The 72,089-nt window shown below is 41.5% G+C and overlaps 1 protein-coding gene and 2 pseudogenes across 1 annotated transcript; 2 read left to right on the top strand and 1 right to left on the bottom strand.

Annotated features, from left to right (window-relative positions):
- Window positions 1-1,111, top strand: part of LOC133084586 (heterogeneous nuclear ribonucleoprotein K-like) — a 1,461-nt pseudogene extending 350 nt beyond the window's left edge.
- Window positions 1,112-15,156: 14,045 nt separating this feature from the next.
- LOC133086117 (U6 spliceosomal RNA) lies at window positions 15,157-15,257 on the bottom strand (annotated as a pseudogene).
- An 11,684-nt stretch (window positions 15,258-26,941) lies between these two features.
- Window positions 26,942-69,575, top strand: TICRR (TOPBP1 interacting checkpoint and replication regulator). The gene is made up of 22 exons (XM_061181774.1): window positions 26,942-27,604; window positions 32,273-32,552; window positions 33,600-33,838; window positions 35,157-35,391; window positions 36,347-36,476; window positions 39,872-40,011; window positions 40,831-41,049; window positions 43,562-43,713; window positions 44,318-44,415; window positions 45,467-45,560; window positions 45,651-45,730; window positions 45,903-46,139; window positions 46,660-46,753; window positions 48,368-48,425; window positions 51,757-51,903; window positions 60,949-61,039; window positions 62,069-62,130; window positions 63,350-63,481; window positions 64,100-64,257; window positions 66,029-68,201; window positions 68,327-68,452; window positions 69,337-69,575. Exons 1-22 carry the CDS (start codon window positions 26,942-26,944, stop codon window positions 69,447-69,449), a joined length of 5,721 nt encoding a protein of 1,906 aa, XP_061037757.1. The 3' UTR covers window positions 69,450-69,575.
- Window positions 69,576-72,089: the final 2,514 nt, after the last annotated feature.

Genomic DNA, 72,089 nt, shown 5'->3' with positions numbered 1-72,089 from the left:
AGTTGCCATCACCCACTGCAACCAGCCAGCTCCCGCTCGAATCTGATGCTGTGGAATGCTTAAATTAGCAACACTATAAAGGAAAGCGACTTTGACTGCGAGTTGAGACTGTTGATTCATCAGAGTCTGGCTGGAGGAATTATTGGCGTCAAAGGTGCTAAAATCAAAGAACTTTGAGAGCGTACTCAGACAACAATCAAGCTTTTCCAGGAATGTTGTCCTCAATCCACTGACAGATTCGTTCTTATTGGAGGAAAACCTGATAGGGTTGTAGAGTGTATAAAGATCATCCATGATCTTAGAGTCTCCCATCAAGGGACGTGCTCAGCCTTATGATCCCAATTTTTATGATGAAACCAATGATTATGGTGGTTTTACAATGATGGTCGATGACCGCCGTGGATATCCCGTGGGATTTCCCATGCGGGGAAGAGGTGGTTTTGACAGAATGCCTCCTGGTTGGGGTGGGTGTCCCATGCCTCCATCCGGAAGAGATTATGATGATATGAGCCCTCGTCGAGGACCTCCTCCACCTCCTCCTGGACGAGGTGGCTGGGGTGGTAACAGAGCTCGGAATCTTCTTCTTCCTCCACCACCACCTAGAGGAGGAGATCTAATGGCCTATGACAGAAGAGGGAGACCTGGAGACCGTTATGATGGCATGGTTGGTTTCAGTGCTGATGAAACCTGGGACTCTGCAATAGATGCATGGAGCCCATCAGAGTGGCAGATGGCTTATGAACCACAGGGTGGCTCTGGATGTGATTATTCCTATGCTGGGGGTCATGGCTCATATGGTGATCTTGGCGGACCTATTATTACTACACAAGTAACTATTTGCAAAGGTTTGGCTGGATCGATTATTGGCAAAGGTGGTCAGCGGATTAAACAAATCCATCATGAGTCAGGAGCTTCAATCAAAATTGATGAGCCTTTAGAGGGGTCCGAAGATCAGATCATTACCATTACAGGAACACAGGACCAGATACAGAATGCACGGTATTTGCTGCAGAACAGTGTGAAGCAGTATTCTGGAAAATTTTTCTAAGACTAGTGAAGAACTGAAGGAGTCCTGCGTCTTTTTTTTTTTTTAATCTGCTTCTGTTTAAAAAGCCAACATTTCTCTACCTCGTAGGTGTTCTGCATTTGAGGTGTAGTGAAATCTTTGCTGTTCACCAGATGAAATGTTTTAGTTCCTTACAAACAGGGTTGGGTGTTGGGGGAGGGTGTGCAAAAACTAACATTGAAATTTTGAAACAGCAGCAGAGTGAATTTTAATTTTTGTTCATTGTTGGTGGTTTAAAAAAAGTCCCCCCATGTAATTACTGTGAACACTTTGCTTTGTGGTCGCTGTAACATCTGGGGGTGTGGGACAGGGAGGAAAAGTAACAATAGTCCATATGTCCCTGGCATCTATTCAGAGCAGTGTGCAGAATGTAATGCTTTTTTGTAAGAAACATTTTATGATTTTTAAAATAAATTTAGTGAACCCCCCCCCCCAAAAAAAAAGAATCTGCCTTCCACTGCAGGGGACACGGGTTTGATCCCTGGTTGGGAAACTAAGATCCCACATGCTGGGGCAACTAAGCCCATGTGCCACAACTAGAGAGAAGCCGGTGTGCCACGACAAAGATCCCACGTGCCGCAACTAAGACCCGACGCAGCCAAATAAATAAATAAATATTTTAAAAAAACACAAAAAACAAAAAATCTCCATCTCTGATTCTAGTGTACTTCCAAAATTGTACCCTGGAATTCCCTCTCACTTCCTGCTTCAGCCTGAGAGTTCCTCCTCTCTCCCCTAGGTATTAGTTTCACCTTGGTTTTCTCTTCCCTCTCTGGGCTGAACAGTCAGTGAGACCTCTTCCTGAAATAGCAGGAGACAGGTTTGCTTGTATTTCTAATTAAAGAAAAAAAAATTATATGTATATATACCTGTCACATATCCAACATTGCAGGGCAGGGTGTACATTTAGTCATACACTTCTAGAAGAAAAGGGTCTTGGAGAGCATCTGGTCCAGCCACACTCTCTAGTTCAGGAAACTGAGGCCCAGAAAGAGGATGCGACTAGTCCAAGGTCACACAACGAATGAGGCACAGACCCAGAGACAAAACCCTAGTCTTCTGGTTCCAAGCCATGGTCCTTCCCTCCCCCGCCCCACCTTCACTCTGACTCTGTTCCCTGGGGTGGAAAGTAGAAGACTCCAGGGAAGGATCTGGCTCTTTAAAACCATCCCCCATTTCCAGGCAGAAGGGGGCCTGTTCAGTAAGCATGAGCCAAACACCCTGGAGGTGACCTTGGGGGAGGGGAGGGTGCTCTCCAGAGAGAATCTGATGGCTCAAGATAAAGGAGATCTGCAGGGGGAGGGGAGCCAGCCAGCTGAGACTATCACGTGGAAAGCAGAAAGCAGTGAGGCCTGCTTCTAACCACCTACTCACCACCCCGGGTAGGAGGTGGGTGGGGAGAGAAGGGGGGTCGGGAGGGGGAGCTGGTGGGGAGGGGAGGAAGAGGCACGGTGCCAGGACTTGCAGATAAATAGCCCCCTCCCTACTGCAGAGGCTGACAGAGGCCTGGAATCCGGGTGAGGGTGAGTTAGGTCGGTGCCCCTCTCCACCCACCCCTAACACCTGCAGATCCTTCCCTCCCCTAAAGGGGTGAGTTGAGGGAGGAGGTGTGGGCAGGAAGGAACTCGGCCTGGCTGGCTGCCAAGCGGCAAGGTTGGGAGGGGGCAGCGGTGCGGTGTCCCGAAAATCACACACAGCATTTGGAATCACGCAGGCGCAGATTCAAATGCCAAATCTGCCACCTCTTTCAACCGCGTGACCCGGAGCAAGTCTCTGAGCCAGGTTCCCTCATAAAATGGGGATAACAATGCCTGGTCCTTGAGAGGATTCTGAGAAAATACACGTTCATGTACGGTACAGGTGGGGCTCAGAAAATGGAAGGCAGCAGGAGGAAGGGTGGCAGCTTCCTGGGTTCAAATCCCAGCTCCGCCCCTTTCCACCTGGCACAGGACTGCCTAGTGCCTATTTCCTCTAATAGGACGTGGGGTGGCTGTAGCATCTACCCGATAGGAGTAAGTGAATTCATAGGCAGATGTGAAAGGCTTAGGACAGGGGGGCCTGGCTCAGTGGGTGCTCCAAAGTGTCAGCTTAATTTTGCCGCTGCTCTTGGTCTGTGGTGGGTACAGCCATCCTGTTGTACCCCTCAGAGACTCTGGACAAGTGCTAGGCCTAGGAGGTTTTCCTATCAATAGAAACATTTATTTCACCTGGGAAAAAAATGTTTGGCCTCAAAATATGAAAGGAAAAGTGCAAAACCAAAACTAGTGAATGCCTTGTGAAGTGTCTACAAAACACTATTATTTTAACTTCCTTAACTGTCTTCGCAAACATTTAATAACATTTGAAATCCATTTATATGTTAGATTTTCTCATTTTACAAGAATCTAAGTAATGATGACTAAGAATCAGAACCAATCGGAATGTAAGTAACTTGTAACCAGCTAACTTCAAATGCAAAACTGTAAAAATTATTTTCGTAAATCACTGTGATAGAGCTGAAAATGCAAACATTTTCAATCTGTTTCAGAAATATATATAAAGTTTAAGGAAATCAATGGGAACAATACACTCAAAATTCAGGATGGTAGTTTCCTCTGTAGGGAGGGCAGGGTATCAGAGAGAGGTACACAGGATATTTCAACTATCCTGGAAACATTTTATTGCTTAAGCTGGTGGTGAGTACCACAGGTTTTTATTATATTATTCTTTATTTTATTTATGAAAAATGTAATAAAATTTTACAATATATTTTTGTAGCAGAAAGAAGAGAAAGAAATGTCCCCACATCATTTCAAATGATTTTAGGGCAAATTTATATTTAATGTGAAATGTGGAGGCATTTTAATACGCTCTGCATAATGTAAGGCAGGGCTCACAAAAGTGCAAGTCCCCAGGGCCCTGCCTCTACCAATGGTCCTCCAGGCCCCAGACCTCTTACCTGGGAATCAGGTGCTCACTGTGGACCCTGCAGAACCCAGCAGGGGTTTAGTTTCTTTATTAAGCATATATCTGTCTATGAAGTACAGATAAGTATATTTCTCCCTATGTACTAATTAGGGAGGTCAGATACATGGAGTTGTGAGAAAGCCGGAGAGTTGCAGAAAAGTAGGAATCACGTGTAGGATTGGAGGTCTGAGCAGGCCTGGTGGTCCCCCCTACAAGCAGGTCTAAAGTGGATCCATCTGTGTGTGACAAGGTGCTGGCTCAGCCAGATGGCCTGAGAGGACAGCCTCCTTCACTTCTAGGGAGAGGAAGCGTCTGCCTGACCCCTGACAATTATAGAGAGATGCTGATAGGCATGCAGGGTAAAGAACAAACTGTGAGACTTCAAGGCCAGGCCTTGATGGACAGGGAGTCAGAGAGGTGAGGAATGCAGAGTGGGGAAGGGCCTCAGGGTTGAAAGAGGGAGAGAAGGGGGTTGTTTATTATCTGCAGTGTAAGCTGGACTCCACAGAGGGTCACCAGGCCCCACCCGGAACCCCGCTTGTTGGAGCTCCCAGGAAAAGGAAAAGATCTTAAATAAGAATCTGGGAAAGATGCCAACGGTCCTCTGGGATGGATTTGATTTGGGGCCTTGTTTGCCTTGAGATTAGGAGCCAGGGTCCAAGGAAGAGGTTAGCCAGCACCTGATCCCCTTTGGTTATCCTGGATGTGAAAAAGCAAGATACATTGGTCTCTGTTCCAGCTCCTGACACAGGGCAACCTGAGTGTAAAACAAACAAACAAACAAAAAACACCCTTGTAAAAAAGTGATAAGAGCATTAGGAGCATCTTTTGTTCTAATATTTGGTCTTTGACCTGTCCCTGACACAGGGCTCCTAAATCCCTTGGAATTTTCTGGGTGATAGGAGTGTCTTTTGTTCTAGTGAGGTGACTCTGGGTGGGCTCTTGATGGGGGCTGGTCACCAGAAAGATCAAGCCATGATTAGAAGCTTGGAATTTTCAGCCATGCTCCCCATTCTCTAGAGAGGGGAGAGGGGCTGGAAAGGGAGTCAATAATTGATCATGCCCATGTGAGGAAGCCTCCATAGAATCCCAGTAGTGTGGGGTTTAGGGAGCTTGCAGGTTGGTAAACACATCCATGTCCTGGGAGGCTGACATGCTCCAGCTCCACAGGGAGGGAAAATCCTGTGCTCCAGGGAACTCTACTTAATGCTCTGTAGTGACATAAATGGGAAGGAAATCCAAAAAAGAGTGGATATATGTCTACATATAGCTGATTCACTTTGCTATACAGCAGAAATTAACACAACATTGTAAAGCAACTATACTCCAATAAAAATTAAAACAACAACAACAACACAAAAAACCCAAAGAAAATCCTGTGCTCAGGACCCTTCCAGGCCTCGCCCTGTGTATCTCTTCATCTGGCTGTTTATCTGCATCCTTTATCATAGCCTTTAATAAACTGGGAAACGTAAGTGTTTCCGAATTCTGTGAGCTGCTCTAGCAAATAATCAGATCCAAGGGGGAGGAGGTTATGGGAACTTTTGATTTGTAGCCAAGTTGGACAGAAGTTGTGCATAACTTGGGGACCTACTATGTGCCATTGGCATCTGAAGTGGGGGGCAGTCTCATGGGACTGAGCCCTTAACCTATGGGATCTGACACTCTCTCCAGGTAGATAGTGTCAGAATTGAGTTAAATTGTAGGACACCCAGCTGGTGTCACAGAGAATTGCTTGTTGGGGGAAAAAACCCACACAACTGGTGTCAGAAGTATTGTGAGTGTGGTAGTAGTGTGAGAGGAAAGGAGAAACACAGGAGGTGGACTGAGGTTTTCTCTATTTAAAAGGTTTCCCACGAAACGCTTGTAATCAACCAGCAATGGGAAAGAGGGCTAGTGGTGCAGGCTGAAGGCTGGACTCTGGTGCAGCCTCAAATGGGGCAGGAAGCCCAGAGCCTTGGCTAATGACAGGCCACCAGTAAATTAAACCCTGTGGGAATTGTCTTGATTCATGGCACATACAGCCCCTGTCGTCAAGGGTCTAAAGGCCACTGGAGAGAGAAGGTCAGCAAATAGACAACAAAGAACGTAAATACACCGATTACCTTAATTTACTGAAAAGCTATAGGAAACATCATTCTTAGTGGGGAAAATAGGAAGCATCCTTTTTAAAATTCAGATGAGGACAAGGCCCTCTATCATCCTTTCTATTTAGCATTATTCCAGAGGTCACAGTCAGGTCATAAAACGAATGGAAGGATAAGGATTGGAGAGGAGGAAATAAAACTATCCTTGCAAATTATGCGATTGTCTGCATGGAAAGCCAAAAGATGAATCTACAAACAAGTTGTTAGAAATAATAAGAGAATTTAGCAAGATGGCTGACTACAAGATCAATAATAAATACATTGTACATTATAATAATAATGGCTAACTTTTATTGAATTAACTATTTCCGGGTGCCACATGCTTTATATTTATTCTATGCTAAGTGCTTTCTATGGACTGGCTTGAGTCCTTAGAACAACCCTCACTTTAAGAATGAAGCAACTGAGGGTCAGAGAGGTCAAGTGAATTTATCATAGCCACACAGCTGTTGTGGGGTGGAGGCTGGACTGACTCTTGAACTCTCCCTTAACCACGACCACTATCCTACATACTCAAGTGTGCAAATCTCTGACGTCCAGGGTGGGACTCAAGATCTAGGGCCCTTCTCCCATTCTCCATACATCATGAAAGTTTTCACGTGTGAACAGAGAGAAAGAGAGAGAGGAGGAAAGCCCCAGTAAGAACTGAAATTGAATTCCCCTCCAGCCTATTGGAGTCAGACTTAAGCTGATTTAAAGAAAATAAGGAAGTGTGGTGTTTCTTGCACACCTGTGTTGTAGCGCAAAGTCTCACATGCCATTCACCTCTTACCTTATTTAATTCTCAAAAGATCTGTGCCTCCATTTTACCAATGAGGAAAGTGAAGCTCCTAGAAATTCAGAGACTCGTTCAAATTCACAGAGCTGGGAAGTGGCACAGCCAGCGTTCAATCCTGAGCATGCCCTCCTAACCTCACAACTCTCTAGACTTTTCCAAGGAACTAGAGGGAAAGGCAGGCAGGTGCACAGCATCCCTAAAGCATGTGATACATGAGTGTGGGGAAGACAGGCTGGGAAGGGAGCAGTTAGTTAAGGAGGGGCAGAGACAGCTTCCTGGAAAAGGTGGCCTTCAAGCTGAGTTTTCAGGAAGGAGCAGGAATGAGTCAGGGAAAAAGGATGGGGGAGAAAGGTACAAAGTCCCAGAGATGAGAGTAAAACGGCATATTCTGTCAACAGCTAAGAGTTCAGACAAGAGAAGAACTGACTGAGGATGAGCCTTTTATAGTCACCAGTAACCACTGACACAACCGACCAGTAAGACCCCTTGGAGGGACTTCCCTGGTGGTCTAGTGGTTAAGACTCCATGCTCCCAATGCTGGGGGCATGGGTTCGATCCCTGGGCAGCAAGATCCTGCATGCTGCATGGTGAGGCCAAAAAAAAAAGACCCCTTGGAGAGCAGCACAGTGGGGACCTTGCCTGGTATTGCCCCTCTAGGCAGTGCAAGTGGATGGCGGGAGCTTGGCCTGGTGTCAGCTCTCAGCAGTCCCAATTCTTTAGGTTCCCCTCCCTTCCCTTCAATTCTCAGGGCTGCCTGGCCCTGGCTCTCTCCCCCGCTGAATTATGACACTGCATTCCCAATATGCCTCATGGCCAAGCTGGGCCAAGTCATACCATTTACTTCAGTACTTCTCAAACTTCAATGTGCATTCAAATCACTGGGGATGGTGTTAAGATGCAGACCCTGACCTGACAGGTCTGGGATGGGGCCTGACATTCTGCATGTCTGTCATGATCTCAGGTGCTGCTGGTCCAAGGACCACACTTTGAGTGGCATCATCTAGGAAACTTCACATTGAGCCCCATGTCAGGTACCACTGTGCTAGCTACTTTCTATACATTTTCTAATGTAATAATTACAACATTGGAAGTGGAACTTACTCCTCTGAAATGGAACTTACTGTTTTTACTTTCCAGAATAGCGAACTGAGGGTCAGAAAGATGATTTTTTTTTTTTTTTTTTGGCCCCGCCACCTGGCTTGCAGGATCTTTAATTCCCCAACCAGGGACTGAACCCAGGCCACAGCAGTGAGAGCGCTGAGTCCTAACCACTGGACCGCCAGGGAATTCCCAGAAAGATGAAATATTTTACAAAGTTAGTAAGTAGCAGAACTGGGCTTTGAACTTGAGTCTGTCTGACTTTATAGCTCATACTGGGCCTCCTGGTCAGCAAGACTGCTATGGACTGAACTGTGTACCCCCTCCAAATTCATATGTTTAAGCCCTAACTCCCAGGTGGCTATATTTAGAGTAAGGAAGTAATTAAGGTTAAATGAGGTCATAAGGGTGGCACCCTGATCCAATAGGATTAGTGTCCTCATAAGAGGAAACATCAGAGAGCTTGTTCTCTTTCTCTGCCATGTGAGGGCACAGTGAGAAGGTGGCCATCTGCAAATCAGGAAGAGAGCCTGCACCAGGAACTGAATTGGCTGGCACCTTGATCTTGGTCTTCCCAGGCTCCAGAACTGTGAGAAATAAATTTCTGTTGTTTAAGCCACCCAGTCTGTGGTATTTTGTTATGGCCCAAGCAGACTAAGACAGGGGCCCAGCTGCTGCAGATCAGCCAAGGATGCCAATTAAAATGAACAGCTCCTCTTCTATGGAATGTTGCTCTGCCCAAAAAGAGCAGGACTGGGGCAGAACCAAAATGATGATGATAATTATGATGATGATGACGATGATGATAATTCACACCCAAGCCAAAGCCACCTGTAACATTCACAAATGAAAACACATAAAAACAAGCTCAGAACAATAGAACCACCCCAAACATCACAACCTAAATCCAAACATTTTCCTTGAGAAGACAGGAAATGGCACAGCAATCAGGTATTACCCACTAATTTGCTGCACATACTGAGATGGCTGAGTCTGCAGCCTTGTAGAGTGGACAGGTGAAATGAATAAACAAAGCCCTGGCTCTTACAGTTTAGCCAAGCCCCCTGTGCCTGCAAGTCATTGGAAACCGTGAGTGTGGTAGGTTAGATACCTGAATGATTCTCCCAACGAGAAAATGAAAAAACTGAATACTGAATAAAATATTAAACAAAATATCTTTTATTTATTATTTTTTAATTTTTTGGCTGTGCCACGCAGCATGCAGGATCTTAGTTCCCCAACCAGGGATCAAACCCATGCCCCCTGCAGTAGAAGCGTGGAATCTTAACCACTGGACAGCCAGGGAAGTCCCCAAAATATCTTTTAAAATGTATCACTGAACTGACACAAAAATGAGTAATGCACAGATCTCAAAACTGTGGGTAAAGGAGTCCCAAGGCCAGCTGGTACTCTGAGGCTTTCTGCTGGACACTGGAGACTGTGAGCTTGTACTTTGATGGCTCCCCAGGCGAGAGATCAAAGACAAATCTCAGGTTCCACCCAGTGATATGGGAAAAATGCATGCAGATATATGTACATAAATTTTACTGACATAAAGGATGTATGGCACCAATTTACAAATAATAATAAAATATACAATACTCCTTATTGTAAATTCTACATAGAAAATTGATTCACACAAAACACTTGATGATTTTTGCCAAACTCTTGTATCCATAGCCAACCTATGGTTGCAATTCACTGCAGTTCTAACGTGAATGTTGGCTAACACTTTTATTTATGTTAAGGAGGAAGATAAAATGAAATAACAAAGACATACATTGGCACTTCCTTCATTAGTCAGTAATATAAGCTACTTCTTTGCTAAATCAGATAATAATTTTGAATAGTGGAAGAATATTTCCTCAGTTTTTCTGTGCTATTCTCAATGTAATGGCTACAGACACAACACACTTTTAAGTTTAAATTATTAACATTTTCCATCAGTTTCTTAAGGCTAGACAATAAAGCATTAAACCAAGCCTTCATGTGTAGCATTTGCTTATTTTCAGGTGTAAATACTCCCACCACGGCTGATTTCAAGCTACCAGTGTGACATCACTGAACATCACAATACTATTATATAGGATTTCCACCACCGTTGAGACCACTATAAAGACTGATGAAGCAGATTTGAAAAAGAACCAAATCAATTTATAATAATTGAAATAAAATATTCAATGGATGACCATGAAGAAATAGACAAATCCAGAATGTGGAACATACTACAAGATCATTCTTTGGTTTCATCAAAAATCAATGTAAAAAAAAAAAAAAAGTGAGGTGAGGGAGGGGAGGAACAATCCTAGATTAAAGATAAGAGATAAAATAACCAAATGCATTGTGTGTTCCTTGACTGGATCCTGGTTTGAAAATGTAGCTATAAAAAGTATTTTAGAGTCAATTGGAGAAATTTTAATGCACTGGGTATTAGCCAGGATTAAGGGATTATTGTTATTTTTCGTGGGTGTGATAATGATATTGAGTTATTTAGGAGAATGCTTTTTAAAAAAGAGATACATGCTGAAGTATTTAATATTGAAGTATCATGATGTCTGTTATTTATTTTAAGATAGTTCAACAAACACATATAAATGAAACAAGTATGACAAGATGTTAAAATGATGGAATTTAGGTCACAAGAATATAGGTGGTTATTATACAGTTCTTTCCTTTATATTTAATGTTTGAAATTTTCCATAATTCAAAACAAATTTTTTCAACAGTAAATGGTTTAAATCAGGGGTTAACAAACTTTTTCTTCAAAGTGCAAGATAATAAGTATTTTAGGCTTTGTGGGCCACATAGGTCTCTGTCACATATTATTTGGTTTTCTCTACAACACATTAAAACATTTTAAAAAAACATTCTTAACTTGAGGGCCATACAAAGATGAGCCATGTGCCAGATTTGGCATACAGGCTATAGTTTGCCAACCTCTGTTTCAAATAGGAGATTAGATATAGTAGAAGAGAGGATTAGTGAACTAGAAGATAGAGCTGAAGGAAATACCAAAAATCAGGTCAGAAAGACAATTTGAGAAGTCTCAAATATGTAAACTCAGAGTTCCAGAAGGAGATAATTGAGGGAGTAGGGAAGAGAAAAATATGCAGAAATGGTGGCTGAAATTTTTCTAGAATTGTTGAAACATACTAATTCTCAGATCAAGGAAGCTCAATGAATCCTAGGCAAATGAATAAAAAGAAATCCAAATTCAGGTACATCACTGCAAGATTGTTACACGCGCATGTGTGTGTGTGCATGCACACACACACAGAGCGAGAGTGAGAGCAAGAGAGTCTAAAAAGCAGCTGGAGAGAAAGCACAGATCACCCACAAAGAAATAGCAATTAGACTATGGCCAATTTCTCAATGGCAACAAAGGGAACCAAAAGCGGGTGGAGTAATAGATGTAATTTGCTAACAGAAAATAACTGTTGACCTACAATAATTCTATACCTAGTGAAACTCTCTTTCAAGAAGAAAGGTGAAATAAAGCCATTCAAACAAATAAAAACAGAGTGTGCTGCCAAAAAAAATTCACTAAAGAAAACTTAAAGAATGTACTTCAGATATCCTGGATAGAAGAACTGAAATAAAATTAAAAAAAGAAATGGTGAGCAAAGATGTTAACAAATATGTGTATAAAACTAAGCACATATTGTCTGTATAAAAATATTAAATACTGTGAAATTTGTGTGTGTGTGACAAGGGAAACAGGCTACAGTGCTGGATGAGAATACCAAATAAATTAAGAGAGTGTGATTGGAATGAAAGAATTCTAAGATCCTTATGTATTTGGAAAGAATGCACAGACACTGATTGAACTTTAGACTTCACTATGTTAGGTATGCATGTTAAAGAAAACGCTACAGGGACTTCCCTGGTGGCGCAGTGGATAAGACTCTGTGCTCCCAATGCAGAGGGCCTGGGTGCGATCCCTGGTCAGGGAACTACATCCCACATGCATGCCACAACTAAGAGTTTGCATGCCACAACTAAGGAGCCCGTGTGCTGCAACTAAGTAGCCCACGTGCCACAACTAAATAGCCAGCAAGCCGCAACTAAGGAGTCCTGGAGCCACAACAAAGGAGACTACCTGCTGCAACTAAGACATGGTGCAACAAAATAACTAAATAAATATTAAAAAAAGAAAAGAAAATGCTACAAACAGAAAATAGAATAGTGGTTTCCAGGGGCTGGGAGAGAAGAAAATGGAGATAATAATGTATCCATTATTATTTAATGGGTACAGAGTTTCACTTTGGGAAAATGAAGTTCTGAAGATAGATGGTGGTGATGGTTGCACAGCAGCATGAGTGCACTTAACACCACTGAATTGTACACTTAAAAATGGTTAAAATGTTAAATGTAAATTTAACGTTATGTATATTTCACCACAGTGAAAAGAAGAAAGAAGAAGCTAGGGTAATCACCAAAAGAACAGACATAAAGCACGTAAGTTGCAAACAAGTAGGAAGGTGGGAACAATGGAATGAAAAAATCTTTAAAAATCAAAAGAAAACAAAGAAAGGAGGTAAAGTTCAGAGGCAGGCGCAACTAAATACTGTATTGTTTAGGAAACACTATAAGTGGTTCAAATGTACAGAACATCAGGGTAATGGATAAACCAGAATCAGGATAATGAGGAGGAGGAGGTGTGGACTCAAGGCGGGACACACAGTGGCTTCTAAGGCATTGGTCATATGTTATTTTTTAGCTGGGTGATGAGTATATAGATATTCATTCTATTATTTTTCTTTAAAATAGTTCAATTTTAATAATATTTTGTATGTATAAAATATTTTATCATTATAATTACAATCATAACTTTTTTCAAGAAAGAAGGAAAAGGTAGTTGTAAAGGCAGATTAAAAATGGGACTCTGCAAAGGACTGGGGGTGAGCCATGCTGGGCGCCCTGCTTCAGCATCAAGTTCTGCAACTGGAGGACAATTTAAATGCAGCCTAGTTTGCTGTCCTGTCCCCTTTGGTTCTCCATAGATGGGGACAGTGTCTTCTCTACTCTCTGACCCTACAGTTCCTTACCTGTAGTTTAGGTGGGGCCATTGCACATCCCCCTCACTAGTTTGTTTTGTCTCCCTCTCCCATTTTTCATTTGTCTTTTATGATTCCCAACAGCAGGCCAACATCCTGCAAGTGTTTGTTCAAGGTCAGTTCTGCCTGGTGACCTCTGCCTTCCCTTGGTCTTTAGTGGTTTCCCAGTCTCTTGTGGGATTAGGAAAGAGTTAGGCAGCTCAGACGCTTTCCATCTGTCCTGTATTCATTGCGTGCAATGTAACTCTGGTGTGTGGATATGGACAATAGGGAAGACAACATATCTAATAATTACAATGAACATTCATTTAATCTGTATAAGCACTCTGCATGCATTATCTCATTTAACCCTCATAGCAACTCCATGAGCTGAGTAGTAGTATTATTCCTAATTTGCAGATAAGGACACTAAGACTCAAAGAGGTTAAGTGAGTCTGCACATGTGGTCAGAGGAGAGCTAAGCAGTCTTACCAAGACGTCAGGCTCCTCTGGCTCCTCATGTGTGCTTGTCCAGGGAACTGAATACACAGAGAGCCACTGAAAACCCTTGAGGATCATGAGAAGAGACCCCTCATATTCACAGAAAGCCTAGAGAAATGGCCTCATCCTCCAGACATTCTCAGAGTAAAAAGCCCTCCCAGAAATTAGGGTACAATTCTACAAACGCAATTCCCACTCTGCTTCTTACCCTTGTGAGTAAATGGTAGAGAGTATGTGAAGGAGATGATATGACTTTGGGAAAGTCACTTAACCTCTCTGTGCCTCATTTATTTATTTATTTTAATATTTAAAAAATGTATTTATTTTTATTTATTATTATTTTTGGCTGTGTTGGGTCTTCGTTGCTGCGTGCGGGCTTTCTCTAGTTGAGGCGAGCACGGGCTACTCTTCATTGTGGTGCGCAGGCTTCTCATTGCAGTGGCTTCTCTTGTTGCGGAGCACGGGCTCTAGGCATGTGGGCTTCAGCAGTTGTGGCACGCGGGCTCAGTAGTTGTGGCTCACGGGCTTAGTTGCTCCGCGGCATGTGGGATCTTCCCAGACCAGGGCTCAAACCTGTGTCCCCTGCATTGGCAGGCAGATTCTTAACCACTGCAGCACCAGGGAAGCCCCTGAGTATCAATTTTTTTTTTTTTTTTTTTTTTATTCATTTACTTTTGGCTGTGTTGGGTCTTCGTTTCTGTGTGAGGGCTTTCTCTAGCTGCGGCAAATGGGGGCCACTCTTCATCGCGGTGCACGGGCCTCTCACCATCGCGGCCTCTCCCGTTGCGGAGCACAGGCTCCAGACGCGCAGGCTCAGCAGCTGTGGCTCACGGGCCTAGTTGCTCCGCGGCATGCGGGATCCTCCCAGACCAGGGCTCGAACCCATGTCCCCTGCATTGGCAGGCAGACTCTCAACCACTGCGCCACCAGAGAAGCCCTCACTTTTTAATAAGAAATAATATTTAAGAAATGAAATCAGGATAAACACACAAGTATACCCAAAGAGTAGCCATACTAGGTAAGCAAACAAGAACTGGGCTGACCCAGGACCATGCCTTTATGGTGAGAGATGCTTAGACAAGAGAACACCAGGCTTGTAGGTACCTGCAGGGATGTTACACATCTACCCATCAACTCTGACTCTCACAGTATTCACTGTCATCCTCACCACTCAACAGTTACCACACTAATCACAGGGTGGGGAGGGGCAGGATGGGGTAACCAGGGCAGGATGCCACAGGCCCTTAGCTAAAAGAGTCAAGTCATCTTTGTCTTTGTCTTTGAGAGCCTTTTGATTATCTGGCCCTTCCCAGCCAGCCGTACCCCACTCCACCCCTGCCAGTTTTGGCAAGAACAACACAGGCTGGTGCCCTTGCTCTCAGGTCAACTGAGCAGTCACCCAACCTGGTAGTCAAAGCCAGCAGGCCAGGGGGCAAGATGGTGCCCCAGTGACCTGTGGTTTTCAGCATGTAAGTCTTGCACATCTTTTGTTAAATTTATCCTTAAGTATTTTCTGTTTTTGTTGTTGTTTTGCTGTAAATTGGCTTGCTTTTCCAATTTCACTTTTCAATTATCGACTGCTAAAAAAATATGAAATGCTTCACAAATTTTCATGTCATCCTTGTACAAGGACCAGGTTAATCTTTTGTGTCATTCTAGTTTTATTATATGGGCTGCCAAAGTGATGTTATATGTGTTTTAAGTAAAAACATAATAATATCCACTCTTGTGAATTTTTAAGTAAAAATACACTCCAGGCAGGTAAGTCCCTTCTCTCCTGAGGCCTCCTGTGCTCCTAGACACTGTCACAGACCCCTACCAGGGGCGTATGGGACCTCTGCCCGGAGAGTATAGCTTCTGCTGCATCGTTAGCTGGCTCTTTCAGCCTGGATGCAGTCTGCGTTCTCCACTGCAACTTCACACACTCACACCAGCTAAGATTCTGTAAAATGGTTCAGCAGTCCTAAAGCAGGGTGCAAAAATGTCAGGGGCTGACTTACTGGCTCGGTCCTCACATGCACCCCCAAATATTACTGGAGAAGGGAGAGACAATCCCATCTCATGGACCTAAGGATAGCCAGAAAGGGTGAGAAGGGAGGCACATCTGACAGGCTTTTAAGAATTCATTTCTAACCCCATGGGCGGATCATTTTGAGCCTTGAGGGGAAGACGATGCCTTCCCCAGAAGCCTGCAGGCGCTTCTGGAAACCTCTTTTCAGCCTCAGATGAGACTGTCTGATGATGTGCTTTCTGGTCTGGTGTGCTTTCTAAGCTAACCGCCGTTAAATCTCCTTTTTCTTTTTTTAAACTGTGGTAAAATACACATAACATAAAATTTACCATTTTAGGACTTCCCTGGTGGTCCAGTGGTTAAGAATCTGCCTGCCAACGCAGGGGACACAGGTTCAATCCCCGGTCCGGGAAGATCCCACATGCCGCAAAGCAACTAAGCCCGTGCACCACAACTACTGAGCCTGCACTCTAGAGCCCTCGTGCCACAACTACTGAAGCCCGCGCGCCTAGAGCCCGTGCTCCGCAGCAAGAGAAGCCACCGCAATGAGAAACCTGTGCACTGCAACGAAGAGCGCTCACTGCAACTAGAGAAAGCCTGCGAGCAGCAACGAAGACCCAAAGCAGCCAAAAATAAATAAGTAAATAAATAAATGTCCTTAAAAAAAATAGAATGAATTAGGGAATTCCCTGGTGGTCCAGTGGTTAAGACTTCGTGCTTCCAATGCAGGGGGCGTGGGTTCCATCCCTGGTTGGGGAAGTAAGATGCCACATGCCGCGTGGGCAAACAAAAAAAAAAGAATGAATTAAAAGCAGGTTCCCCAGCCCTCCACACCCAGACCACTTGGCAGCCCCAAGACGAATGGTGTGATAGAAATCTTTCTTTCCTTGTGGCTTCTATTAGCTGGTCCAGGCCTTACTGGCTTAGCCCAGCTTGGGGCTGTGAAACTGCAGGTCTACTCGCCTAAGTGGAAGGGTGGGTGGATTCCTATGGGGAGGGGCCCTCCTGATTAGCTCCAGCCCTCCCCTCTGCTCTGGCCATGGCTCCATTAGAGAGGCTGCAGTCCTGCCCACCCCCTAAATTGTCTGGGGTCTGCATTACTTCCCAACATTCCACCCCAGACCCCATGGCTTCCCTGAGCCAGGGAAGGATGGGCAGGATGCCATCCAAGGCCCTCCAAGAGTAGGGAGGGGAATTTGAGCTTCTTCCTCAAAAGTGAGGCTATCCCGCCTTGGGCAGAGCCTGAGGCTGACGGTCGGTCATCAGGGTGAGAACTGCCCCAGTCGGTGTGCAGACTCAGGATCTTTGCAGCGTTAACTGGCTTCAAAGAAGGAGTTTAATCTTAGAAGGAGTTTCAGCCTTGCTCAGCGGCTCCAGAGCCCCCCATCTGCTTTAGTCCCATCTCTTGACAGGCTTCTGTGAGGAGCCTGGGCTGCCTCCCCAGGGGACCTTCCTTTTGTCCTTGGGTTCTCACAAAAGTGAATGGACCCAGTGTTCCAGACCATTTCCATAGGACCCAACGTGAGCTGTTTCTGGGCTCTGTGCGGTCTTGATAAGGCAGGCCTGGGACATGCCTCACTGGCTTCATCCACGGCTTGGCTCTCTTTGCCAGAAAAGGGAGGGCCAGTCCCACAGGGCTCTGAGATTGTACTGGCCCTCAGACATGGTTTGCCCAGGGACTACTGGTGGGTGGGAGTGGAGGTGGGGTTGGAGCAAGACGGTAGGGGTCCCAGGCCTCAGGGTAGCAGGGGTCAAGAGAGATGATGGGGCAGATGTGAGGCAAGCACCACCCAGCCGTATACCCACACTTCTGCACCCCACTCCACCCTCCACCATGTCTCTGAACCGCAGCACTGCCCCTCCAGTAAGTACAGGGACCACTCAATCAGCTGTGTGATGTCCAGCAACATCCTTAAGCTTTCTGAGCTGCAAAAATGGGAATTCTAGAAAATACCCAGAAGGGTTTTTGGAAGGTTAAATATGAATGTTCCTTGTGTAATGCCAGACACTCAGGAAGTGTACAATACACATCATTTTCCTCTCTGCTTTCTTCTCTGTAACAGTTTTATGCACATTGCTTTGGTTCTATCAGGGAAGCTAGGCAAGCTGGCAGTTCCCAGAAGAGGTGGGGAAGCCACCGTCTTCTCTTTGTGCCCAGAAATACTGCCACCAATGGATGGCTTCCTCCAGAGGCCACCAGCTAACACTGGAGTACTGACACACTGGGCGGAACCGACGGCTGGGTAAATGGCTGCTGCGGAGGAGAAACGATGTCCTCGAAGACCCACCCTTTACCCAGACCCACCAAGGACACCTATTCTTCATGTCACTGCCAGTAAAAATTCCCATCTTGAGACTCAATCCAGTTCAGTTAGAATCTGTGGAGGTGGGGCCAGCTTTGGGTATTGTTTAAAAGTCCCCAGGTGCTTCTAATGTGTAACCAGGGTTAAGAACTACTGGTCTAGTCCAACCTCCCCATTGTAGAGATAAAAACACACAGCGGGAAATAAAAACAACCTCAGAAAGGTTAAAAGAAATAAAATATTTAAAGTGGCAGGGAGAATTTAGTGCAAAGTAGGTGCCCCAAAGAGGGAAGCTATTATTATTTCATTATTTCTATTATTGCTCTAGACAGGGCTGGCTTCAGGGACAGGCGACTTGCACAGTCACACAGGCCCTCATGCTTAGAAGGGCCCTATGCTTGGTTTAATGCTCTGCTGTTGCTGTTTTGAAATTTTTAATTTTTTTTAACAAGGGGGTTCCACATTTTTTCACTTTGCACTGGCCCTGGCCTAAGATCATACAGCTCTTGAAAGCAGAATGGATTATCACCCCTCTAAAGAAAGATGAGGAACACACTCAGGGCTCAGAGGCTTGCTGGGTGTGGGGCTGACCTGGGTTCATTGCCCGAGGAGGTTCCTTCTCCTGTTCATTCCATCACAGGGAGAAGGCTGCCCTTGCATCTCTTGGAGGAAGCAGTGTAAGAGCTTCAGAGCTCCCTCTTACTATCTGTGAGAGGCTCTCTGAGCCTCAGTTTCTTCATCTGTAAAATGGAGGAAATAATGCCTGTGAATTATTGTGAGGAGTGCCCAGAAGCATGACTGTCCCTCTAGATGCTGGAAATATGTGACTTCCCATCCCTTTATTGGGAAGAGGGGGACCCATGTGCTCCCAGTACAGCTTTGTCAAGTCCTTTTTTCCCCCCTGGGAGGTCCATCATTAAGTTCCCAGACTTCAGCTTTTCTCACACAGACTAAGAGGAAGTAGTTCTGGGGAAAGGTTTCATTCTGGAGCAGGGTGTGTATGCTCCAGAGCCCTTAGTGAAGTTTTGCTGCTACTGCCCTCTGGTGGTAATATATCTGTATCTGCCCAAATTCCTAACATCCTTCCGGGAAATACAAAAATGCTTGATAACACACTACAATTCAATTAAAAAAATAATTTATTGCTACTCTGCTAGACACTAGGGATGCAAAGACGAATAAAACACAGTTCTTACCCTCATAGTTTAGAATGTGAAACAAACTCCTAAAGAGATAGCTTGAATTATAGTGCAGTGTGATATTTTAATAAAAACAATGACTCCCAACTTCTGGTTCCAGACAAAATGGAGTAGACATATTTATTCCTAGTCTTCCCACTAGTAAAAGCTAAATATCCCCTGGACATTCCACATAAACAAACATAAGAAGACTCTGAGAGGTTGAGAGAATAGGCAGACTGGCTAGGGCTCTCTTGAGACCCAAGAAATGATATGGCAGTGAGTACCCTGGGTTTCCTTTTTGCCTTTTATATCTAACTGGATACTGGAGAAGCTGGCAACCTAATACGCCAATGGAGACAGGCAAAAACAACAAACAACAACAAAGCCTGCTCTCTCTAGTCAAAAGACGAGGAAAGAGGGCTTCCCTGGTGGCGCAGTGGTTAAGAATCCGCCTGCCGATGCAGGGGATATGGGTTCGAGCCCTGGTCTGGGAAGATCCCATGTGCCGTGGAGCAGCTAAGCACCACAACTACTGAGCCTGCGCTCTAGAGCCCGTGAGCCACAACTACTGAGCCCTTGAGCCACAACTACTGAAGCCCGCGTGACTAGAGCCCATGCTCCACAACAAGAGAAGCCACTGCAATGAGAAGCCCGCGCACTGCAACGAAGAGTAGCCCCCACTCGCCGCAACTAGAGAAAGCCTGCGTGTAGCAATGAAGACCCAATGCAGCCAAAAATAAATAAATAACTAAATACATTAAAAAATAATAATAATAATAAAATAAAATGAACTGCTTAAAAAAAAAAAGAGTGAAACAGAGGCTATCACTACAAACACTGCAGACATCAAAAAGATAAGAGAATACTGCAAGCAACTCTACCCACATAAATTTGATAAGTTAGACAAAATGGACCAATTCCTTGGAAAACACAAACTACTATAACTCACCCAACATAAAATATATCATTTGAATAGCCCAATAACTATTAAAGAAGTAGAATTTGTAATTAATAAACTTCCCAAACTCATTTTGTAATATTTAATTGTGATAAAAATACATAATATAAAATTTATCCTCCTAATCCTTTTTAAATGTACAGTTCAGTAGTGTTAACTGTATTCACATTGTTGTATAACAACTACCCAACTCATTTATGAGGCCAGTGTTCCATGATACCAAAACCAGACAAAGATAATGTAAGAAAATAAAGCTATAGACCAGGATTCTTTGTGAATATAGATGCAAAAAACCTTCACAAAATATTAACAAGGAGAATTCATCCATACGTAAAGATAATTATGTACTATGACCAAGTGGGATTTATTCCTGATACCCAAGGCTGGTTCAATATTAAAAAAAATCAGTCAAGGGACTTCCCTGGTGGTCCAGTGGTTAAGGCTCTGCGCTCCCAACGCAGGGGACAGGGATTTGATCCCTGGTCAGGGAACTAGGATCCTGCATGCCACATGGCATGGCCAAATAAAATTTAAAAAAAGAAAAATCATTCAATGTAATCTACCATGCATACATACAAAAGTCTCATGATCATATCAATAGAAGCAGAAGAAGCATTTGACAAAATTTAACACCCATTTCTGATAAAAACTCCCATAAAACTAAAAATAAAGGGGAAATTTCTCAACTTGGCAGAGAACATCTATAAAACAGCTAACAACATACTTAATGGTAAAAGGTTGAATGCTTTCCTCCTAAGATCAAAAACAAAGCCAGTATGTCTGCTTTCATCACTTTTACTAAGCCAGCTCAATTAGGCTAGAAAAGGAAATAAAAGGCATATAGATTGGAAAGGAAGATGTAAAACTGCCCCTATTTGCAGATGGCTTTATGGGTTACCTAGAAAATCTCAAGGAATCTACAAGAAAAACAAAAAACCCCCAAAACTCTCATAGAACTAATACATGAATTTAGTGAGGTTGCAGGATACAAGATCAACATGAAAAAATGGATTGTTTTTCTATATGCTAGCAATGAATACTTGGAAAATGAAGTTAAAAATACAATACCAGGGCTTCCCTGGTGGCGCAGTGGTTGAGAATCTGCCTGCCAATGCGGGGGACACGGGTTCGAGCCCTGGTCTGGGAGGATCCCACGTGCCGCGGAGCAACTAGGCCCGTGAGCCACAACTACTGAGCCTGCGCATCTGGAGCCTGTGCTCCGCAACAAGAGAGGCCACGATAGTGAGAGGCCGGCGCACAGCGATGAAGAGTGGCCCCCGCTTGCCGCAACTAGAGAAAGCCCTAGCACAGAAACGAAGACCCAACACAGCAATCAATCAATCAATCAATAAATAAATCTTTAAAAAAAAAAAATACAATACCATGTGCAATTGCTCAAAAAAAAAAAAAAAAGACTTTAGGTATAAACCTAGCAAAACACGTACAGGACTTGTATGTTGAAAACTACAAAACAAGTTTTCTTTTTAACCAAAAAAATCAAAGATCTAAATAAATGAAGAGACATTACCATGTTCACATATGTATTGGAAGACTCATAGTAAAGATGTCAATTTTCCCCAAATTGATCTATAAGTTTAAAGCAATTCCAGCAAGATTATTTCTAGATATAGGTAGGCTTTTTCTAAAATTTATATGGAAAGGCAAAAGGAACTAGGAGAGCTAAAACACTAGGTGAGCTGCCACATTATCTTACTATAGACAGAGGTTGTCTCCTCCCACTTTAGGCCGATACTCAATGCCTGCATTAAATTTTTCATGCTTTAGGGACTTCCCTGGTGGTCCAGTGGTTAAGAATCCGCCTTCCAATGTAGGGGATGCGGTTCGATCCCTGGTCGGGGAACTAAGATCCCCCATGCTGAGGGGCAACTATGCCTGTGCGCTGCAACTACTGAGCCTGCACGCTCTAGAGCCCGTGCGCCACAGCTAGAGAGAAGACCGAGCGCTGCAACGGAAGATTCCCACGTGCCGCAACTAAGACCCGACGCAGCCAAAAGTAAACAAATAAATGTTAAAAAAATAAAATAAAATAAATTCTTCCTGCTTTAAATACCTAGAATGGTTTCTGAGTCCTGCACTGAACCCTCAGCCCTTTTTCTCCAGGCAATCTTCATCATCTTGATTTTAACCACTTACAGCTCTGTATATCCCCTAAGCTGACCCCATCTCCCACCCTTCCTTGACCTCCCTACAGTGTCTTCTGGAATGGTAGAGTACCAGGAACAAACTCCCCTATGTCCTCAGCCCTTCACCTTCCTGCTCCACTGGAAACCTGGCTAATGCCTGCGGATATTACTTCCAATGTAGTTTCCCCAAGTAAGGGCTGTTTTCCCTTTCACACCCCTTATTCCACCTGGCCTGCAGGTGGGAGTAGCTGTCCTCCTTTCCCCTTCTCCATAAAACCCCAGCCTCTTTGACATTAGACTATACCCTGCCTCCTTGTCACAGTCATCTGTAGATCTCTTCCTCTTCACTGAACATTTTGGCCACTGGCTCACTGTCTCTCTCCACCACTGCTCCTGTCATCATTCTTGGTAACTTCAGCATCTGTGAAAATGATCCATCCAACACTAGACCTCTCAGTCAATCATAACAATCTCCCCGAATTCCCCAGCATCCCTTGCAGCTAGAGGTAGTGCTATGTGACCCATTGAGACTTAAGTCAAAATCTGACGGTGGGGTGGTTTCTGTGAAAGTTTTGCTTTCCTGCTGTGGCATCTGCTCTCTTCTTCCTAACTTGAGTATGAATGGGGTGCATGCAGCCTTCTTGTGATTATGAGCATGTGGAAAAGGCAGGAGGATGGCACACTTGTTGGTCCTGACATCATTCAACCAAGGAACTTACACCAGAAGCCACTTACCTCCAATCTTCTTGTTATGTAAAGGGAAAAAAAGCTGTTTTTTAAGCCACTGTGGTCAAATTTTCTGCCCTTGCAGCTGAAATAATTTCTAATCAGTAAACCTCTCCCTGGGGCACATCCTCAAATCCCTCACCTTCCTCTTTCACCTATTGTTCTTGTCCAGCATCCCCAAATCCTGGGGTGTCTAAGGCTGCAAGTTATTCCCCAGTATCCATTCTCCCCTTTTCCCTTTAGTAATAGAACCACAAAGTTGTCACAGAGCCCATGGTCACCCAGAAAAAGGGAGGAGCCCACCCTTCTCACCCACCCAGACATCAGGCTACTGCACTACTGCAATCCTCTCCCTCCCCAACCCTTTTCTGTATCGTCAGATTTTCAGTCCTTTTTTTTTGGGCCATGCTGCGCTGCTTGCAGAATGTTCCCTGACCAGGGATTGAACCCACGCCCTCAGCAGTGAAAGCGCCAAGTCCTAGCCACTGGACCGCCAGGGAATTTCCCTTCACTCACTTCTTGATCATTCCCAACCACATACACTGTAATGTCTCCTACCTTAAAAATACACACACACACACACACACACACACACACACACAAAACCTTTCCCTGGCTACCACCTCATTTCTCTGCTCTCCTTTATGAAAAATCTGTTGGCCGGTGAGAGCAGTGAGGTAGGTGTCATGGTCAGTGGTTGTGTGACAGAACTTGCAGAATGGGTGAGAATGGTTTGAAAGTAACTACCAGAGGCAGTAGTGGAGCATTCTTTTGAGAAATACTGCATTGCCAACACTCCTGATGGCAGACAGGATGGATGATAGTTTATGAAAACAGATGGACCCTGGAGAATGAATTGAAAAGTGATTGACTGGGATTCTGAAGAAGTTTTAGGAATACTTTAACCAATTAATTTTGCTTATATTCTTTTTTTCTTTCTTTCATATGTACAAGAGTGATAAGTGATTTTTTAAAAATTATGTCTACATAAATCTAAAGGAGTTCTTTCATATATAAACCCCCCAAATTTGAAGTGATTAGAAAACATTGGGTTATTATAATTGGCTGAATTTTTCTTTTAGTGTGACATAAAATAATAAAATCTCACTACCTATATTATCCTACAGTTGATAAATGATAAAAACTCAGATAAATGTTTACCTGCTCTATGAAACCTCTGCAAAATACTGTCTAGTACACAGTGAACACTCAATAAACTAGCTCTCACTATGACGATATCTTCCAGTGGGGATGGGAGCGCAGTTTTCTAGTATCTAACTGGACAGACCAGTGCCTTAATCTTTTCTCTGGTAAGATTTTAAAAAAATTAAGGACATGTAAATTAAGGACATGTATAAGGACATGTATCTATTTTTCATCATGATTTTGTATTTGGCTCCAATTTTGGAGCACTTTAAACCAAATATTCCACCACTGTCCACAGTGATGTGGAACATTTCCTCTGCTGTTTATTTCACAGTATAGAAATAGGCATTTAGCAAGTTGCTGTTTTGATTGATATGTGACCTCTTTAAAATAGGAATCATTTTACTTTTGTCACTACAAGAAAGGTGCTCAGCTGCTGAGTTTTCACTTAAATTAGTTAAGCAGTATGGCAAGGAGGTTTTTTACTTTTATTTTAAATAAAATGTCTTTTATTTTAAATAAAGAGACTTTGAATGTGTTTGGGCCACAAGCTCACCCCCCTCTATTTCCCATTTATCACTAATGCCCACCATGTCTCATTTCCTTTACCTATCTGGTGCCTAAAGGCATCCAAATTTTCCAGCAATGATAAAATGCTTCTCTCACACTCTCACCCTTCCCAGCCTGGTGTGAGGGTGGCATATCTGGAAACCCCAGCTCACTGTGATGGTTTCTTTTTGGATGGTTTCTTCTTTTGGCAATACTAAACATTCAGTTTAGCGTTGAACTGTCTCTTAAGCATTCTGTGTATTTTTGTTTTTAATTCCCCCTAGGGAAAAATATTAAACTTATTCTTCCTTTACATCCATCCCTCACTTCCACTAACAGTAGGCAGATAGGCAATAACTTTTCGTTAACTAAATAAAAGTGTAGAAGACAGGGAGAGAAAGAGAAACAAATATTAAATAAACAAACAACCTTTAAGGGAGATAGTTGAATGGAGAGGGGAGAAGAAATGCAGATTAAATAGCCAGATCCTGTCACTGTTTTCAGTGAAGACCTAACCAATCAACTTTACTCTTAAAAGTATACTAAGTCCCTCCTTATGAAGCTGGTTTTTCAATCTAGGTTGCAAGCATTGCGCCCCGGGAACCTGCTTTTTGGAATCTGAATTTGATTCCATTTGTGGTTCTGCTGTGTATAAAATCATGGCGGAGATTCTTCAATTGCTCTGAGGTTCAGTTTCCTCTGTTTATAAAAGCATGAGTTTAATAATAACTCTTTAGAAGTTAGCTTGGCGAATAGGGAGCAAAATCCTGTCCCAGGGCCTTTGCATTTGCTGTTCCCTCTTCCTGAAACCCTCTTCTCCCAGATGTCCACGGTGCCTCTCTCCTTATCCTGCATACTCCTACTTACTTCATATTCTTTTTTCCAAATAATTCTTCTCCAAAGATTTTATCACCACCTAACATATTGTATCTTTTACTTATTTGTTTGGCTTCCCCTATTGGAATGTAAGCTTCCCAGGGGAAGTATAGCTAGCTCTTTTGTTCCCTGTAATGACTATTTGTTGAATGATGAACAACACAACGGGTGTGTACAGTTTAGTAAGCACCTGACACATTAAGACTAAAAAATGTTTGTGACTCTAAAATGACAGTCGGTGGATCAGGAAAAGTCCATGAATAAAATAAACTGACAATCTACGAAGTATCATTGGTGGTCTTTCTTGAAACAACTGGTTCAGAGAATCTCAGGATTGGAAGGATATTTAAAGGTAGGCCAGTCCTAGCTAGAGAGAGTTTAAATTCTCCTCTGCTGTTAGAACCAATAATAGGGATTTCTCCCATCTAGAGTCACAACCTTCTCTACAATTGAGGATTCTTCTATTTGCAACAAAAGGATCCTTTTCATTAAGAATATTCCCCCCTCCTCGAATGTAAAAGTAAAATAAAAATATAGAACTTCAGAATTAAAAGAAAAAAAAACTTTTAAAAATCACCATCTCGTTACCCAGATACAATTAAAAACAACTTTCAGTACACAGTATTATCTTAACAGTTTAAAAATATACACATAGGTAGATAGAAAATTTGGGGATCTCACTGCATGTGCGGTTTTGCAGTTTTTTCCATCTAACATTACATATAAAAACATTACTTTAAAAAGCTGCACGATGTTCCCCTTGGGGGTGCACCACACCTTATTTAATCATTCCCAAGCTGTTTCCTTTTTTTCTCAAATTAAACTTTTATCCTGATCTTCGATTACCTTCTTCAAGAGAAACGCTTAGAAATTAGTAGGGCAAAGGAAGTGAACTTTTAATTTTTAATATTTTTTTCTTAAATTACAGAAAATTTAAGTCTTCGCCATCAGATCCCGCTCCATAGAAAGTCTAGGGTCGCTTTAAACCAGTTGGATTCAAACCATCCCAAATTCTCTTCCCCTACTATTTTCAAGGTCTTAGTAAACCTCTCCCAGTACAATCGCAAGGAGCCAATCCTCCTTCGGAAAAGAGAAACTTAAAGCCACAGGCCCCCAGCACCACCTCTTTAAATTTTAAAACGAAGGCCCAGGCCAATGAACGTTAAGTTTCTCCCGGAACACAGCGTCCCGCCCGCCGTCCCGCAGTCCACCAATCAAGCAGGGTTCTTCTCCATCACCCTTCCAATCAGCGCCAAGGATGAAAGTTGCTCACGTAACTTATGTAAGGCAAGCGACCAATGGGAGCTGACCTTGGGGGTTAGCTCCGCCAATGCCAGCAGCCCTTGGAGAGCGCGGGAGGCTTTCGATCTGGGTCCCTGAGAGAAGCAGAGAATGGCGCTGGTTCTCTGAAGCGAGGGCCTAGGAGAGAGCGGCGCCGGCCCTGGCTCTAACCCTGAGGCGGCTGCGCGGCCGACATGGCCTGCTGTCACAACGTAATGCTGCTGCTGGATACCGCGGGAGGCGCCGCTGGTGAGAGCCCGGTCCGGCGGGTCGCCCTGCGCCTCCTCGCCTACCTGAGTTGCCGGTTCGGCCTGGCCAGGGTCCGCTGGGCCTTCAGGTTCTTTGACTCTCAGGGTGCGCGGAGCCGGCCTTCCCGCGTGTCTGACTTCCGCGAGCTGGGGGTCCGCTCCTGGGAGGACTTTGAGGAGGAGCTGGAGGCCAGGCTCGGGGATGGCGCCCACGGCGCCCACCTGCCGGGCCCGGCGCCCAGGGCCACCCACACGCACAGTGCCCTTATGGAGACGCTGCTAGACTATCAGTGGGACCGGCCCGAGATCACATCGCCCACGAAGCCGATTCTGCGTAGCAGCGGGAGGAGACTGCTGGTCGTGGAGGGCGAGGCCAAGGAGGCCGAGTCTGCGCTCGGCGGCTTTGTGAACGCCGTCTTCCTTCTAGCCCCCTGTCCGCATTCGCAGAGGGAGCTGCTGCAATTCGTGTCCGGGTGCGAGGCCCAGGCCCAGCACCTGCCGCCTACTCCTAAGCAGGTCATGGACAAGTTGCTGCCCAAGAGAGTCCAGGAAGTCATGATAACCCGAAAAATCACCTTGTACTGGGTGGATACCACCGAGTGGCCTAAGGTAAGATTACACAGCAAACTCAGATTTTAGTGCGTGGTGCTGGTGCTGATGAACCAGAACTTGACAGCGTCTGCAGAGCAGCCCGTGGACCCAGGATGAGACTAACATGACCAACAGGTGTCCCTTCAGAAGGAAAGTTCTGGGGTCACAAGGAGGGACATTCATCACAACGGGATAGGTAGGTCCTCGGTACCTACTGAGTCAACGCGTTTGAGGTCCTTCACAATTTGGGCCCTATCTGTCTTCCCAGACTTAATCTTTCCTACACACGACCCTTATTCCAGACTGTTGAAACAGTTTAATTGGCCAACAGGCCTTGACGGCTTGTTTTGTCTTAGCAGTGAAATGCCACTGCTCTCTCTTCTGTGCCAGTTTAAATCACACTCATTCTTTAGGGCCTTTGCCCACATGGCAACTACTCAATCTCAACTTCTGGATTTCCGAACACTTTTGTGGCACTTACCCTTTCTCCATTATATGTTCCAGTCGTGCACTCCCTCACCTTCCATCTAGCCTAGAAATAACCTCAGAGGCAGGCACACACATCTCTGTATCTCCTGCAGATGTGTTGTTGCTTGTTATAGGTGTTCAGTAAATATTTGTTGACCAAATGAAAAAATTCTTATGTACTTATAGGTGTTCAGTAAATATTTGTTGACCAAAAGAACAAATTCTTATGTACTTACAGTCCTAAATGGCTAATTTGGATTTTCGTTGAGGCAGTGGAGCCCCTGCTCCAGTGCTTAAGTATAAATTTCTACCTTCATCATTTTCTTCCTGTCACTTCATTTTGTCAGTAAATAACTTCATTTGAGGAGCCACTACATTGTTTTAGCTGCTGGGGATGCGGTGGTCAGCAAAGTGGAGTTTACCTTCCGGGGGAAGATATATTAGACAGGTATGGTTAACAGATTAAACAGATAAACAAGTGATAGGATTTCAAATAATGCTCTCAAGAAAATAAAGCTGAGTAAGGGGCTGACCGTGGGGCAGAGGAAGTAGAAGCAGGAGACAGTTGTAAATAGGGTCGTAGTCAGGGAAGGCCTTTTTGAACAGAGAACTGAATGGTGAAGGAGGAGGATAGTGAAGGTTGGGCAAGAACATTCCAGGCTAAGAGAAGAGCCAGTGTAAAGATTTGAGCTGGAAATGAGCCTAGTTTGTTTCAGAAACAAAAAGGCAAGGAATGCTGAAACCTAGTAGGCAAGGGCAAGCACAGTAGGAGAGGAAGTTAGAAGGTAGCAGAGGCATATCTGTAGGGCCAAGGTAATAAATTCAGATTTTGTTCTAATTGTTGGGAAAGTGGCTTAACCAGGTGAAAGATGTGATTGCATCTGTTGGAAACATATGTCACTAAAGCAGGGGTGGGTTAAATTGCAAGGTTGCAAATGGGAAATGAGCAGATACTTAACACAAATAATGATATAGTGGGTTAAAATTTCCAAATTGCTCTCACATGCAAAGCCTAAGGAAGACTTAGCAAATGCAACGTAAGGCAGCAGTGGCTGGTCAAAAGAAAAGGAAAAAGCAAAAGTGTTTAAGGGAATGGTAAACATTGACGGAGCAAATGGAATCCTAAAACTTAGTTTGTTTAAGGCAGCAAATCAAGTGTTGGACACAATACACAACACATAAGGGCTCGATTTGGGATAGTTGATATTAAATCACATCAAAGACTTTATGCTGGAATTGTATTTTATCAAATACTGGCTAGAAATAAGTCTTAGCAGATTGGGCTTGGAGATTCTTTTTCTCTTTTCTGAATGGCATTAAAATAAGTAGGTTGACAGGATCTTTTTAAAGATTCTTCCAGTTCGCACATCCCATCATCTGTGGAGATGGGTCTTCTCTGAGGCTTCTTACATCTGTTATGTTGTTTCCCATAAGAAAAAGCCCATCAGATAATCTTAAGCTTTTCTGGAATTTTTTTTCTGGTGTAGATCTGTCTTTTCCTGTTCAAAAGCCTCTGCCTAGCCACACTGTGGAGGCAAAAGGGAGACTTAGGTTCTGTCCTTGGGGAGCTCTCACTACGAGGGTAGAGAGAAGAGAAGACAAATTCCAGGGCCTGCCATGTGGAGCTTACAGTCTGGGAAGTAAAACTGGGAGAAACAGACTCAGGGAGGAGGGAATCCAAGCACACAGAACTCTTGCAAAGATATAGGATAGAAGGGAGCATAAGACACCTCTCTTACATTTTCCACTTTATGCCCCTGATTTATTCAACACATACCTGTTGTTGAACAAACTGCGAGGTGTGCTGAGTACTGGGTGCACCATTAGTGAGCCAGACAGATGTGGTCCCTGCTGTCTTGGAGCTTATAGTCTTGTGGACATTTATAAATCCCTAAATTTGAAACTACCACTAGGACTTGTCTGTTACTTAGCCCATAATGTACATAAAAATGAAAAATGTAGCCATACTCTATATACTGGTTGTGGGTTTTTTTTTTTATCATGTTCATATATTTTTAATCAAAGCTAATGTCCTTTTAGCTCCTTTTAAAGTTTTACTTTTCATTTGCCAAGCAATTTTTTTTTCCTGGCCAGTCCTCTGACTGAAATAATTTCAACAAATTTTTTGTTTCCCTTTGGCAGAAAATCCTAATCAGGATCTATGATACCTGAACAGGCTTACCATTCTCCCCCTTGGCAGTGAGCACAGGTGTGGATATATGGGTGGTAACATCAAATACTAATTGATTACTCTATCACAGCATTTTCCAAACTGATAGGCATAACCAAAACAAAAGTTTGGCAGTACATTGCTTATCTTCACTACATGTGATAGTTTCTGTTGTGCTCTGATATTTTCTTTCTGGGTTTTTTTCTTTAACACTGATCTTAAACCATTCAGTTGATTCATCATAGGGTCCATCCAAGTTCATCAGGATCACGATCCTCATTTTAAAAGCACTATCCAAGAGAGTCGTGGGTTCTTAGACTGGACTGTCATTGCCTTGCTGTGAACTGGGGCACCCTCTGAACTTCAGTATAATGGAAAGTTTGGAGAGGACCTAGAAGACCCTTCCAGTTCTGATTTTTCACATTCACATAGCAATTTATGGTTCACAGTTGTCAACTCACCTGTGGAGTAGGCAAAGCAGCATGATCAATGTATTCTAGGGTAGGTTCTCCTTCATGTTGCCATAGTACCTGAATATTGTCATGGCATTTTGTGATTCTGAGTTAAATATTTCACGTTATTGCTTTTTTACTCACCCCACCGTTGACTTTAAGATCATAGAAGACAGGGACTATGTCTTGCTAGTTCATGGTATTATCATCCTGGGTCCTTGGACTCTAATCAATAGAAATTGTTAAGAGGCCAGATGAGAAATGTAGGCAAGACTTTATTGGGACTCGTGCTGCACAAGGGAGCAAGAACAAGAAACAGGGGCCCTTCCTACTCCCCAGAGAGGGGCGGGGGCCTGGTTCCTTAAATGGGGGTGTAGCCCACCAGATTGGTGGGCTGGGCAGGAGGCGTAGCTTAGGTGGTCTGTGCACGCCCTTGGTGCTGTGTGCAGGGATCATGCTCAGTACCCTGCTTTTGCTCTCAGCACCTCAGAAATGGCAGTTGATTTGTGGCCTTTTTGTATCCTATTCATAATTGTCCTGACTGCATGCAGTTATTTTTAGTCCCTTATAGTTTCTTTGTATTCGTTTGTCCAGGTGCAAGCACTCCAATAAAGGGTCCCATGTCCCAGCCTATCTCAATGGCACATAAAGGTTGCTCAATAAAAGTTTGCTGAAAGAAGGTTGGAGGAAGAGTCAGCTATGTGTGAAGGAGTGAGGAATGGCTTTTACAGAGACAGCAGGGTTTGAGCTAGATAATGAAGTATAATAAGCATCCAGTTGGTGAAGATGGAAGGGGAATACACAGCAAACAGAACCAGCAAAAACATGGAAGCATTGTAAAATGTGGCATGTTCAGGAAACAGCAAATGATTCAGTGTGCCTGGAAGGTAGGGATGGGTGAGGGAAGGATAATGTGTTTGGAAATATTGTTTAGAGCTGGGTTGTAAAGGGCTTTATGGCTATACTGTAGGGCAGTGGGAAGCCCTTCAGAGTTTTTACAGAAGTAGCATGATCGGATATGTAGTTTCGAAGAATACTTCTTAAAACAAAGGAGGAAAGATTGGAGGCAGAGCACAGACTCTGTAAGCTGCTGTTAAGAGTCCAGACTTTAGTGAAAACACTGAAGATAGAACTGAGAAGACCTGTTTGGTCTCCACACAGACCCGTGGGTGCGGGCAGGGTGGGTGAGTCAGTGGTGATCACCTTCTAAGGGAGGTGCTCCTGCCTCTCTCCTGTGACACTTGGCCGCTGTTGTGTTGTGGAGGACATGATTTTTTTTATTAATGTGTAATGACTTTGCATTCCTTCTAACGTTTTATGATTTATCCCTCGTGAGTTGCATCACTTCTGTGTCTTGACAGAAGATAGAATTGAAGTGCTATTTTCACTAAATAGGTGCTTTCTTGAAGGCATATTATATAGCAGTTATTCAAGTAATGGGATGCTGGCCATTATTTGTGTTTGGTTCAACAAATACATTAATTGTGTAATTTGATCCTTTAATGTACATATCAACTTTACTTTCTCCTGATTTCCCTTAGCTTTATGAATGCCTAACTTACAATAATCCAAGATTCTTTGTAATTTTTATTTTAGTTGTGGGACTCTCCGGACCACCTTGGGTACTGGACAGTATGTGAACTGCTCCACCATGTAGGAGGCACTGTCTTGCCATTTGAAACTTTCAGCCAGGATTTTACTAAAGCTGGGGAAACACTGCTTGGTAGTGAAAGAAAGCTGTCAAGGGAACCTCACCTCTCTTCATGGATTTCAACTCTGCCAACTGATTCCACTTTAAACTGTTTGCTCTATAATTCTCCCGAGTATGAAGCCTCATTTCCACGGGTGGAAGGAACATTATTTTTCCCTGTTGAAGGTAAGCAAGTAATACTTGGGGGCGGGGGAGGAGTGGTGATGGGGTGGTTGATCTGGGTTTCATTCATTTCTGCAAGGCAGGCCCATGAATTCTTTAGAATTTAGAATTTCCAGCGGCCTAGGCGCTCCATCAACGCTTGTCATTGAAAGATATCTAAGCAAAATCAGAGATACCACAGGAAACGACTGAAGTTTGGTACAACTGTAAGCCCATGTAAAAAGGACAAGTAAATGTTTTTAAAGAGTTTCCCAACTTTTTGCAAAGAAGGATAATATTGCTCAGGTGCCCAAGCAAATGGGTAGTAAGGTTTCACTGCTTCATAAAAGAGATTGATAAATTGAAGATCATAGAAAATCAGTGATTGACTAAGAGAAGAAATAACAAATTAGTCAATTGAAGCAGAAAATGGTGCCTGCTACCAGGAAGAGCCAGCATGTTGGAATCTTCATAAATTTGCTTTATCATATGATTTGCTTTATAGTGAATCTAATTTCTGAATCATTATGTAGTCACATAAATAATACCATATAGAGATATGTACATAAAACTATATTATACACTATGGACAATTTAAGGAAATTTCAAGAGTAGTTTTGAAACTTTCAGCCAAGATTTTACTAAAGCTGGAGAAACACTGCTTGGTAGTGAAAGAAAGATGTTAAGGGAACCTCACCTCTCTTCATGGAAAGCAGTTTTGTCTTACATGGTCTTTAGAATTTAAACTCGTAAGATAGGATGTACTGTATTTTATGGATTTAAGAAGCAGTGGGTTTTGTGTGTGTGTGTATTGCTTGAATACTTATTTCTAAGTCATAATTACTGAGAAGTTCTGAAATCAAGTCACACCATTGTAATTCCAGTCATATACAGCTTTTCCTATAGAACTGAATGAACTTACTATGATAGCAGTAGAATGAGGGTTGAAGTGTGAACTAAGTGACAATACTAGTACCTCGGCTGGCAATCTAATTTTTTTTTCTTACTATTAAATCTCTTATTAGAAGCTATTTCTTATATTAGAATTTCAATATTCTTTATTTCGAACAGGCAAAGAGATTCAAGAAACATGGACAGTTACTCTAGAGCCCTTGGCCATGCATCAGAGATATTTTCAGAAACCAGTCAGAATTTTTCTAAAAGGCACAGTGACCCAGTGGTCCCTCCCAGCAAGCTGCACTTTGGGCACTGATAGTTGGATGCTACAAAGTCCAGAGGGTAACAAATCAACTCAAAGGATGTTATTTCAGCAGCTGGTAAACAGGCTGACTGCTGAAGAGTTACATCTGGTAGGTATCTTCCATGTGGCAAGTTATTCTAGTCTAATAACACACTGGTAAAGTGAAATAAGTGCGTTTATGAAATGCCAAGGAGTGCCCTACATAATACAGTCTCAGTGAAACATGATATTTTTGCAAGTATTATAGCATCGTGACAATGCTCATTAGTGAAGAAACAGCTTATAAAAATTGCATGTACCTTGAATCCAATTAAACCAAATTATATTCACATAGGAAAGAGGCAGTGGGCCAAATGGAATGATTATATTAGGGCAGTGAAGTGATGGGTGGTTTCTCATTATTTTTTAATTGTTGCATTATGTATTTATTACTTTTACGTAATAAATATATTTCATTTTTTAAAAAAACCCTACATTGTAAAATTAGATATACTAGTGTCCAGTAGTTATACAAATTTAGTAATGTCTTCTGAAAAGGAGTACATACCTACCCAGATTTGATATAAATTTAGTAATGTCTTCTGAAAAGGAATACATACATATCCAGATTTGATATAAAGGTGATGCTAATTTTTTAACTACCAGTAATTCCTTACCTTACTTGTCTTTTGCTTTTGTAACCTCAGAAAGCTTCTATCTTCTGGATTCCACTGTAAAACATTCCAGAGAAAACTGGGTAGTCATTTGGACAGATGTTGTTCTAAGAGTTGTGTGCTCTGACAGAGCACTGGAGTCAGGGAGTCAGGTGACCTGGATTAGATCTCAGCTCTGCTGCCCACCATGTGATCTGAATAAATCCCCTTAAGTGGTAGAATTGATTCCTGGTTAAGAGCATGGGTTTAAAATTCATACACTCTTGGCTTCTGCCTCTTATTAACTGGGTGACAAACAGGTTGCTTATTCCTCAACCTCAATTCCTCCTCTATAAAATGGGGATAATAATCTTTTTTTTTTTTTTGCTGTGCCTCATGGCATGCAGGATCTTAGTTCCCCAACCAGGGATCGAACCCATGCCCCCTGCAGTGGAAGCACAGAGTCTTAACCACTGGACCGCCAGGGAAGTTCCAATAATAATCATTTTTACTTCAGAGTGGTTATGAGAATCCAGTGAGTTATAATAAGTACATAATAAGTGCTTAGTAAATATTCCTAATAACCTTAGGTTTTTCTTATCTGTAAATTGAGGGATTAGGATTAGATGATCAGTAAGTTCAATTCTGGCACTAATATCCGTGAAGTCTGTCTTTTCCAGTTTTCTCTTTTATATTAATCATTGGATGAAACTATCATTCTGTCTCTTACTAAACTACATGCCTTTTAAGACATATGTCAACAATATTCCCAACTAATTAGATCTTCTTATGTAGGTTACCAGTGTGGACCCTGGTGAAGGCTGGCCCCCCATCACTGGAGTTATTTCCCCCTTCTCTGCCAGTGCTACAATTCTCACTGTGTTCCACACCAAGGAGACTGAATTTCAAAGACATTTTCTCCAAACAGTTGTGGCAGAGAGCCCCCAGGATTTAGCTTCCCTTTTTTCTGAGGTTGTGGATGGTGTATTGAATCAGATTCACAATTCACTTGAAGATCCTGCCACCTCAGGTAAGCTTCTGAACCAATAACTACCATACTCTAGGTTAGTGGTTTACCATCTTTTCTAGCAACATAACTTTTTTTCAGTGTGCTCTTAGTAGAGCCCAATATCTGTTATAAAACAGATAAAAGTAGGCTACAATATTTCTGGCAGTTTAAATCATTATTTATAGAAATCCTGAAGCACTTCTGAGGAGGCCAAAGGCTCTGTGAAACCAGTTTGAAATCGAAGGTATAAGAGGAAACCTGGTTTTTAATATGTTTAATAAAGACTGCACGTAAAACTGTTATGATTCTTCCTTCCACTTTGTTGCACTGTTACTGATATGATACAAACCTTATTTATGCTAGATAGATATAAATATAATCAATTTGATATTTCTTCCATTCATATTTACTCAGTAGATTTACTGAGTGCCTGCTGTATGTCAGGCTCTGTTCCAGGGGCTGGGAGTACATCAGAGAACGAAATAGACAAAGGTCTCTGTTCTTAAGAAGCTTATCTAGTCAGGGGAGACAAGACAATAAATTAAATAAGGAAATTATATAGTATGTTTGAAAGAGTTAAGTGCTATAGTTATAAAGCAGAGAAAAAGGAATGGGGAGTGTTAAAGGATAGGAGGGTTGTAATTTTAAACAGGCCTTGTTAAAAAAGTGATATCTGAGCAAAGGCTTTGAAGGAAGTAATAGGGAGACAACATTGTAGAAGCAACAGTAAGTGCCAAGGTTTGTGTGTCTGGTGTGTTGGAGGAACAGTGAGGAAGTCCGTGTTTGCAAATTTTTCATAGACAACATAGGCCTGTTGGGATTGGGGATGCAGCTGAAGGAACATTGTTAACGATGCTGCTTTGTATGTCCTTTGGAAGAATGCAATCAGTCCAAGGGAGGAGCAAGTGCTTGGAATTCTCTGCTTTGCTTCTAATGCCTCTTTTCCTCTCCCATCTCTGCTCCTTTGTTTCTGTAGCTCCGCCTACTCCAGAATGGGCCCAGCAGGAGCTTGGCCGCACAGCTCCCTGGAATTCCGCTGTTGTGGAGAAGTGGTTTCCTTGCTCTAACTTTAGTGGTGCCAGTTCAAATTTGATGGAGTCATTTTGGTAAAACTTATTTTTTTCTCTGGGTATTGATTATTGAAGTCAGCTCTCAGTTATCTGCATGTGAGTTTGTTGTTGTTGTTTTTAACAGACCACCTTTTCTGAGTATAGTCCAATAATATTAAAAACTAATTACAAATGGAGAATATTGTTTAATGGGTATAGAGTTTCAGTTTTACAAGGTGAATTCTGGAGATGGATGGAGATGATGGTATTATGAATATACTTAATACCACTGAACTATGTACTTAAGAGCGATTAAGATGATAAATTTATGTTGTGTATTTTATCAGAACTAAAAATTTAGAAAAAGTTAATTACAAAAACAAAATACACTCATAGATATCAGAAAATATTTAGTATTAAATTTCAATAAAAAAGGAAAATAGCAAACTTGAATAATGCAGCTAAATTAATACTTAAAGGAAAATTTTAAGTATCTTTTGAAGAGAAAAATTAAAAACCAATTAGCTGAGACCAACACACGAAATAATACAAGAGAGTAAACCCAAAAATTAAAAAAAGAAGGCAATAATAAAAATAATCAAATAGAAATCAAGAGAAACAAAAGATGATTCTTTGAGAAGCCAAATAAAATAATCTATAGCAAGATTGAGCTACTTGTATGAGCAGTCATAAATAATATTGGAAATGTAAAAGATATGGCAGAAATTCAAAATATTAAGAAGTAAAGTTGAGGTTTATTTTTTCCATAAAGATACCCAGTTGTTCCAACTCCATTTGTTAAGACAATCTTTTTCTCAATCACTGTGGCACCTTTGTCAAAATCAGTTGACCACCAATGTGCAGGTCTATTTCTGGAAAGAGTCTAGTCCAGAAATTATGTTAATACCACATTATCTTGAGTAGTGAAATCAGGTAGTCTGTGTCCTCTCAACTTTGTTCTTTTTTTTTTCTCAGAATTGCTTTGGCTATTTTAGACCCTTTGCATTTCCATGTAAATTTTAGAATCAGCCTGTTTCCACACACCCAAAAAAAGCCTGCTAGGATTTTTGATTGAGTGTGTATTGAGCTTATAGGTCCATTTGGGAAGAACTGACATCTTATAATAATGAGTCTTCTGATTCATGGACATGGTACAGCTCAAAAAGGCTAAGAGCATAACAGGTGCACCTTCCCATATGAGATAGCAAAATTTACCATAAAGCTTTAGTAAATAACATAGTGTGGTATCGGTGCAAGGATCAACAGATAGACCAGTGGAGTAGAAGCAGCAGGGAAAGAATCGACTATTCAGTAAATGGTGGTGTTGATGATTGGCTATCCAGAAGAAAAAAGATAAAAAATCAGATTTCTACTTCACAGCATACATAATGATAAATTCCAAATAAACTGAAAAACCAAACGTGAAAAGTAAAAACTTTAAAATTGTAAGAAGGAGAAACACGAGAGAAGATTAGGCTAAGGATGGATTTCTCAAATAAGACCTAAAAAATTCAAACCATGAAGGAACATATATGACTATAATGAATTTTAAAATGTTTATATGATGAAGACTAGTCATAGACTCGGGTAGCTGTAATCCATATAACCAGCAAAGGATTAGTATCCAAATTAGTACAGAGCTCCTAAAAATAAGAAATCCAATAGAAAATCGGGCAAAGAATGTGAACAAGTGGGGTTTCCCTGGTGGCGCAGTGGTTAAGAATCCACCTGCCAATGCAGGGGACGCGGGTTTGATCCCTAGTCCAGGAAGATTCCACATGCCACGGAGCACCTAAGCCCATGTGCCATAACTGCTGAGCCTGCGCTCTAGAGCCCACGAGCCACAACTAATGAAGCCTGCGCGCCTAGAGCCCATGCTCTGCAACGAGAGAAGCCACCGCAATGAGAAGCCTGCGCACCGCAACGAAGAGTAGCCCCCGCTCGCCGCAACTAGAGGAAGCCCGCGCGCAGCAACAAAGACCCAACGCAGCCAAAAATAAATAAATAATTTTTTTAAAAAATTGTGAACAAACAATTCAGATGAGGAAATCCAACAGAGCAGTAATTTGGAAAGATACTCAGCGTAGGCAAGTGGAAATTAAAACCACAACATGGAAAAACCCACCGGGTTCTATTTTATACCTATTAGATTGTCAAAAATTAGCATGTGGGGAAATGAGCACATTTTAGATGGTAGACGTGTAAAATGGTTACAACCATTTTAGAGAACAATGTTCCTAGTAAAGCAGAAACTTCACATACTCTGACACTCAGCAATTCTACTTCTAGGTGTCTGCACTGAAGAAATTTTTGCACAAACACAAGGAGAGCTGTGCTAGAATGTTCATTTCCAGTGGAAAGGACTAGCAGACTCTCAGCAGGGAAATGGATAAATAAATTACAGTATCATTATACAATAGAATATTATACATAGATTAGTAAAACGGAATAAACCAGAGCAACACGTGAAAAATATGTTGAGTGCAAACAAAATTGCCAAAGGATGGTGTTGTATGATACCATTTTCATAAGATTTACAACATATGAAACAGCATTTTGTTCATTTTGTTACATATGTATGTCTCTGTAAATAAGGTACACACAAATCTAGGAATACCTCTGAGAGGAAGGGATGGGAAGAAATTGGGTGAGGCTTTCTCTGTGTCCATGATGCTTAATTTCATTTAAAAAAAAAATCTGAAGCAGATACAGTAAATTAACGGGGGGAAAAAGCAACCCTCCTCACTGCTCAAGGAAATACCAGCACACTTAGGAGAATTAGGCTGCTTCAGACCTGCTGCTTGTATGAACTAATTGAACTAATGGCACCATAACTTTCTCCTACTTTTAAGTCAGATGATATCAGATAATGGAAGATAATGAAATAGAAATAATACATTTTGAAAGTTGTGCTATTTTCATTATTTCCTTAGTGACTGATATTTAGCTCCAGGCAGGAAAGCAGTTAATAACTAATCATCTCCCCTGCCCTGTTTCTTTCCCTGCTCATCAATCCCAAATTAGTTTACTAGAGTGTGAAATAATTATTTAAAAGTTATTCTGATACTCACTACACTGTATTACATCATCTTGTACTTTAATGTATGGAAACTGGGTAAAAATTATGGAAGCCCAGAAGTGAGTGAAATAGTTGCCATAATTAGACATGTACCCTAGGACATGAAGAATCTTATTAATAAAAGTCAATACTGTATGTATTAATACATTAATGGTTTTGTGAACAGGTAGCTTCTGCCCCTGAATTTATATAAATCATAAATGAGAAGAGGGACATTTTCCCTCCTGAGAAAAAATACTTTTGAAGGCATCTTGTGGAGACATCTTTTGACTAGCTTTTAAAAGGATAATGAATATTGCTGTTGCTTTGTTTTTAAAGCATTTTGGAAAATCAGAATTTCAACTTTGTACTAGACATCTTGACTTATTCACAGGTTACTACAGGCTGCCTCATCTAATAAGGAAGAGCCTTCCAAAACTGAAAGTGAATTGACACGTTGCCTCTCTGAGCTCTACCAGAGAAAGTCTCGTGAAGAATACACTGTGTCCAATCAGGAAGACAGCAAAAAGAAGCGTAAGCACATAGAAAGGCTGTTTCTTACAGTCTTTTTTGACACTGTACGTTTTAAAAGATTGATATTCCTTAAAATGAAGTTGAAATGGTAACTGAATAAAGGACAAGTTCTTATGTTTCATATTTGAAAATAATTACATTAGTACAGTAGTGATTTAAAAAATCTCCCACAATCCTACCTTCTTAATGAATTAAACCATTTTTGTTTTCAGTTATAACAGAAATTTAAATACAACTTTGTGTGCTGCTTATAAATACTTGTTCATCTGCTACTTTGCTTTTTTAGTTACCTCATTGCTTAACAAAATTTGCAAATTTCTTATGTTGTTGAACATGTAGATTGTTTTCAGTTTTTACCATTATAAATAATACTATAGTGTACATCATGCATATGATTTACCTTTGAGTGATTTCCTTAGTATAAGTTTCCATGAACAAGTTATTCATGGAAAAGGGAGCTCTGGATGCAGACTGCTTAATTGCCTTTCAAAAGAGTTTCATCACAACTCTGTGACTACTGGGTAACACCAAAATGAGTCTGTTCGGCATTTGTCTGTTGTCTGTTTGACATTAGATGTAAAAATCATCTAACCACCTTGAGATATTTAGTTCCTAAACTTCAGTTTAAAAAAGAGCTCTCTTTCTACCCTGTGTTGTAGGTAGAAAGAGACGCAAGAACTACCTAATTCAGATCATTCTGAATGGATATACTTCATTTCAATATTCCTTCACAGAATATTTCATCTGAATTAAAGTAGTTCTTGATTCCACAGAAGTAAAAGTTATTTTACTTTTCTTCCCACGATGTCGTTTTGGTAGGAGGTGTCCCTCGTACTCCAGTGAGGCAGAAGATGAATACCATGTGCCGTTCCTTGAAGATGCTGAATGTTGCAAGACTGAATGTAAAGGCTCAGAAGTTACATCCAGATGGCAGTCCAGACACAGCTGGGGAGAAAGGGATCCAAAAGATAGCCAATGGAAGAACAGCAGATAAATTGGAAAACAAAGGAAGGACACTGAGAAGTTCTAAACCTAAAGGTATTCCTCAGTTCCATTGCATTTTGGTATCTAAATTCATGTTTACTCTTCTGTACTCTCATATTTTTAAGTTTTAATCATATCCCTCGCTTAATGAACATTTATTGGCTATCTACTGTATGTCCACAAGTGTGTTATGGGGAGTACAGTAAATAATAAGATAATTTCCTCTCCTTAGATTTATGATCCAGCTACAAAGAATAATAATGAACATATATATATATATATATATATATATATATATATATATATATACACACACATACATATACACAACGAATTGGTAAAATGAATACATAAGAGAGGCAAGAGACTGTAACAGAAAATACTTGTTCATTTTGGAAGTAAAGACATACTAGGAGTCAAGAAGGGGAAAGTCCAGTCTTGAGCAGAACAGGCTGAGAAGGCTTTTACGGAGCCAGTGGAGCCCAGGTTAGACTTTGAAGAATGAGCAGAGTTTAGAAGGCAGAAAGGTAAAAGAAGTGTGTGCTAGATGGAGGATTAGCATAAGCAAAGTCACAAAGAAGGGCTGTGTCTTGGCCCTTTAAGTGGTTAAAGAAGTTTTATACATTTGTGAATAAAGAGAAGGGAAAAGGTTCGTGAATAATCTAGGGTTAGATTATTGAGGTCTTTCAAAGTCAGGCAGAAGAATTTAGTCCAGTAGCTTTTATTTTCCCATTTGTTCTTTTTTCTTCTTTAAAAATGGATTGAATTACAGTATGTTTCTCATTCTCAGGGTACATTCTTAGCTTACACTGACAGTGCCAGTACTGTGGGGTGATTGTGACAATAGCTTATGAACTTTGGGCAATAATTACCTGATGTCACCTTTGAGTTCTTTCGAAAATTCTGGAATGAAAGTTTTCTGCTTCTTTAAACATTTTTTTTTTCCTGTGGAATACTGAATCATAGATGATAATCCGTTTGAGTGAGATAGCACATCTTCGATGAGCTAGTATGGTATACCAGAATGCGGATGGGAGAGCAGAATTAACAGTAATGCAAGACAGTGTGGCATTAGCATAATTTCTGGACTAGATCCTTTCCAGAAATAGACCTGCACAACAGTGGTAAATTGATATTTGACAGTAGTGCCCCCAACAATTCAACAGGACAAGGATAATCTTCAAAAGATGGTGCAGGAATAACGATATATTTATGGAAAAATTGAACTTAAACCTTATCTCTTAATAGTATTTTGAATTTCTGCTTTATTTTCTCGAATCATCTTTGTTTTTGTTGCTCTCTCATTTCTTTTTTTCCTACTTAATTCATTTCTGTTTTTATCTTTATTATTGCCTTCTTTATTATTTGGATTTACTCTTTTGTGTTATTTCTTATGTTGGACCCTTAGCTAATTTGGTTTTGAATTTTTCTTTAAAAAGATAATTTGTCTATAAATTTTCCTTTAGGTATAAATTTAGCTGCATTGTATAAGTTTGCTGTATTCTGTTTTCATTGATACATCTAAATATTTTCTGACATCAGTAATAGAAGGGAGTGTTTTATTTTTGTAATTAGCTTTTAATTTTTTTGGACTGTGCACAATGTGTTCTGTAAGATATTGAATCTTTAATATTTGTTGAAACTATGGCCTAATATGTGATTGTTTTGTTAATATTCCATGTGTACTTGAAAATAATGTGTATTCTCTAATTTTGGGGTACTTGGTTCCATACATATTCATCTTAATATTTGAATACTCAAAATTCTTATTAATTTTTTTCTACTTAAAAGAATCTATAACTGAGATGATTGTATTATAGTCTTCCACCATGTAGATTTGTCTAAATTTCCTTGCAGTTCTGCCAATTTTTGCATCATATATTTTGAGGCTTTCTTTTTAGATCCGTACAAAACCATTTATGTTTTCCTTGTGATTATACCTCTATTCCTTTATTTCCAATGTTTCTTTGTCGTGTGTTTTGGGTATGTCTTTTGTAAACAGCATAATTTTTTTTTTTAACCCAATCTGACAGTTTCTATCTTTTATTTAACCAGTGTATTCGTAAAATAAATATTTATAATTATTATGATTACTGATAAGCTAGGGTGTATTTTAGTGTCTTATTTTGTGCTTTCAATTGTTTTTTTCCTTTCTAGCAGGCTATGGGATTAATCAAGTTTTCTTTATGCATCTTTTTCCTTTCTGCTAGGTTTGGAGGTTGTATAGTTTATTTCTTCTCCATTACTGCTTATCCTTAAATTTATAACATGTACACGTGATTTGCAAACCCTTAAAATTAATCACTATCTCTGAACTTTTCAACCTCAGCATTTTTGACATTTTGGACCAGATAATCCTCTGTGAACTATAAGATGTTTAGCAGCCTCCCTGGCCTCCACCCCATTAGATGCCAGTAGTACCCTCCCTCTCCCCACCAGTCACTGCCACCCAGACATAGCCAGATGTCCCCTGGGCAGCAAAACTTCCCAGTCCGTAACCACTGGCTTAAACAATACAATGACTTCAGCTGGGTCTGATGATCAATTTGACTTTTTTTCCCCACAGATTTTAAAACTGAGGAGGAGCTACTATCTTACATACGTGAAAATTACCAAAAGACTGTGGCCACAGGAGAAAGCGTGTTGTATTCATGTGCTCGGAACATGATCTCAAACATTAAAGCATTCCTAAAGTCCAAAGGCACCAAGGAATTAGAAGTAAGGGAATCCGGATATTGTTGTTTGTCATAACAATGTTAGTTGCTTGTTGGTGGGTCTGGCTCATATGTCTTGGAAAATATCTGTTATGCAGCGCACATTTCAAAAATGATGCGTGAGGGGGTGAGCACAATTCTAGGTCTTGGAAGATGGACATGGTCCACTGAGAAGGCAGAAATCAAGGAAACGGGCCAGGTGGGAGTAATTACATGTACTTCCAATGAAAGCTCTGTCCTCATCTAAGTTGCATGTTTGCTGCATGAATTAAGCCAGTGGTTCTTAACCCTGGCTGCACTTTAGAGTCACCTGGAACATTTCTTTAAAATGTTGATTCATTTTGCTTAGACTTCTCAATCACTACTTTATGGAATCTTCCTTTTATGAAAGTTCAAATCTGCAGGCTTGCTGTATCCATGCCCACTTGCTCTCAAATACTTTTCTACATGTTCTTTTAAAAAATATAAAAGAATATTACACTATTTTTCATTCAAATGAAAGAAAGAGGATGTACTTCCCTTCTTAGGGCATTAGTCAGCTGTGAAGAAATTAGAAATAATGATAAGCATTAATATTAATATTCTCCTATGTAATTTTGTATTTTCAGATGAACTGCCTACATCAAGTAAGAAACAACCTCTTGAAAACTAGCAAAAGTCTTCGACAGAATGTAGGAAAACTGGATAAAGAAGATAAAGTCAGAGAGTAATTAACTTCCTTTTTAATTTTTTTTTAAAGATTTATTTATTATGATTTTTTAATTTTTTAAAATTTTTGGCTGCATCGGGTCTTAGTTGCAGCATGTGGGCTCTTCCTTGCGGTGCGTGGGCTTCCTTCTAGTTGTGGCACGCGGGTTCCAGAGCACGTGGGCTCTCTAGTTGAGGTGCACAAGCTCAGTAGCTGTGGCGTGTGGGCTTAGTTGCCCCGCGGCATGTGGGATCTTAGTTCCCTGACCAGGGATTGAACCCGCGTCTCTTGCATTGTAAGGCGGATTCTTTTCCACTGGACCAACAGGGAAGTCCCCTTTTTTTTTTAAACCATTACTCCAAAACAGAGCTCCCAAGATTTACTTGTATCAATTTAATTTTTCATTTTTAAAAAATTCTTTCCATTATGGTTTATTATAGGATATTGAATATAATTCCCTGTGCTACACACTAGGACCTTATTTGTTTATCTTTTTTTAAAAATTTTTATTGGAGTATATAGTTGCTTTACAATGTCGTTGTTTATCTATTTTATATATAATATAGTTTGTATCTGCTAGTCCCAAACTCCTAATTTACCCCTCCCCCACGCCCTTAGCCCTTTGGTAACCATAAGTTTGTTTTCTATGTTTGTGAGTCTGTTCCTGTTTCATAGGTAAGTTCATTTGTGTCATATTTCAGATTCCACATATAAGTGATGTATGTTTTTCTCTTTCTGACTTACTTCACTTAGTATGATAATCTCTAGGTCCATTCCTATTGCTGCAAATTGAATTATTTCATTTTTCTTTTTAATGGCTGAGTATATATCAGTTTAAAATAGATTGCCAATTGCCTGAAGAGGCTTTTGTAGCTGATTCTCTATAATGTTCTAATGTTCAGTTTGCAACACCTGTTTACCTAATAACCATATTGCTATTTAGAAAGCAATGGCTCTTCTTTTTGGTTGTTGTTTCTTATGTAAACAGATCTCTGCATAAGGAAGGAACTTTCATTTCAGTTAAGTGACACTCAAAGCAGATAAAACCAAGCTTTTTTTTTCTCTCAAGGTGCCAGCTCCAGGTATTTCTTCATTTGGAGATGTGTCGGCAGTGCCCTTCAGTATATGAACATATAGATGAAATGGAGCAAGTAGTGGAGGAGGCAAGTATACTGCTTAGTGCCACTGGGGATGTGCTGTAGATGCATTCAGCTTCCTGCAGAGGCCATGTGGTAATTTTCTAAAATCTTCAGGTGACAGATATGCTGCGCATGGTGTATTTAACTGAAGATTCGGCATACCTAGCAAAGTTTCTGGAAGAAATTTTGGAATTGTAAGTTTGATGACTACTAATTTAAATTTAAAATAATTTTACGAAGAACTTATATAGGTATTGTCTCCGAATTGTAGAATTGTAAGGACTGTTTCTCATGCTGGGTGAGGAAAGGAGTAGAGAGGGTGGAATGGTGACTGACTGTTCCATATTTAATCAATCTATTCCACAGGTATATTGATTCAATCCCAAAGATACTTGGAAATCTTTACGACAGCCTAGGATTTCTGATTCCTCAGAAGCTGGCTGGTGTCCTTCCTGCAGATTTTTTCGGTGATGACTCCATGACGCAGGAGAGCAAATCACCCCTTTCTGTGCCTCTTATGTCAAATGCTCATAGGTCAGTGTTGGGTGGCACTGAATCTGACCAGCTGGAAGAGCTTCGTACCAGATCAGCTAAGAAGAGAAGGTAGGAGCTCAAGGAATTAAAGGAATTACTTGCACTGTTATAGTTCTGGTATAGGGTATGTTTAAGCCATAGTCCAGTTGTCTTTGTCTATAATTTATTGACTTAGTAGTTGCCCTTATGTCTGAATCACAGAAGCCAATTATTAGAGTTCTTAACAAGGAGCATCTGACGCTCTTTATATTATCTGGGGAACATATAGTCTTGTATTGTGTAGTCACAGACCCCTCTTGACTCTCCACATGGGGTCTCCAAGAACTAGGAGCCTTCCATGAGATAAGCTTAGGGTTTCAGCTTACTTTGTATATTTTCCATGATGCTCTTCGTTGTTCATAACTAGTTAAATTTATAGTTGTTACTTTTAGAAATTCTGGGATTGACTTGTTTTACTCTAAGTTCAAGCCAACCTGAAGATAACCGACTTTTATTTAAGTGTTTTATTTTAAACTTTAGTTCCATTCTCATCTAACTAGCTGTAACCTGTATTCAGTGTATATTGACTGTTTCTTTCTATTTTTAAAAGGAAAAATGCAATAAGACATAAAAGCATTGCAGAGGTTTCACAAAATCTGCGACAAATTGAAATTCCCAAGGTATCCAAGAGAGCTACGAAAAATGTAAGTCATTTCCAGGAGATAGAAAGTGGTATCACTTTGGGCGTGAGTTCATACAATAAATAAGAATGAAACACACGGTGTCTTTACTTTTAAGAAATGAGCATTGGAGGATACAGAAATAAAATTAGGTATTTTTATGAATGTGTCTACAACTGTAATCTAAGGAATAAAGAAATATAAGTTTATTAAAGATTAATCATTTTTCCCAGAAGTGTGACAGAGGTAATATTAAGGGGAAAAAAAATAGTAAAAGTTAGGAATGAATAAGTTAATTCAAAGTCTTTAATGTAGTTAAGAAAATTCATGAAATAATAACATAAGCAAAAGAAGCCATTGAAAAATAATGTACAATCATAATAGGACTTTGTGTACCAGAAAGTACTTTTCAGTAAGTATGTTTTACGTCAATAACAAGTTACAAAAGCAAACAAAAAAACTCATGAAGCCAGGTGGTAATTATTTTTCTGTGGCAGTAGATGTTAGGACTTGTTGGTTGCAGAAAAAGAAATCCAGCTGGAGTCTATTTACTAAGTAGAATTAATGTCTTACTAAGAGAAAGAGAGCCAAAAAAATGCATTGAAACTTTTGAACTGCATGAATTATGAGAAGAGTTAAAATTCTAGGAGAACTAGCTTTAGAAGCATTAATCATTACAATAGTGGTTTGTTTCTAGAGATTTATAGCTGTGCTTTAGTACTGGAGGTGGGGTTTCTTTTGAAGAGTTAGTGGTGTTCACTTTCTTAGTATACCTTAATACGTTTGAGTGAATAAGATGCAAATCTTAGATATCTTGGAGATTTTGTTCAGAGAGTATGAAGTCTAAAAGGTATCAGACCACCTCTCTCACTAGATTTTACACGATTAGCAGTCCTTTCTAGCACTCCTTTTGGAAAACTTTTGTTTCAGATTGGCCTAGAAAGTTAACTTCTTTAAGACCAGATTTACTGAGATCAGGATTTGATTTTGGTTAAAAAAGAATATCATTTGTTAAGTTTCTGCTATTTGGCTGTTTATTCTTTAATGATTACAGTGGCATAATTGAAAAAACAGCAACAAAATCTTTAAAAACAATTCTCTTGTTTAGATGCCATTTGAGTTTAGGCACTTGAATCCTCTACTATAATAGCAAATAAATAGCAGGTGGGTATTTTTTTTTTCTGCCGCGCCACACGGCATGTGGGATCTTAGTTCCCTGACCAGGGATCGAACCAGCACTCCCTGCAGTGGAAGCGCGGAGTCTTAGCCACTGGACCACCAGGGAAGTCCCCAAATAGCAGTTTTATACAGAGACGTTCCTAAGAGTATAGCCATCCTCTAATATTATGGGGTTTCCCTGATGATTTAGTTATAAAAGATATACAGAAACATCGTTTAAAAATTGAAATTATATAAAGTTAAATGTTAGTGCCTCTTCACCATCCATTCCTCAGAAGTAATCGCTGATGACAGTTTGTTGTGTATATTTCCAGGCCCTATTTTTGTGCATTTTACAACTATTTCTGTTACAGATTCCTACAAGTGGAATTGCAAGGATTAAAGGGTTTCTTGTGGAATTTTCATTCTTTTAAATGAATTCCTATTTAAATTTTCTTATTGGATTTTCTCGTCTTTCAGGAGAATTCTCACCCTACTCTTCAGCAGCCTCCACTCCCAGTGAAAGACACGGTACAAGGTATACTTTGTTTCCTTGTTGTACTCAGTGACAGTTTTATTTGATTACATATATTTAAGCAGTTGCATATAGTTAAAAATTATAGTTTTGTGTAATTGTTGGTTTATGAAATATGTCCATATACTGTGTGCTAGAGGAGTAGGATGTTCACATGGTCTCAAAATACTGCATTTTGTAAAATAACTGGTCTAAAATTTTTTTTTTAATTTATTTATTTTTTGTTTATTTTTTGCTGCATTGGGTCTTCATTGCTGTGCGTGGGCTTTCTCTAGTTGTGGCAAGTGGGGGCTACTCTTCGTTGCGGTGCGCGGGCTTCTCATGGCGGTGGTTTTTCTTGTTGCAGAGCACGGGCTGTAGGCACGCAGGCTCGGTAGTTGTGGCACACGGGCTTAGTTGCTCCGTGGCATGTGAGATCTTCCCAGACCAGGGCTCGAACCCGTGTCCCCTGCATTGGCAGGTGGATTCTTAACCACTGTGCCACCAGGGAAGCCCTAAAATATTTTTTTAATGCCATTAACATGAAAGCTGAAAAAGAAAAGAGGCAGTGGAGCTGGTTTAGATAAAAGGAATTTAAGTGTGACATAAGTGCACTACATGATCCCTGCTTGGGTCTTAAATTTAGGGTAAAAAGCTATAACGGGATTACTGAGACGATGAGAGAAATTCGAAGATGGATTAGATATATGCCCTTGTTCTTTGGAGATACATGCTGAAATACAGGAAACTGAAGAGTTGTGATGTCTGCAACTCACTCTCCAGCGTTCTGGGTTGGGCAGTTGTACAAACGTAGAGAGAGAGACGGAGGGAGAAAACAAATGTTGACAGTTGGTGAATTTTAGTGAAAATTCTATGTGTGTTTTTTTGGTTTTGGTTTTTTTTAAATATTTATTTATTTGGTTGCGCTGGGTCTTAGTTGCGGCTCGCTAGCTTCTTAGTTGTGGCATGCAAACTCTTAGTCGCAACATGCATGTGGGATCTAGTTCCCTGACCAGGGATCAAACCCGGGCCCCCTGCATTGGGAGCGTAGAGTCTTATCCACTGCGCCACCGCGGAAGTCACCATGATTCTACGCTGAAATTTTCTATAGATATTAAACTTCTCCAAAACTTGGGAAAAATGGAAAATAAAAGATCAAATTTGGCTGTCAGGCCGTAAATCAGTTTCATAGACAGCCTAAGGCAGGTAACAGAGGCTTTTATAATGGAGATAGAGAAACATTTTTTTGAAACTTGGTGTGCATTATTGGTGTCCTTAATGTTTATGTCATTGATGGGTAAAAAAGGCTTCTCCCAGTTTGTGGATCCTGGTTTATTTGGTTTTTATTTAAGTGACTTGCTCTTAGAATTTTTTTACTCTTGGTGAATTTTTTTTTTTTTTAATAAATTTATTTGTTTATTTTTATTTTTGGCTGCGTTGGGTCTTCGTTGTGGTGCGCGGGCCTCTCACCACGGCGGCCCCTCCCGCTGTAGAGCACGGGCTCCAGGCACGCGGGCTCAGCAGTTGTGGCCCACGGGCTCCAGAGCACAGGCTCAGCAACTGTGGCACACGGGCCCAGCCGCTCCGCGGCATGCGGGATCCCCCCAGACCAGGGCTCGAACCCGCGTTCCCTGCACTGGCAGGCGGATTCCCAACCACCGCACCACCAGGGAAGTCCCGGTGAATTTTTGAGTAGCCTCCACCAGGCCCTCTTGCTTAAGATTAAAATGCTAGCCTGCTAGCTTTGTCAAGTATTTCCTGACTCGTCAGCTATTTTTCCTAACTTTGAGTCTAGATGGTTACAACTCTCATGCTTTGGAGTTAGGAAGAGGATTTAAAATATAGTAGTTCCCCCCTTATCCACAGGGGTTATGTTCCAATACCCTCAGATACCTGAAACTTCAGATAGTACCGAACCCTATACTATGTTTTTTCCTATACATACATACCTATGATAAAGTTTAATTTATAAATTAGGCATGGTAAGAATTAACAATACCATAATAAAATAGAACAATTATAACAATACGCTATAATAAAAGTTACATGAATGTGGTCTCTCTCAAAATATCTTGTTGTACAAATTTAATGCCTTTTCCATCTTAACTGAGCACTTTCATGCGTTGTAGCCATAATTTTTGCAGTTTGAGTTGTGACAGCAAAACTAGCATGAATTTTTCCTTCACAGTTTCACAGATAGACAATTCACTCTTAACATAGATCGTAGCAACCTTAGCATACGATTTTTTTTTTCCCTTAAGTTGAGAAACTTTTTATTTATAGGAAGCACTTTTTGACTTCTTTTCAGCATATCCAAGTTGCCAGCATCACTACTTTTGTGCTTTGGGGCACAAGAAGTATTTAAGTAAAATAAGGGTTACTTGAATATAGCACTGCTATACTGCTACAGTCGATCTGATAACCCAGCTGGCTACTAAGTGCCTAACGGGTGGGATATGCTGGACAAAGGAATGATTCATGATTTGGGTGGGACAGAGCAGGATGGCATGAGATTTTATCACACTACTCAGAAAGACACACAACTTTAAAACTTATGACTTATGTATTTCTGGGATTTTTCATTTGATATTTTCGGACTGCAGTTGACTGCAGGTAACTGAAAATGTGGAAAGTGAAACTGCGGATAGGGAGGGACTACTGTATCCCAGCAAATTAGTAAAATACTCAAAAGAAGAAAAATGAAATCTCTGGGGTTGAAAAGAACAGTTTCTCTGCTTGACGCTGAATACAAAGCAGCAAAAAGTTCCAATGTGAGAAAAATATCGTAACACTGGGATATATTAAAAGGACTATGATTTACATTATCCAACCTCTTACTTAAGGATTATGTCCATTTTACAGTGAGTAAAACTTCTAATTTAAGTGATGTGGGCCTTCCTTGTATTCCTGAAAGGTTGGGTTTAAATTAAATTTATAAATGTAAGTAGTTTTTTTTTTAATTTTTTTAAGTTGTTTTTTTTTTAATATTTATTTATTTATTTGGTTGCACCAGGTCTTATTTGCAGCACGTGGGCTCCTTTAGTTGTGGCAGGCAGGCTCCTTAGTTGCGATATGCACGTGGGATCTAGTTCCCTGGCCAGGGATCAAACCCAGGCCTCCTGCGTTGGGAGCGTGGAGTCTTAACCACTGCGCCACCAGGGAAGTCCTGTAAATAGTTTTGATATACCATGTGAGTGTACTATTTAAGGAAATCCTGTTAGTAAATGTGAATATAGCAGTCAGCCTATAAAATAGTTTCCTCAAGCAGATTCTCTGTTTTGGATATCTTTCTTTTCCCACATGTGGCTTTTATTAATGATAATATTTGACTTTCTTTTTTTCTTAATGCTTTCAGAAGTGACCAAAGTTCGAAGAAATCTCTTCAACCAGAAAATGATTTCTCCTTCAAAGAGATCTGTAAAGCGGGGGTTGCCTAGAAGCCATTCTGTGTCAGCTGTGGAAGGTCTAGAGTATAAACTTGACAACTTCAAGAGGACCAAAGGTACTACATTTTAGGGTAACCAAGAGAAGGGGATTCTTGGACCCAAACCGGTCTCCAGACTCTTTGTTGCAGAAGCTCATTAATCTCATGTTTTCCTCTCCTCTTTGGTTACCATCAGTTAATTTTCCACTTGGGGTCTCTCCCTCCAAGTTTAGATGAAGAATTAATCCTGGTCTTTCTCATTCCTCCCTTTCTAGTTACCCCTACAGACAACAGACAAATATCTATTTTATAAAACCAATTAAACAAAAACGAAAGATAGTGACTAGCAATTTCCTAGTCTTTTGGTGTGTTGGTTTGTTTCTTGCTTTTTTTATAATTGAGACCATTCATGTATCATAAAATCAACTTTTAGTGGTTTTCGGTATATTCACAAAGTTGTGCAACCATCATGACACATTCCAGAACATTTTCATCACTCCAGAAAGAAGCCCTGTACCTACCCATTAGTAGTCACTCTCCATTTCTCCCAGTCTTCCCAGCTGTAGGCAACCACCAGTCTACTTTCTGTTTTTATAGATTTCTTATGGATATTTCTTTTAAGAGGAATCATATTATGTGGTCTTTGTAACTGGCTTTTTTTAGTTTAGCATAATGTTTTCAAGGTTTATACATGGTGTAGTACGTCTCAGTACTTCATTTCTTTTTATTGACAATAATATACCATTGTATGGATAAACTACATTTTACTTATCCATTCATCAATTGGTGGACATTTAAGTTGTTTCTACTTTTGGCTATTGTGAGTGATGCTGCTGTAAACATTCATATATAAGATTGTGTGTAGACACATTTTTAATTCTCAGGCATATGCCTAGAAATGAAATTGCTGGGTCATATGGTAACTCTATGTTTAACTTTTTAAGCAATTACCAAACTGTTTTCCAAAGTGGCTATACCATTTTATATTCCCACTAACAGTGTATGAGGGTTCTAATTTCTCCACATCCTTGCCACCACCTTCCATTGTCCCTCTTTGATTCTACTCATCCTAGTGGGTGTAAAGTGGTGTGTCATTGTGGTTATGAGTTGCATTTCCATGATAACTAATGTTGTTGAGCTTCTTTTCATGTGCTCGCTGGCCATTTGTATATCTTCTTTGGAGAAATCTTTGCCCATTTTAAAATTAGGTTGTCTTTTTACTATTGAGTTGTAAGAGTTCTTTATATATTCTAGATACCAGTCCCTTATCAGATATACAATTTGCAAATATTTTTTCCCCAACCTATTGGGTTTTCTTTTCACTTTCTTGATAGTGTTCTTTGATACAAAAAATATTTTTAATTTTGATGATATCCATTTTTTAAAATAAATTTATTTATTTATTTATGGCTGCATTGGGTCTTCGTTGTGGCATGCGGGATCTTTAGTTGCGGCATGCAAACTCTTAGTTGCAGCATCTGGGATCTAGTTCCCTGACCAGGGTTCAAACCCGGGCCCCCTGCATTGGGAGCATGGAGTCTTAGCCACTGGACCACCAGGGAAGTCCCAATTTTTTTTTTTTTTTTTTTTAAATAAATTTATTTATTTATTTATTTATGGCTGCATTGGGTCTTCGTTGCTGCATGCAGGCTTTCTCTAGTTGCGGCGAGCGGGGGCTACTCTTCATTGCAGTGCATGGGCTTCTCATTGTGGTGGCTTCTCTTGTTGCGGAGCATGGGCTCTAGGCACACAGGCTTCAGTAGTTGTGGCATGTGGGCTCAGTAGTTGTGGTTTGCGGGGTCTAGAGCGCAGGCTCAGCAGTTGTGGCACACGGGCTTAGTTGCTCCGCGGCATGTGGGATCTTCCCAGACCAGGGCTCGAACCCGTGTCCCCTGCATTGACAGGCAGATTCTTAACCACTGCACCACCAGGGAAGTCCCCCCAATTCTTTTTAAATGTTAGGTAGAATTCAGCAGTGAAGCCATCTAGTCCTGGGTATTTTTCGGAAGGTTTTTGATAACAATTTCATTTTTTTACTTGTTATAGGTTTATTCAGATTTTCTATTGCTTAGTCTGTTTTCAGTAGTTTGTGTCTTTCTAGAAATTTGTCCATTTCATCTAGGTTTTCTAATTTGCTGCTATACAGTTGTTTGTAGTATTACCTAATAGTTCTTTTTTATTTTTTTAAGGTTGGTAGTTTTATTCTCTGTTTCATAGTTGTTTGAGTGTTCTGTATTTTTTCTTGGTCAATCTATTTAAAGGTTTGTTAACTTAAAGATCTTTTCAAAGAACCAACTTTTGGTTTCATTGATTTTTCTATTGTTTTTCTATTCTTGATTTTGTTTACTTCCTGTGTAACCTTTATTTTTTCCTTCCCTCTACTTGCTTTGGTGTTAGTTTGATCTTTTTCAGTTTTTTAAGATTAAGGTTTTGTTATTGATTTTTAAAAATACATGCTTTTTTTTTTTTTTACATCACTCATTGAACAGTTTATCACCACTGTTCTTTTTTTTAATTTTTATTTTATATTGGAATATAGTTGATTTACAATGTTGTGTTATTTTCAGGTGTACAGCAAAGTGATTCAGTTACACATTGTCATATATCCATTCTTTTTCAGACTCTTTTCCCATATAGGTTATTATAGAATATGGAATAGAGTTCCTTGTGCTGTACAGTAGAAGCTTGTTGATTATCTGTTTTATATATAGTAGTGTGTATATGTTAATTCCCAATTCCTAATTACCCCCACCTTTCCCCTTTGGTAAACAGAAGTTTGTTTTCAAAGTCTGTGAGTCTGTGTCTGTTTTGTAAATGAGTTCATTTGATCATTTTTTTAGATTCCACATATAAGTTATATCATATTTGTCTTTCTCTGACTTACTTCACTTAGTATGATAATTTCTAGGTCCATCCATGTTGCTGCAAATTGCATTATTTTGTTCTTTTTTATGGCTAATATTCCATTGTATATATGTACCATGTCTTCTTTATCCTTTCCTCTGCCAATGAACATTTAGGTTGCTTCCATGTCTTGGCTATTGTAAATAGTGCTGCAGTGAACATTGGGGTGCATGTATCTTTTCGAATTATGGCTTTCTCCAGATATATATGCCCAGGAGTGGGATTGCTGGATCATATGGTAGTTCTATTTTTAGTTTTTAAAGGAACCTCCATACCGTTCCCCATAGTGGTCTATGTACCAATGTAAATGTACCAATTTACATTCCCAACAACAGTGTAGGAGGGTTCCAGGCTTCTTTGTTGTTTTGTTTGTTTTTGTTTTTGACCATGCTGCATGGCTTGTGGGATCTTAGTTCCCTGGCTAGGGATCGAACCCGTGCCCCCTGCAATGGAAGCACGGAGTCCTTACCACTGGACTGCCAGGGAATTCCCCAGACTTCTTTTTTAATACAGCTTTTTACAGGTACAAATTCCCCTCTAAGCACTGCTTTAGCTTCATTCTGTAAGTTTTGGTATGTTGTGTTTTCAATTTCATCATCTCAAAATATTTTCTAATTTCCCTTGTGATTTTTTTTCTTTGGTCCTTTGGCTATTTAGGAGGGTGTAAATTTTCACATATTTGTTAATTTCATAAATTTCTGTTATTAATTTCTAATTTCATACCATTGTAGTTGAAGAACATACTTTGTACGATTTTGGTCTTTTAAAATTTTTTGAGACTTGTTTTATGGCCTAACATTTGGCCTGTTCTGGCGAATGTTCTGTGTGTACTTGAGAAGAATGTGTGTTCTGCTCTTGGGTAGAATGCCTATAGATGTCTGTTATGCCTAGTTGGTTTATGGTGTTCAAGTCTTCTGTTTTCTTGTTGATCATCTGTATAGATGCTCTATCATTGAAATCAGGGTATTAAAGTCTCCAAGTATTATTGTTGACTTATCTATTTTTTTCTTCCTTCAATTCTGTCAGTTTCATGCTTCATAGAGTTTGGGGCCCTGTTGTTAGTTGTGTGTATATGTTTATAATTGTATCACTTAATGGATTGAATTTTTTAAATCAACATGATGAACTTTGTCTTTTGAACCTTTTTTGACTTAAAATCTATTTTGACAATAATATAGCCATGCGAGCTCTCTTTTGCATACAATACCTTTTTTTTTCTTTTTTTTAAAGTTTAATTTGTATTTATTTATTTATTTATTTATGGCTGTGTTGGGTCTTCGTTTCTGTGCGAGGGCTTTCTCTAGTGGTGGCAAGCGGGGGCCACTCTTCATCGCGGTGTGCGGGCCTCTCATTATCGCGGCCTCTCTTGTTGCGGAGCACAGGCTCCAGACGCGCAGGCTCAGTAATTGTGGTTCACGGGCCTAGTTGCTCCGTGGCATGTGGGATCTTCCCAGACCAGGGCTCGAACCCGTGTCCCCTGCATTGGCAAGCAGATTCTCAACCACTGCGCCACCAGGGAAGCCCTGCATACAATATCTTTTTCTGTCGTTTTACTTTCAACCTCTTTGTATCTAAAGTGAGCTTATAGACAGAATATAGTTGGATCATATTTTTAAAAATCCATTCTGCCAATTTCTGCCTTTTCTTTTTTTTTAAACATTTATTTATTTATTTTATTTGGTTGAGCTGGGTCTTAGTTGAGGCTCACCAGCTCCTTAGTTGTGGCATGCAGGCTCTTTAGTTATGGCATGCATGTGGGACCTAGTTCCCTGACTAAGGATTGAACCTGGGCCCCCTGCATTGGGAGCATGGAGTCTTAACCATTGCACCACCAGGGAAGTCCCCAATTTCTGCCTTTTAATTGAAGCACTTGATCCATTTACATTTAATGTAGTTACTGATAAGGAAGGACTTCTGCCATTTTCTACTTATTTTTTTATATATCTTATACCTCTTTTGTTCTTTCATTTCTCTGTTACTGCCATTTTTGTAGCTGATTTTTTTTTTTTTTTTGTAGTGTACCATTTTGATTCCCTTCATCTTTTTTTCTGTATATTTTCTAATTATTTTCTTAGTGTTTACCTTGGAGATTACAATTAACACCTTAAATTTAAACCTGTTGAATAATATGACTTAGTTTCAATAGTATACACTCTGTTCCTATATATTTCCATCATATTTAGCAAATTTACAACCATTATTTCTCCCGACTTTTTTCTGCCCTTTTCTCTCTTCTCCTTTTTCTTCTAGGATTCCCGGCGTCTGTATATTGTTATGCTTGATGGTGTCCCACACTTCCCTTAAGCAGGCTTTGTTCATTTTTCTTCATCCTTTTTTCTTTCTGCTCAGATTGGATAATTTTGATTGTTTTATCTTCAAGTTTATTGATTCTTCTGCCTGCTCAAATCTGAGGTTGAACCCCTCTAGTGAACTTTCATTTCAGTTATTGTACTTTTCAGCTCAAAAATTTCTGTTTGGTTCCTTTTTATAATTTCTGTCACTTTATTGGTATTCTCATTTTATTTATCCATTGTTTTCCTTATTTCTTTTAATTCTTTGTTCTTTTTTTCCTTGAGCTCGTTGAGCATGTTTAGAATATTTGATTCAACATATTTGACCAGTGATTCCAATGTCTGGGATTTCTCAAGGGTGGTTTCTGTCAAATTCTTTTTTCCTGGACACACTTTCCTGTTTCTTTGTATGCTTTGTAATTCTTTTTTGAGAATTAGATATTCTGAATATTACAGTTGGTTAACTCCGGAGATCAAATTCTCCCACTCCTGAGGAATTGCTGATCTTTGCTTATTGAGGGCCTGTCCATTTGTGCCTTTTCCAAACTATTTTTTACAAAGCGTGTATTCCTTCTTGTGTGGTTACTGAAGTTTCTGTTCTGTTATCTCTGTGGTTAGCCAGTGACCTGACAAAGATTTCCTTAAGTGTCTGGCTCCAGAAAGGGAAAAACAAAAGGTGTTCCTGTCCCTCTAAATCTTCTGTTAGATGCAGTGGGGGAAAGCTGCTGCAGCCTGAGAGAGCAGAAACCAAGGCGAATGTCTGCACCAGCCCCACAGGACTCCACTCTCCAAAGCACACTGACTGAACTGTATAACCCCAAATTTGGAAGACAGGGTCCCCACTGTCTGCCCTACCACCAGCCAGCTGCTCCTAGAATGTGGGCCGCTGTCCCCACAGCTGCAGCAAGACTGAGGAAAGGAGGCTGGTAGCTGGTTCGTGCACGTCATTTCCTTACTAAATATCAGCCTCTCCCTTCATCAGGCACTTCCCTGGTTGTCATAAGTGCCAGTCAGGTTCCAGAGTTCCAAAATAGTTTACTCTGATCATTTTTTTTCCTAGTTTACTAGTTGTTTTGGGGGAGGGACCAAACTCTAGAGCCTCCTACTTCACTGTTTCATGTGATGTCACTTTCCCTGGGGGTTACAATTAAGTATCTTAATTTATCTAGTTGAGGTTAATACCAACTTAATTTCAGGAGTATACAAAAACTTTGCTCCTGTATAACTCTGTTTTCTATCCCCTTCTTTGGGCTATATTGTCATACAGATTACATGTTTATACATTGTATGCCCATCAGCACATTTGTAATCATTGCTTTATCTTTTAACTCAAAGGAGAAAAGAATTACAAACAAAAATACTTTTATTCTGTCCTTTGCATTTACTTGTATAGTTGCCTTTACCAGTGCTCTTTAATTCTTCACGTGGATTCATGTTGCTCTATAGTGCCCTTTCCTTTCAGCCTGAAAGACTCCCTGTAGTACTGACATTACTTTTAGGGCTGGTCTGCTAGTGTCAGATTCTCTCAGTGTTGTTTTTTGGGTGTTTCTTTGCGGGTGGAGAGGATGTGCTGATTTCTCCTTCATGTTTGAGTAACAGTTTTAGAGGATATAGAATCCTTGAGTCTTTTTCTTTCAGCACTTTGCCTTTCATCACAGTGCCTTTTTGTTATCCTATGTTTCTGATGAGAAATCAGCTGTTAATCTTATTGAGGGTTCCTTGTACATGATGGATCACTGCTTTCTTGATTCTTTCAAGATTCTCTCTCCCCCTTTGGCTTCTAACAGTTTGATTATGATTTGTCTGGTGTGGATCTCTTTGACTTTATCATACTTAGGTTTGTTGAGCTTCTTGGCTACATAATGTCTGTCATCAAACATCGGAAGTTTTCAGCCAGTATTTCTTCAAATATTTTTTCTGCCTCTTTCTCTCCTCTTCCTCCAGGACTCCCACTGTGTCTATGTTATTATGGTTGATTGTGTCGTACGGGTGTCTGAGACTGTTCATTTTTCTTTTTTTCTTTTTGTCCCTCAGACTGGATAATCTCAATTACTTGTCTTCAATTTTGTTGATTCTTTCCTCTGCCACCTCATATCAACTGCTGGGCCCCTTTAATGAGTTTTTCATTTTAGATAGTGTACTTTTCAACTTCAGAATTTCTATTTGGTTCTGTTTTTTAATGATATCTCTCTTTATTGACATTCTCTGTTTGGCAAGTCATCAGGCTCACTCATACATTCCTTTAGTTCTTTAGATATGATTTTTTTTTTTTCCTTTGGACATATTTCAGATAGCTAATTTAAGGTCTTGGGCTAATAAATTCAATGTCTGGACTTCCTCAGGGATGCTTTCTGTTGAATGATTTTTTTTTCCCACTGTGTATGGGCCATTCTTTCTTGTTTCTTGTCTCATATTTTTTGTTGACAACTGGACATTTTAAATAATATAATGAGTCAACTCTGACGATCAGATTGCCACTGCTCCAGGGCAGGGTTTGTTGTTACCATTACTGCTTTTGTTTGTTTACTTTCCTGAACTAAGTCTTTTAAGTCTGTATTCTGTCATGTGTAGCCACTGAAGTCTCTGCTTGGTTAGCTTAGTGGTCAGCTAAGGGTTGGACAGAGATTTTCTTACATGCCCGGAACCAGTAAGTTTCCCAGCCTTTGCTGAGGGGCCCTATGTGTGCATTGGCTCATGTCTTCAATACTCAGCCAGACATTTTACAACTCTTTCTGTTTTCCAGAGCCTCAAGGTCAGCCGGAGGTGACAGCTAAGGGCCTTCTTGGGTCCATCCTGGGCATGCACACAGCCCTACCACACATGTACTTTTAGGGTCCCAGGAGTGTGTCAGAAGTCAGCAGAGTCCCTTAGGGACATCTCACTCCCCAGTTTTCCCATCTAAACTTTTGGTCAGCTTGTGGTTTGCCCCAGGTGTTATCACCACCTCAGGCAGCTGTGATGTTTACAGTTGCTGCTGATTGTTTTCAGTAAATGCTCCCTGGGAAAAAGTTGTTTGCATTGGATGAGTTCTGAGTCAGGTCAAATAAGACAGGCCTTGTGAGTGGGATTTTCCAGGGAACCGCCAGACAGGCCAAATAGACAGTTATCTGGGAATGGGGCTTTGGAGGAGCTTGGATCCCATTCTGTTCCATCCAGAGGGTCCTGGGCTGTTGGTTTTCACTGTAATTATGGGCTTTTGGTTCTCAAGGCTACCACAGGCCTAGGGAGAGGAGGTTGGGATTGGGGCAAGTTAAAGTTCCACAAAGCTTGCTATTCTTAATGAGATTCAGCTGCTTTTGTTGAATAAATACTCCCTGGATTGTTCCAAACTGGTTAATTGCCAGAGTTCTGGAAAAACTGATTTTGAATTTTTGCCAGTGTTGTCGTTCCTTTTATGGAGGAGAGTTTTTTTAAGAGGTCCTTACTCCACATTCCTGCTGACATCACTCCTCTTTCTAGTCATTTTTATCTCCCTTAAAACCAGTCCTCCCATGAGTAGCTTGCATACCTACTCTATTGAGAAAACTTATGCCAGAGCATAAGTTAGATTTATTGTTATATTAAATGTCTTATTGCATGACACATCAGCATTTTCACATGCTTTATTTCATTTAATCATAAATACAGGAACCACCAAGTAGGTGCACAGATGTGTTAGCCCAAATAAATGAGAACTTTTCACTTTTTCAGGAATATTATCTTAAAATTTCATAATATTTTACATTGGCTTATTTATTATTAAACTCTAATAGTGCTGATAAATTGTTATATCATGTTAAATTGAGTCTTATGGTTAGACCTTGGTCCAAAAGACCATTAAGAGCCACTCCGGCTAAGCATTAAACCATATTTAAGTTCAAACTGTTCCCTTTGCCTTGCTGTTCCTTCTTGAAAAGATTATGTGAAATTTATCCTTTTTACATTTTAGGTTATCGCAAGCTGCTAACCAAGAGTGTGGCCGAGACTCCAGTACATAAGCAAATCTCCAGAAGGCTGCTTCATAGACAGATCAAGGGCAGGTAAATGACATCCTTGTCTAGCTTCTTCATACACCTACACAGCCCTCCTAATCTTATGGGCCATGTTTACCTTCTCATGACCTTTGTGACTCTAGTCTCAACTGTGTTGCTTATAACCAAAGAGCATTCTGTAGATTTTATGGGGGCTGGAGATCCATACAGAATGCACTCTTTGTGTCTGGCCTCTTTCACTTGGCATAATTATTTTGAGATTTATCCACGTTGTTGCATATATCAATAGTTCATTCCATTTTATTGCTGAGTAGTGTTCCATTGAATGCATACTGCCTGATTTAAAAATCTATTCATGTGTTGACCTGGGGAAGGAGGGAGTCTCACTGCCAGGCAAGGCTGGAAGTCTGGGATCCCAACTTGGCGTGTGGTGGGACCACAGCTTTCTATGGCACTTGGTTGGAGTAGGGCAGTTCTGGTCTGAAAGTTTCTGTCTTGCTTGGCTGCCTCTTTCCTGGTTCTTTGGCGAAGGAGAGCTAGCTTTCCTTAGGGCAGTTTTCATCTGCACCTCTTGGTGTATCGGGGTTGTCAGCTTGTCGAGCGCCCAATCTAGGAGCTCCGGGAGCTCGCTGCCCTGTCTCTCCTCAGGTCCTAAAGTCCCAAGCCTCTTCTCTCCACCTTTGAGAGTCTTACGCTTCCTTTATATGTAATATCCAGGGTTCTTAGCTGTACATAACAGGAAGAATGGGGAGAAGTGCATCTACTCCTTCTTGTCAGGGCTCCCTCTGGACATTATTTGTGTGTGGATTTTACACACTTGTGCTTGTTTATCTTCAGGGTAAATTGTAAGAAGTGAAATTTATGGGTCAGAAGGTATACATATTTTTAACTTTATGTTGTCAAACTGCTTTCCAAAAAAAATATTCTTACCATTTCACTCTTGACAGTAATGTGTGAGAGTGCTTGCCAAAGACCACTTGTGGTCTTTGTTACCTTGTGAGGTGTGAACCTGTAGCTCTTTGACATGCGTCATTTATGAGTGGTGTTGAATAATCCTTGTACTTGCTGTTCCTCAAGGTCCTCTGATCCTGGTCCTGAAATTGACGTTGTTGAAGAGTCCCCGGAAAAAGGAGAAGATGGTATTACCTACTTTTGTTTTGTTTTAGGGTTCTCAGTTTTTGTGTTTCCTCTGCTTTCTATGAAAGCTCTTCTATACTGGTATTACCGCTCAGCATAGCCTAAGATATTTTACAGACATTATGACAGCTCTGGGCCCACAATGTATATCAGTACATATTTACTGGTGAATGGTCTTTTACATAGAATGTACTGAGAGTTTCTGGAGAAGAAATATCTTTACACAAGAGAAATGGGATTCAGAGTGAAAGCTAAACTACTACGTTAATATAAAGTGCTGTGGCTTTTTTTTTTTTTTAATATATATTTATTTATTTGTTTATTTTGGCTGCACCGGGTCTTAGTTGCAGCATGCAAGATCTTTTAGTTGTGGCATGTGGACCCTTAGTTGTGGCATGCGTGCAGGGTCTAGTTCCCCAACCAGGGATTGAACCTGGGTCCCCCTGCATTAGGAGCATGTAGTCTTACCCACTGGACTACCAGGGAAGTCCCCTGTGGCTTATTTTTAAAGTATACATGGTGAAGGAGGGGTTTCCAAAAACTAACTTCTTTAAATCAAGTAGTTTATGTTTATTGTAGAAAAATTAGAAAACACAGAGAAGCCAAAAATTTAATTATCACTTGGTAATCCCACAAATTAGAAATAAGTCTGTTGAGGGAGGAGATATGGGGATATATGTATACATATAGCTGATTCACTTTGTTATACAGCAGAAACTAACACACCATAGTAAAGCAATTATACTCCAATAAAGATGTTTAAAAAAAAAGAAAGAAAAGAAATAACTATTAACATTTAGCTTTAATAATACTCTTACAGGTGTTGTTTCTATACAAATATGTGTAACATAAATATGAAAACTGATTTTTAAACTTGTTAACAAGTCACACTATACAAAACTTTTTTCACTCTACATCATTCTTAAAGGTGGCAGGTTATGAGACTTCTGCAGATTATAGTGGGGGGGGTCAGGGTTTTTTTGTTTTTTGGTGTTTTGGGTTTTGGGGGTTTTTTTGTTTTTTTTGTTTTTGGTACTTTGTTGGGGCCACATATCATATCCCTCTTAGCTTTGTCTCACTTCAGAGATCTCAAAGCCAATAGCTTGTCAAATTTCCATCTTGTACGTGGTATTACATAAATCTTACCCATTTAATATGTGGGGAAACGTCAAGCTTGCATTTCTTCTTGTCAGAACTAACTGTGATTAGTTCTTGTAGAAGTAAGTTTGAGACGAAGTCCTCGAATCAAGCAGTTGGCATTCAGCAGGAAAAATTCTGGTTCCTTCTACTCTGTGTCTCAGCCAAAGTCTCGAAGTATACAAAGAGTTCACTCATTCCAGCAAGTCAAGTCAGGTAACAATGCTTGCCTAACTGTCTTCAGAGGTCCATGCAAATTTGGTGGGAAGTGTTGTTGGGAAAAGAATGAAGTTTGACGTTGGAGAAATAGAATAGGTATAAATATTTGAGGTTCAGAGTGATGACCAGATGAACAATCCGTGGCCACCGTTATCAGAGTCATCCCTTTGGATTCCTACGGCTGGCTGTCCACATTATCCTTGTGGGTAATTCATTCATTCAAGAGGAAATTACCTGTAATTTCTACCATATGTTCAGGGTCCTACAGAAAGGCATCTCCAGGTGGAAGGTGCTGTTTGTCTTTCATTCTTTTATCATTATTAGCTTGGATTATCAGATATGTCTTTTTATATTTGTCTTTGCAAATTAAATTATTTCAGTTGCCTACATCTCCTAACACAGGGACTGGGCTTGATATGCAGTCTTAAAATCCAAGAAGGCAGCAATTATTGGCACTGCTGTCATAATTAGATGGGATCTGCCTCTATTTGCTCTAAAAGAATTACCATCTTTCTCGTATGGACTGGCTGTTTTATGAGTATTTGGTGCGGAAGGCGGGTGGGGGGCGCAGGAGTTGAGGAAGAATGAAATATTGTCACTGTTTTTGACTTGCAGACCAAAGAGAAAATTCTCCAATCCAAAGTATTCGGTCTCCCAAGAGGCTTCTTTTCGGGGCAGTGTCTGAGATGATCAGTCCCTCCGAGAAGGGTTCAGCTCGAATTAAAAGGCCTTCAGGAAACACACTGGGTTCTGAAATACCTATAGCTTATCAGGTATAAAATTATGATGATGTTTCAGATAGTATAGTTTGGGGAGCATGTAGTCATGGACAAGGAAAGCCACTGAGTCCAGTAAAGAAGAGAAGATAATAACAGAGATTTGAGGTGGTTGGGGTTGACTTGAGTGAACGATTATTGGGTGTATGGGGACTTAGGTAGCAGTTGGACTGAGGCCAAGGTGGCAGGGAGGAGATAGAAAGATCTCGCCCTACTCTCTTGGCTTCATCTTCCATTTATATTGGACACTACGTATATATCCTTCTGAAATGTGCAGTAGCATTCATCTGTTTCTGTTAGATTGCCCACTCGATCCAGTCACCCATGTTAGAAACCTGGGAGTCATCCTGGACTTCCCCCTCTCCTCAGGCCTGGCTACTCAATTAGTCCTGCCCATTTTATTGACAAACTATCTCTTACCCATTCCCTCTTCTCCATCCCTGCAGTTCCTGCCCCAGTTCAGTTCTGCCTGGAACACTTCAGTAGCCTCTTCTCTCTCAAATTCATCCTGTCCCCAGAGGTCAGAGGGACCTTTGTGACCCCATTGGATGCTCCTCTGACCACATCACTTTGCTTGAAGCTCTACAGACTCTTCATCTGTTAAAGCAGGGTTTTCTAAGTTTTCCTAAAATGGAACCCTGTGTTCAAAGATAATAATCTTTGTTTGGAAACCCAAAAACTGCTTAGAGAATGGAGGAGGATACAGAGGGAACCGTGGGGAAGGGTTTGAAAACCACAGATCTGTAGGACCATGTTCATTCTCCTTCCTGGACAGGCAAGGACCTCCATGATCTGATCCCTGCTCAGCCATCTCTGCTTCACACTCCACCTTCCCAGCAGCCTCAGGATGCACACAACTGCTGTTTTTCGCTTTTGTGCCTTTGCTTATACTGTTTTCTATGCCTGAAGTTCCCTCTCCCCCACTTTCCCACCTTTTGTCTTCACCTGCTGACACCCATTGTTTTAAGACCTGACTCGCTATTCCTATTCCCTCTTTCTCCCCTTTGCTGGATTAGATAGCCAACCCTCCCGGTGCTTCCATATTGTCCCATGCGTGCCCCTGTCATTGCATTGGCCATACTATGTATCTGTCTGTATCCCACATGAAATGCCAGCTAGACCAGGACTCCCTTGAGATGATCAGATAAGATTAAACAATAGGTGTCGGACCTCCTTACCTGTTGGAGTATTTAACTGCATTTTTGCAAGAAGGAAGGGAAGTCTTTTGCTGGAGAGTTTCCTTTCTGAGATGTTATCTTTGAGGCTGTGCCTTATATATCCATATATTCCATGTTCCACCTCATCCTCCCGGCCTTCTCCCGCACACACATTGCCTGGCACATAGCAGGTACTTAAAAGCACATGTTGAATGCAGGTCAACAGCAGGTGATGTGGCTCTGAAAGGTTACTTTAGGCAAAGATCAGAAATAGTTGTCTCATTGAAGAAGAAAATAGCTGTGAGTAGTGGAGTGACATAGTTAGAGGCAAAGCATGGTTTAGCTGTAGTATGCAAATTATTAAAACTATTTGTCTTAGGAGAAGAAACTAAGATTGGATACAGTGCTTGGTGCTAGAAAAAGTGGACACGTGAAATCTGGGTCATGTTTTGGAAGTGGAAACGTGTCACTATACGAAATCCAACTTAAGATCATTCCTTTGGCTGACTATGAATCTTCCAAATTTGACTTTTTAATCATCTTAGACATTATTAAAACACTCTTCAGAGAATATGATGTTCAAGCACTAAAATAAGCATTTTTCTTTACAGACTCCTGAGAAGAGTTACTGGAAATCTCCAATCTCTTCTAAAGCTACACCAAGAAAGTTCCCTCATACACCACGAACTCCGTTGCGCACTCCTGAAAGGCTGCAAAAATCCCCGGCAGAAATGACCCCTGCCAAACAAGTCATTTTTAAGGAGTTCTTAAAAGACTCCTCACACGGCTGGCATTCACCATCTCGACCAAAAGCCACTCCTCAGAAAGGACACTCCCTGGCAGAAGGTCACTGTCCTCTTGAAAAAATACCGAGAACTCCCCAAAGACAAGGTGGTCAGCCACCTAGATTTTTGCAGAATTCTACTTGCCCACGTTTGGTGAATTCCAGTCCAGAAAGCACCTCCTGTCCGGCAGCCCTGGTTTCGTCAACTGCCCAGACCAGGAGTGAGTGTCTGACTCCCATCAGATACTCTCCTCAAATGCCTCTGAGGGCAGCAGCCTCGGGGGTCCGAAGACGAGCTGCCTTTGTGGGCACACCTCCAAGTCAGAAACGCCAGCTCCCCCGTGGCTCCGGAGCGTCTCAGGCAGAGAAGCTGGCACAGCCGTGGAATGATGCTGTCAGAACCCCAGAGAAACCAGGGAACACAGCTCTGACTTCTCCAAAGAAACCTGTTACCTCTCCTTCACGTGGTATTTCCGAGAAGACTCCATTTGGGAATTTTTCTATAGAATCTCCTCCCTCTGGAGAACTGGATTGGCAAGAGGCCCAGAAATCACCCAGTGTAGCCACATCTCCCTCCTGTCCTGCTCCCTTGACTCCCCACAAAGCCTCACAGATAGCTAGATCTGACCTCCTACCCCCTCCACCCCCTTCTAAAATTGGGAAAAGGCATAAAAAGACCTCTAAAACAGAAAGAAACTTCCCGAAGAGCCAGCCTAACAGCTCTGCTGTTCTGAGGGTTGCCATAACTGACAGCCCAGCTGCCATCACAGATGCTAGAAAGAACCAGAAGGAAGCAACCCTCTCTCCTCCGTCTCCTCCTGAAAGACATAGTTACCCTGGGACTAGCTTTGGGAGTCACTGGCATACATCCTCTCCTTTGCTTATTGCAAGAGACTCGGAGTATCTCACTCTCCTGGATGAAGCTGCTGAGCACCATAGCAGCGATAACTTAAAAAGCAACGTTTCACCGGTAGAAGAAGGTGAGGGGTCAAGGATGGGTACTTATGAGAAGCTGTCTCTGTGTAACCCCGGGATTCCTCCCTCTTCTCCTTCCTCTGGGCCCAGCTCTCCCCTGACACCCTGCTACGACCTGCACTGCACTGCAGACAGGAAGCAGCACCAGGCTGCCGCACAACTAGAGAATCTGCAGGCGTCAGCCTGGCCCTCCAGAGCCTCTGCCAGCCCACAGACCTATGAGGTTGAGCTGGAGATGCAAGCTTCTGGCCTTCCCAAGCTTCGAATTAAAAAGATAGACCCCAGCTGTCTGTCAGAAGCCGAGCCCCTGCGAAGGGAGGAGAGCTCTCTGGGAGAGGAGAGCTGCCTCCCTGGTCTCAGCATGCCCAGGGCCAACAAGTCCTCAGGCAAACCAGAAGCCACCTACCTGTCGCCCCCCTGCCTTCGCCCCTCGCACGGCACCCCTGGCAAGAGCGGGGGACAGACCTATATCTGCCAGTCCTGTACCCCCACCCGCTGCCCCTCTAGTACCCCCTCTCCATTTCAGACAGAAGTCGGGGTTCCTTGGACACCATCCCCCAAGCACAGCGGGAAGACAACTCCTGACACAATTAAAGACTGGCCCCGCCGGAAGAGGGCAGTGGACTGCAGCCTCAGCTCCTCTGCTGGGAGGAGCGAGGTCGGTACAGACCTTCCTGGGGGAGTGTTGCTGCTGGAGCCGGAGGGGAAGGAGCGAGGCCTTGAACTCAGCATTGCGAAGACCCCCGTCTTGGGGGATTTTGAGCTCGAGGGGGTGTGTCAGCTGCCAGACCAGTCACCTCCCAGGGACAGTGAGCCTAAGGCTGAGGGAGCCTTCTCCTGGGGACAGTTTGGGTTGGGATCTCGGAAGAGACTCCTTTCTGCCAAGGAGGAGGCTGAGTGTCAAACCAAAAGAGTCTGTGACAAGCAGACAGGAGACTCCCAAGTCGGTAAGAGTGAAGACAGGTCTCCAGGCCTGGGTGTGCGACAGCTCCCCTCCACGGCAGGCGACGAGGTGTTTGTTTCCGGTGAGTTGGCTGCTGCGCAGCTCTGTCGGGCGTGTTGGCCAGGAGGCACTGCAGAGACGCCTCTCGGGAAGGCTGGGGCTTCCTTGTGAGGGCTGCGGGCTGTGCTGACCATGCCGTTGCTGCAGGTGCCACCCCGCCTCCCGGCTGTGCCGTGCGGAGCTGCCTCTCTGCCAGCGGTCTGCAGGCGTTGACCCACTCTCCGCTGCTGTTCCACGGGAAGGCACCCTCCTCTCAGTGTAAAGACACCAGAGGTAATTTGTTGAAGGTCCTAGAGATGTTACCAGGATCAAACTTCTATCCTTTGGTTAGCTCTATCCCAAGCTAGCTCGGGGTTTTCAGGCACTTGCATCTTGGAGGAGTCGTAGGGACTGCCACAGTTTGGGATGGTTTTATCCCTGCAGTGTCATGTGCCCTTCCCAGAGAAATACCACTTTTGAATTTATGTGTATTTGAACCAAAAAAACCCTCAAAATCCTACCAAATTACTTCAGCTTCTTGAAGATAGTGACAGAAGCCGGCACACAATCACTTCCTGCTCGTCTGTGGTCGCTGGGATCTGAGGGGAAAGCAGCACGAGTGGTAGGTGGTGTGTGCAGAGCCAGCCATTTCCCCTCGGGGGTTATACCCCTGTGTTTCCATACATTCAGTCTGAGAACAGACTGGCTATTATAATCAGCCTTCAGGCCCTAGGATTCCCCTCGACCCCACCTGGAAAGAACGGGATTCACCCTGTTAGCTGCACTGGTTAGAGAGGTTTCCTCCTTCTGCTAGAACTGAAACAGGGTGCAGGAGGTGGGGCTCTTCAGTGGCTCTCTTCCCTCAAGACCATGACAGAAATCATTCAAAACAGCAAAACTGCCACAGATCTGAGACAAAAAGAACTGCAAAGTATCCAACTGAAGCGCCATAGGTATTCTGCATTTTCACAATTACTTGTTGCTGTCAGCTCTGTGCTGACAGTAAGGGCGGAGGGCCTTGAAAAAGTACAGGTAGTGTGTGTGTGGGATGGGAGAACCTACAAGCAATGCTGGTTTTAAGTCCATCTTAATGTGTAACCCTCTGCAGTTGAAGCCCATTTTCTTTCGTTCTTTTCTCAGTTACTTCCTGTATGCTAAGTCTTTCTGCCTTTTTCTAGATGAGGATGTGGAGGTATTTTCCCCCACGGCAGAAGACTCTCCTTTCAGTCGAGCATTCTCCAGGAGACGTCCCATCAGCAGAACTTACACACGGAAGAAGCTGATTAGCTAGTTAGGATGGAACTGGTTGGGGGACTTATAACTACAAACACTACTGAGCTTGCCCAGAGCTACCGCACTTCTTAACAGAAGTGATCTGACAGCAGTTTTCTCTGGACGTACAAGGAATTCCAGACATGTACCATAAAAGAATTCTTAGTAATGTACCCAGAAACTCGGTTCATTTGAGCCAGGGCCCTACTGGTCTGTTCATCACATGTAACCCTCAGTTTGCTGCACAGAAACTGGAATAACCAAGGCTTAATGGAACTGAGGAAATAATTTAAAACATGAAGGTGAGGTCAGCCAGGTCCCCATGGGCATAAAGAAACTGGGGCCTGGTCCCAAGCCTCTGTTACCATGATCAGCTTTCAGATTCCCACGTGAATGCCTTCAACTTTTCAGGTCCCCCTTGTGGAGTCTGTCCACCTCCAAGCCCACAGCCCTAACCCACGATGCCTGCCCTGCCTTAGTAAGGTGGTATAGCTGGTGGTGTAACTCAGAGGCAGCCTGGGAGTCAGGAACCAGACAAGGAACTGTTAAGATCAGGATCCCATTCCACGCCACCCCAACCGTGACCATGGCAAGTTCAGACCACTCTGCTTCACTTACAAAATGGGAGAAGGACCCCTACATCGGTCCCTCACAGAGCTGCTATAGGCCAGGACCCCAAGACAGAGGCAGTGCCTGGAGATGGAAGCAGCATACACCAAACAGAAGACTGTGGCATGGGGGCAGAATAAATGTTTTGCATTCCCTGTGTAACAATAAAATCAGCTCTAGCTACTTGGCATTCAGTGTATTTCTGTATAACATTCCAGCCTGAGGTTAAATGTGACCATGGTGCAGCTCTAGTGGTTTCTGGAGCAGCCACATCTCAAGGTCTGCCCCAAGAGTTGGCTAGTCCCTGGCACGGTTCCCACCATTCACAGGGAGACTCACCGAGTCGTGGATCTGTCCAGAGCACCCCGTGGACCAGTTTGCTGTCCAGTCTTGGCCAGGAGCTTGGCTAACAGTGAGAGCTGATTCAAAACGGTCTCATGGTCTCTGAAAAACTTTCAAGCCTGTTGTGTTCCCAAACCTGAGTCTTACTGTGATCTTGTAAATCAAACTCTAAGTGAAAACTCCCATTTCTCCCTCCAGAGATTACTGTCATTTATTTTTAAATGGTTTTCAAAAATCCTGATACTACTAAGCTTTTCAGTGCCCCCCCACCATATACATAAGACCATTTAAACCACAACCCTGTTGCCATTGACTGCTCTGTGACAAGCCTTGGCTGAACTTCAGAACCAACAGCACACACACATCAGCGTGAGACCAGAATCATCCTTCTGAAACTCAAGCCAGAAGGTGGCAGGAGAGAGACAAGATGGCAGAGTAGAAGGACTTGAGCTCACCTCCTCTCACGAAAACACCAAAATCACAACTGACTGCTGAACAACCATCAACAACAAAGACTTGAACCTACCAAACAAGATATTCTACACCCAAAGACCAAAAAGAAGCCACAAGACAGTAGGAGGGGCACATTAGTGATACAATCAAATCCCATACCTGTGGAGGTTCTCCCACATGAGTGAGAGTTCTGAGCCCCACGTCAGGCTCCCCAGCCTGGGGGTCTGGCATTGGGAGGAGGAGCCCCCAGAGCATTTGGCTTTGATGGCCAGCTAGGCTTGAGTACAGGAGCTCCACAGGACTGGGGGAAAAAGGGACTCCATTCTTAGCACACAAAAAGTTTCACAAGCACTGGGGCCTAGGACAAAGCAGTAACTCCATTACAGCTTGGACCAGACCTACCTGTGGGTCTTAGAGGATCTCCTGGGGAGGTGGGGGTCAGCTGTGGCCCACTGTGGGGACAACGACACTGGTGGTGGATGCCTCAGGCAACACTCATTGGTGTGAGCTCTCCCAGAGGTCGCCATTTGGCTACCAAGACCTGGCCCTGCCCAACAGCCCGCAGGCTCCAGTGCTGGGATGCCTCAGGCCAACCAACCAATAGGGTGGGAACACAGCCCCACTCATCAGCAAACAGGCTGCCTAAAGTCATCCAGAGCCAATAACCTATAAACACCCTTTAACATGGCTCTGCCCACCTGAGGGACAAGACCCAGCTCCACTCACCAGTGGGCAGGCACCAGTCCCTCCCACCAGGAAGCCTGCACAAGCCTCTTAGACCAACCTCACCCACCAGCAGGTAGGTACCAGAACCAAGTATTAAAATCCTGCAGCCTGAGAAACGGAGACCACGGACAGAAAGTTAGACAAAATGAGACGGCACAGAAATATGTTCCAGACAAAGGAACAAGATGAAACCCCAGAAGAACAACTAAGTGAAGTGGAGACAGGCAATCACCCTGAAAAAGAATTCCGAGTAATGATAGTAAAGATTACAAGATCTCAGAAAAAGAATGGAGGCACAATACTGAAAAGATACTAGAAATGTTTAATAAAGAGCTAGAAACTTTAAAAAACAGAGATGAACAATAACTGAAACGAAAAATACACTAGAAGGAATCAATAACAGAATAAATGAGACAGAAGAACGAATAAGTGAGCTGGAAGACAGATTAGTGGAAATCATTGCTGTGAAAGAGAATAAAGAAAGAAGAATGAAAAGAAATGAGGACAGTCTCAGAGACCTGGGACAACA

This window comes from Eubalaena glacialis, chromosome 2 (genome assembly GCF_028564815.1).
Source record: "Eubalaena glacialis isolate mEubGla1 chromosome 2, mEubGla1.1.hap2.+ XY, whole genome shotgun sequence".
NCBI classification, from domain to species: Eukaryota; Metazoa; Chordata; class Mammalia; order Artiodactyla; family Balaenidae; genus Eubalaena; species Eubalaena glacialis.
The sequence above is the reverse complement of the archived record's forward strand: the minus strand, read 5'-3'. Positions and strand labels throughout refer to the sequence as shown.

Bases quoted from the DNA above. Each gene is read 5' to 3' on its own strand.
- TICRR (XM_061181774.1), top strand. From the start codon at position 26,942: ATGGCCTGCTGTCACAACGTAATGCTGCTGCTGGATACCGCGGGAGGC. The intron at 36,477-39,871 runs GTAAAACTTATT...ACTTATTCACAG, and splicing joins AATTTGATGGAGTCATTTTG to GTTACTACAGGCTGCCTCAT. The intron at 45,731-45,902 runs GTAAGTTTGATG...TCTATTCCACAG, and splicing joins CTGGAAGAAATTTTGGAATT to GTATATTGATTCAATCCCAA.